This window comes from Numenius arquata, chromosome Z, assembly GCF_964106895.1.
Source record: "Numenius arquata chromosome Z, bNumArq3.hap1.1, whole genome shotgun sequence".
Taxonomy (NCBI): Eukaryota; Metazoa; Chordata; class Aves; order Charadriiformes; family Scolopacidae; genus Numenius; species Numenius arquata.
In genome coordinates, this window is record NC_133616.1 from 60,718,008 (window position 1) to 60,790,096 (window position 72,089).

At 38.7% G+C, this 72,089-nt stretch overlaps 1 protein-coding gene across 1 annotated transcript; it reads left to right on the plus strand.

The window, feature by feature from the left end:
- The first annotated feature begins 771 nt into the window (after positions 1 to 771).
- MACIR (macrophage immunometabolism regulator) lies at positions 772 to 13,242 on the plus strand. Its single transcript, XM_074166703.1, has 2 exons — positions 772 to 859; positions 10,219 to 13,242. The coding sequence occupies exon 2, from the start codon at positions 10,240 to 10,242 to the stop codon at positions 10,861 to 10,863; it is 624 nt and encodes a 207-aa protein (XP_074022804.1). The 5' UTR covers positions 772 to 859; positions 10,219 to 10,239; the 3' UTR covers positions 10,864 to 13,242.
- The last annotated feature ends 58,847 nt before the right edge of the window (positions 13,243 to 72,089 follow it).

Consider the following 72,089-nt stretch of genomic DNA (forward strand, 5'->3'; position numbering starts at 1 on the left):
AGACTGCGATGCTACACTTTCTCCTCCCCTTCACTTTTATTTTTATTTACAGGAGGGAAGTCAGGCAATTGTTAGCAGGGTTCGGTGCAGTCATAAAATCTTTGCTCAATCTTTAAGTAGCAAAATAAAATGAGGAAATGACCTAACTGGTTGCTGGAAAAACCATTAAAGGTTTGTATCCAGTGTCCAAACTTTTTAGATGTGGAAATACCACAGCGGTTATAGACGAAGATGGGGGGTACTTCGGTGAAGAGAAAGTCACCGAGAGATGATTATTACTCGATCCCTTCTTATAGTTGTATACAAAATGAAAAGAGATGCGAGACTAGTGCCTATTAACCCAGAGGGTCTCAGAACAAGTGGAATGGGTAGAACACAAGGCTGGTGCCAGCAGGGCCCACCGCCTAGCTCTCCAGAGAGCTGCTCTGCAGGGACATCCAGCAAGACATTTCCACTCAGGCGGCCCAGCGAACTTGGAGGTCTCCTGCCTCCTCCAGCAGGCCCCTGCCCCGCTCCTGGGCGCCGGGACCCAGCCCAAGACTGCCCTCCGGGCGGCTGCTCACCTTGGGGCCCGGCTCTCCCGCCTCGGCCTCCTCCTCCCCCTCGCAGGTACAGGCAGCCCAGGGGCGTTCCAGAGCGAGAAAGGAGCGCGGGAGGGAACGGGCCGCGGCATCAGCCGCCCATGCCGCCATCCGGGCTCGCGGCAGCTGGAAGCCACCGCCCGCCGCCGCGCCCCGCCCTCAGCCCCGCCGCGCAGGGCGGGCCGGGCCGGGGTGAGGTGAGGGAAGCGCAGCGCGCCGCACTCGGCGCTTCGCCGCTCCTTCCGCGCCGGGCCGAGCCCCGCCGCCCTGGACCGCAGGTAGGAGGCGGGGATGGCGCCGCTCCGCGCAGCCGTCCGGGCCGTGCCTCGGTGGCCTTGGGCCCTGCCCGCGCCTTAGGGAGCGGGTATCGGAGCAGGGGCGGCGGGTGGGCCCAGGGAGGGGCCGTAGGGCGGGAGACGATCCGGGCCGGCGCCCGGCGGTGCCGTGCGGTGGGGGCCGAGGGGCGGCCGGCGTTGTTGGTGTGGGGCGGGCGCGGGCCGCGGCTGTGCCGCCTGGGCCGGGAGTCACCGGGAGGCGCTGGGCGCGTTGCGGCCCGGCCCGGCCCTCCCGCGGGAGGCGGCGGTGGCGCCTCTGCCCTTTGCCAGCGGTTCTGGGAGCCGCGTGGCGGCGGGACCCCGGCCCCGGAGCCGCAAGACGGGCTTTCCCCCCGCAGCGCGGAGGTCCTGGCGCCCATCGCCCGCCCGCCTCCTCCATGAGTCGAGCGGCGGGCCCCGCGCTCCCCGCAGGCCCCCGTACCCTGCGCTGCCCGGCCCGCGGCCGCTTGGCTTTCCCCAGCTGAGGGGTGCGGTGGGACCGGGCGGGCACCGCAGGGCGAGCGGCCGCGGAGCTGTCCGGGCTGGGCTGGGAGGAAAGCGGCGTGTGGGTCCCGGTACCGGCCTCCGGAAGGAATCCCCGAGGATCGTCGTTGTCGGGCCTGCGGTGAGGCTGCTCAGGTGCCCTTTCCGTGCCGGCCGCTGGTAAACGGTGGAAAAGCCAAGAGTTCATCTCTTAGCAGCCGCACCGTGTTCGTAACCATTTATAGCTCTTTTCAGGTGCCGCCTGCAGCCACGAGCCGTCCCCATACCATTCTCCATACTCCTAGGCAGGTGCTAAACATAAATATGAGCCTGCTATTCAGTCTGATAGTAAGAAAGTGCCCAGCTTTCTATGGATAGCTTTATATTTCTCTGTAATAAATCTTGTTTGGGGAAGGGTAAACAGAGGCTCAAAGCTCTGTTTAAATGTAGATCGTAGCATCCATGATACTCATTGACTGTATCTGTGCACTCTAAGGTGCACTAAAATGTTGTTTTACAGAGTGTGAAGCTTGCTAAGCTGCTTTGGTTTATTGGCAGGCGCGCTTTGCCAGTTCTGTCTTGCATAATAAGATATTGGGGGACCATCTCTGAACAGTTGAGGTGCTGTTTTGAGTGGTCTACAGATAAGTAGGAAAATCGTCTCGGGTCTTAATTTCTTTTTATATGTTTTAATTACATGCTGTTTTACCCAGGAGTTTTAGCTGGCATAAATGTGAGTGTGTATGTACCTATTATAAATAAAATAACAAATGATGTGCATTGGTAGATGTTTTCTGTGAACATGCCTTTGCTTGTTAGTGTGCTCTGTAGAGCGGGGCAGTACGTCACTGTACATATGTGCATCCATGATTGCATAGTTGCACGTGGAAATGAAGAGGTGGCAGAAGCCTGCAGTTACACAGATCTCGGTGTGAGTGATGGAGAGGGTCTCTCGTGGGGTGAAGAACTTGCTGCTCGTACCAGTAGCTGGCCAACTTCTGACACAGCTCATCCTGAATACAGTAAGAGTCCTTAGAGCTTTTCCAGGAGGGGTGTAGTGAGGACTGCGGAACTGATGTTTGTTTTGCCACGGGGAGTAGAAGCGTGCAGCACTGATTCTTCTTCCTACTTTTTCCCAGCCATCTCCCTTACTGAAAGCTTCTCCTTCCACCACCCTGCTGCTGGTGGTGTATTTTGAACTATTTTCTGTCTTAAGTGGTGTTATTGCTTTATTTATTTCCCCCCCTCCTCCCCCCTCGAGGAAGAGCGCTTGTTAGAATAATGAAGATGGAGGAGGGTGGTTGTCACTGTGACTTTGAAACAGAGGGAAGCAAGGCAATGGCTCAGTGCTATCACTGAAATTAAGTTCTCGTGTAACAGTACTGACATTGTAGCATGGCTTTCTTCATAATCTCCTCTTCTTCAGCCTTATGCTGCTGGCTTGACCACCAGGCATACATAATCATATGCAAATACAGTTTGTTATGGTGAAGTCAGATGAACTGAGTATTCCAGGACAAAGTTTTCTGTTCGCAGTAGCTGTAAGTATAATACAAATTTACTGTATCTGCCTGTGCTGTTGGGGTTTTATTAATTCTTATTCCATACTTGCATTACACTCAGACACTTGTTTTCAGGTAGCATCTAAGTGTGGGAAGAACCGTTTGAGAAGAAGGCAGAGGACAAAACTTTAAAACCATTATATACATAACTCTAGTAAGATTGAGGAAGTGACCTTTAGGATTTGTGGATGGTATAAGTGAATGAGACACCTTTCCAACAAACACGTAATAACTGCTGCAGATTGCATCAAGTTAAGACAAAGAACCAGTTGTTTAAAGTGCTTCAGTTAAAAAGCAAAACGAAAAAACCCTAAATTGCATTAATTAAACATATTTTTCGTGATACCTTTGAGCAGTGTTAGTTTTAACTAGTACCTTTCTTTGAATAGCTGTTCCTAGTCAAAGGCTGAATATAATATTGTTATTGTTTAGGTTGATAGTTTCAAAATAATATCTGCAGAGCTGTATTTCCAGACCTGGCGATACAGGATACTACCAAGCATGCATTTCTTGTCTGACACAAAAGCAATGGAGACGCTTATTCCCATTAGCATGTTGGTTTTTATAGACAAAAATCAGTATTTATTCAGCGAAATCTGTCATAATTTAAAAACCCAGCGCTTTTTTTTTTCCCCTATTTTTTTAAAACGACATATTAGTTTTTGTTGACAAGTCAGGTTGTGGCATGGTTTTTTGTTGTTTTTTTCCAAGTGGGCCAGCCTGAAACTGGAGAGAAGAGAACCTTGAAAATGAAACTTAGATTTTGCTTGGTGAGAAGATGAAAATCAAAAATGCAGAGAAATAAAGTGCAATTATAAAGAAAACATTCCTTTTAACTTACTAACCAGGAAAAGAATAAAAATTATTTGTTTTACAAGTTGCATCAGCTTTTTTACATGTGCCTTACTGTTTCATCTTTTGATGGGTAATGTTGGTAAAGAGCTATCTTTATGCTGTCCAGGAGCATCAGCTTACAGATGGGAGTGAGGGGCAAATGTTCATCTGTGATTCCATCCAGCAAGGAAGTAACATTGTTTATTTAAAAGGACTCTAAATATTTCAGAAAAGTTAGCCTCTGTTAAACACTTCCATCTAATATTGCTGGGCAAAGAGATGTTAGAAGTTAAATGGCCTTCTTTCCCACCATTTTCTTTTAGTTTCCCTGCTTGCTAAGTCTGCTCATACAAAATTCATTAGCCTGGACCAACTCTTGAAATTCCATCTGTCTCTTTCTGTGTAAATTGTACGCTCTGTCATGCTGATCTGGTCTGAGCTAGTTGCTGGAGTTGCCAGTTGTAGTTCCTCAGTAACTCATTTGTGAGTCTCCTCATTTCTAAAAGATAGTTTCATGGATTGTAATTGTTGTGTGTTTAAAGCTGCATTAATAACAATAATTAACAAACTGGTTAAATAGTTCTTGCTTCTTGCAGTAGGAACATAGTATTAGAAATTTATTTACTCTTCTTTTGCAAAACATTTAATAATTCCTTGTTCTGTATAAACCATGTGGTATTTATTGTCCAGTATGCTGGATTGCTCAAGGGTTAATACTTCACCTGTTAACAAGAATCTCCCACCACCACCACACTATTCTGTAGTTGTGATTTTTGCTGGTGGTTTTGTGGACTGTTGTTTTGCATCACATTCTGAAGTTACTGCACTGGCTTTATTAATTCAGTAATATCCATTAATCTGTTTTCTTAAGGCTTAACATAGGCTTTATGCTTAATTTCATTTTCTTGCATGTAATTTTGAGAAAAAGTCTGTGCTAAGCTTTGCTCTTGCTCCATCTGGATGTTGTTTAATGTGATGCAACAATTTAATATTACTGCCATTCTCTTTAGCTTAGGGTAGTTTGGAATTTCTCCTAAGGAACAGCAAGAGTGGGTGAAGAATGTGTGTAGTTTATTGATACCTTTCATGTTCTCTGTGATTTTTAATTTTTTTTTTTAATCCCGCTTTCTTGTCTCTACAAACATGGTGTCAGTATGTAAAGCATAACACAACTACTATAGGGGACCTTCAAGAGCATGGTGAAGCAACATTAGTTAAGTCCCATCAGCTGAAGGTAAAGAGTATGGCTAAAAGCAACCATCTGGCTCTGGCAGTACGTGCAGCACTATCACCAGCTTGCACTGGGAGAACCTACAAGCTGCATACATCTCAAAGTCGATGGCCTGGCTGCTCCACCTTTAGGAAAAAAAAAAAAAAACGTGGCACCTTTGTGCATATTTGTATATAGCTGAATTTTAGCTTGATCTTTCCCTTTCAACTAAATATTTCACTTGCTTTAGTTGCGGATTGGAAGTAATTATTTCCAGAAAACTTTATAAGTACATAATTCCAACAGTATATTTTAGTGACAGAGAAACAAGATGGAATTTCCAGGAGTGCATACTACATGTATGTGAATTTTTCTTTTCAGACTGCAAGGGGGAAGATGTAGACCTTACTCTTACCCTTCACAGACAGAGACAATTAAAGTAATTAAAAATGTGTGCTCGCGTCACATGTGCTTCATTGTGTGCTGGGTGACTTTACTTACTCCTGATGTTTGATAGACAACCATTATATCTTTTAAGTGCATTGTATATATTAAGTAATGGCAGCACAGAGAATCATAGAATCATAGAATCATCCAGGTTGGAAGAGACCCTTGGGATCATCGGGTCCAACCATCTACCCTACTCTACAAAGGGGAAATGTCAAAACTGGCTTGATAACCCTATGCAATATGTCTGACTTTACAGAGTTGGTATCACTGAGTCTTCTGCCATCTTTCCATTCTGCTATCTGCATATTGCAATTATGAGCATTTTACCAGTGAGACACATCTTTGTGTTTCTTAACAAATGCTACTACTTGCAGGCAGTAGTTGGATGGACAGATTTAATCCTTATCCTAAAAGAAAGGCATCTTCTCAAATCAGTTCATATTCTAGTTGAGAAGATAGGTAACAATGGAAATACCAGTTTACAGAGAACCAGTTCTTTTGCCGAGAGCAACTTGTGATGGTTTCAAAACAATGCAGACTTTCTACAAAGCATAGGAATGTCAAGGGAAACCCCTCTTAACTTTGTGTTCTTTGAATATCGAGTAATTAAAGTTAATATTCTTTCAGTCACATTTCTCTCCTTAGAAAGACAGTAATACATTTAACAAATGATCAGGAAAAAAAAAACTCCAAGCAAAAAGATGTCATTGGGTCCAGTAAGAGCGTATGGGAGAGGTCATTCCAACAACAAATGATTTACAGTGTGTATAGTAGCGTGGTGTGATGTTAAGATATCATTTTGTCATACATGTCTGTTTTTCATTTGTCCCATGCTTATCTTTGAGTGGTATCTAACACCTTTGAGAAAGATTCCGTATTTGGAGAGCCTTTATATTTGCAAAATGTGAAGGTTTTGATGTTTTTACTCTCTAAGAGCTATCCCAAGCATATTAATATGTTCTTCGAAGTAATACAACAATTCATAGTAGTTACCTGGTGTTTCTATTCATTATTCTTTTTCTCTGTTTTAGACAATTTTCTCAATATTTAGCTGAATTGGGTCCAATTAGTTTATATGGAGAGCCTGCTTTATAATATAAAGAGGATCGATAAAATCGTGTAAAATCTTAATGGAGTGAATTGTGTTCCGGAAGCACTTCTGGCACGTATTAGTCAAGTGAATCCTCTTATAAGTGTTATTTTCAGTTATTTTCCATACTTTTTAAATACGTGAAGCAGCAGCAAAAAAACCCCAACAAAACAAACAAAAAACACCAAAAAAAGCCATCTTGTTTCTCTTCTTGTTTTGATTCTATAGTAAATCTTTAATTATAAATTGTCTTGAATTGGCATCACTACGTTGTAATTCTTGTTGAGAAGCAAGAAGACAAGGCAGCTGTGATCTGAAGTAAGATCAGTACTTGTAAACTGAAGTACTATTTTTTTAGTATTGTAATTGATGCTGAGAATTACTGATGGGCTTACACCCCTACACAGCAACGAACATAACGGTAGTCATCTAATGCCTTATGACCGCAGAAATGGCCTAAAAATGCAGTCTAAAAGTTTTAAGTATGTGTTTGTAGGTAATGGTTTCTACACTCACAAATACTATGAATCTCTCAAATGATTTTCTTTTATAGAAGTCATCTAAATAATGTTTCTCTATCTTTTTTTACCAGATAAGGAGACAAAGCATGTTGAAGCCATATGGCAGCTTGACTAACTCACATTAAAAGTCTTGGAAAAGAACAGCTGAACACATACATACTGAGTTTTGGACCTCTGCCTGTGGAGCTGGCCAGTCATTCCTCTCACCAGCTAGCAGTGCTCTTCCCTTGATCTTCTGATGTTTATGGCACCAGCTTCTGATGCTACTGTTGCTGTCAAGTGTCTGTCGCATTTCTTGGTTTTAGGGCTCTTCTTCACACTGCAGCACAGAAATGGAAGTTCTGCAGTTTCAGGCTGAAGTACTAGGCTGGAGCTTGCTGACTTGAAGGCTTCTCTGCCCTGATTTTCCTTTGTACTGTTTTCGGCCAGTGAGGGGTAATTGTACGGGAGTGAACTCCTGCCTTCTTCTCTCCTGCTTGCAGTTGCTCTTCAAAGTTGATTGCTTTTTGTTACCAGGGCACACACTCATGTTTCAAACAGAAGTAAATTAATTCTAAAATCTGTGTTCTGAGAAGAGCCTTTGTGTTGCTTTCAAGTTCTCAAGGCTTTTTTAACTCAAAAAGTGCATAAAAACGTCTCTTCCTCCATTTCCTGAGGGCATGTATTGCTGTGGCAAGTGATTGTTGGGTTTGGTGGGGAGTTTTTTGTTGTTGCTGTTTACATGTGACTAGATAATGATTCATTTCTAACCTTGCTGCTTGACTATTTTATCTATACTTTTTCTAGCACTTGCTCGTACTTTTTCTATCATCGTTTCAGCTTTCTAGCAGAATGGGTTGTCATTCTGGAAGATTACGGGAAAGATTTCTGAACTGCAGGGTAAAAATCAGGAATTAAAAGAACAGTAACAGCTAAGTATTTAGGTTTCTTGGCTAAGACTGCAGGGGAGCCAAAAGTTGTAATCCAAAATTTTTCTGTGCTATGCCTTCAGTAACCATGGGTCCTGATGGTGCAGGGACTTAATTTCTACTTAAGCAGTTGTCATAAATACCTTTAACTCAGTGGCTGGAACCTCACCATAGTTATTGTCTCACTGCTAGATGTGGTGGTAAAGTAGGAAACAACAGCTGCTTCTGCTATTCTGAAAGTTTTAATCGACTGCATAAATATATTTTAAAGTCAATTAAATATAATGGAAAACGTTCATTGAGTTTTATGTGGATGGTTTTTTCAGTGAAAAATTTTGGTGTTTCATTTGCTTCAGTATTTTAATTCTTTATTTAGCTTTTGCTGTGTTACCTGTATTGTTAAATTCAAAATGCTTAAAAGCTGACTAGATGAAGTACATCTGTAAAAGTTATGCTATGCAAAACTGATAATGAAGAATCCTAAGTAGACCATGATTGTGAGAACTGAAAAAGGACATTTAAGGCTAAAGGACCATTAGTAATAGCCTCTCATAATAGAAGTCTGTCAATGGTAAATAAAATCCTCTTCATCAAAACTGGGGATTTTGTTTACTCCTAGTTTATTAGCATAGGGAGCAACAGGTTGATTTGAGACTAAGCAGGAAAGCAGAGATGGGAACATTATTTACTCTCCTTCCCAGTCCACGGACAGAAAGAAGGTAGGCTTAAATTTTGCATGTGGCTAGATGATTTTCTTCTGCAAGTTAGATCTGCACACAGCTTCCCCTCTTATTTTAAGACAAATGAATAGAGATTGATCTTGATGGGATTTTTGGGGGTGTCTAATTGCAGAAGTTTGAATAAAGTATTCCCTTGTTGCATCTTTGCTACTCAGCCTGTGACCTCCTGAGCCTCAGAATGGCAGCAAGTAGCAGCTTTAAAAGTTTGCAAACATACAAGGGCATGTTTTAAGTCAGTCTCATTTGTGAAACATTACTGAATGTGGTTTACAGTCACCCGTAATGAAATTCAGAATTGCATTCCTGCTTGACATTGCATAATAACTTTCCTTTCTACTTTGAGTCTCATTGCCTTTAAAGATTATAAATCTATGCAGAATTTTTTGTCAACTATATTGGCTAGAGAGCCATTAGCCTCTGTTTAGAGCAGAGTTGAGGCTGACAATGAAGGCTGACATGGATTTGGAAACAGATGTGACCTTTCTGTTTTGTGAAGTAGTTGGTCCTGAAAACAAAGAAATGAAAAGAATTAAGACTTCTCTGTGTTCTGGCATCCTGGTATATACTGGTGTATATCTGGTGTATACTTCCTGTGATCTTGACCTTATCTTTCCATGTTAGAGATGGTAATAGCTTATGGCAGACAGTTGTATCTGTAAAGGCACCAAACAATGTATTTGGAATAGTTGTGAGGGATGAAAGGTCACAGCAAAATAGTCTGTTTCCAAAAGAAATAGAAAACCAAATAAACACAGAATTCAGAATATTGGTTATTCTTAAGATGCTTGTAAGAGTCTTATGCTATATTCATTAAATGCTAGTATATTGTTTCCTTTTTTAGAAATACATTAGGATAAAATAGTGTGAGTTTATTTGGTTGATTGTGAATAAGACGAGAGGGATTTTTTGCAAGGGATTTGCGGATGACCCGCAAAGAGAGCTGTTGAACAGCCAGGAAGCCATTCTTTGAATCTAAAGCAAGCTGTCTCCACATCTGGAAGCGGAAAGCATTGCAGTACCCTCAGTAGATCAGGTCTGATTCATCGTTGTGCCTGACTAAGGTAGTAGCTGTTAGATGCACTGTTTTTAAAAGCTTTTGTTTGCTGATATAATTGTCAAATACACAGATGAATATGGGAGAAATTGCTGTGGATGTGCTAGTGGATGTAGATGGCCTCAGAGGCAACGGGCTATGAGGAATCAAATGGACTAAAAGGATGAAAAAATGTACTGGAAAGATGCTTCTTTTTTGTGTACAATACTGAAGAATGCTTTTAATGCTTAGGAATATCAGGACTATGTTTATGGTATCTTTTAGTAAAAAAAACCACCTAGGATAGTTTTAAAAGGCAGGTGTTGGTGATCGTTTTGTTATGTGGCACCCTGCAGAGCATAAGACAAGGCTGAACAGAGAAGTACTAGTCATGACTTCTGGAGGATACAAAATCTCATTTCTGCAATCTTCTCTCAACTCCTTGTGTTGCATAAAGCCTCTATTTCTGATCAAGCTCTGTTTTATTTTTAGGAAGATAGCGTTGTGTTTAAAATGGAAGTTGACATCAATGGAGAGTCCAGAACTACCCTGTCCACCCTCCCTGTGCCTCTTGCAGAGGTGAGTCCTGCGGGCAGGATGGAAGCAGAGAAGCCCCGCTGTTCCAGTACCCCCTGCTCACCGATGCGACGGACAGTTGCGGGCTATCAGATCCTTCACATGGATTCTAACTACCTGGTTGGCTTCACGACTGGAGAGGAGCTGCTAAAATTAGCCCAGAAGTGTACAGGAAGTGAAGAGAATAAAGGGGAATCTGGGCCAAACTTGCGCTCCAAACAGGTTGATTCAGGACTTACACGTTCCTCCCGTTTGTACAAAACTAGAAGTAGGTACTATCAGCCATATGAGATCCCAGCAGTAAATGGAAGGAGGAGGAGACGGATGCCCAGCTCAGGGGATAAATGCACTAAGGCTTTACCATATGAACCTTATAAAGCACTTCATGGTCCCCTGCCTCTTTGCCTTTTAAAAGGTAAAAGGGCTCATTCGAAATCCCTGGACTACCTCAATTTAGACAAAATGAGCATTAAGGAACCTGCTGACACAGAAGTGCTACAATACCAGCTCCAACACCTTACCCTTAGAGGGGACCGTATGTTTGCAAGAAATAACACATGAATTATCTCAAGTTTAGAACGAATTTCTGATTATTTCTCTGTTGCTGCAAAAATCCACTGTTGTACTGTGTACATGGCCGTCCACATTGTAGGTGGTTGTATCACCTAAATGATATCGGAAAGTAATTTATTTGAATAGAATTTTCGCAATGCAATGTGATACAAATACTTGGAGGGAGAAATCTTTCCTGGGCAAGCAGCTTCTGATGCAAATTTGGCTGCAACTGGTGGATGTTTCTCTGGACACCTTATAACAAAAAAAAAGAAGCTTTTGATTTTTGGGTTTGGGGTTTTTTTTTTTGTTTTTTTTTTTTTGTACAGTTAGATCTAGTATTTACAGTATTTTAACACTGAAAAATTGGTGATGTCTGCTTGGTTGTTGCTAATTTGGCTTGATGTTAGAAACTGCTCTTGGATAAGTATTCAAGTTTAGGAGGTCTTTTCGTTTTATTCTTTGTTTCTGTATTCTACAGTAAAATGTATGTATTATTTTTTTACATCATGGAGAGGAAAGTGAGCTTGGCTAAATTGGATCACTTGCTTTTTAGGGTTTTATTAACCCTAAATTTATTTAACATTTTCAAACTGTGCTTGCACTGGTGATGAGGGTGAGATTCACTCATAAAACAAACCTTTGCTACTTGAATCCTACTAAATTATTTTTTAGTTTCTGCATGGAAGTAATTGCTTTGCCTCCTCTGTTCTGTAAAACTTGTTCAGGATAAGTATTTGGGGTATTAAAAACAAATCTTTTGGGGAGTGAAGATATTTTTTGTTAGTGGGATTTGTTTTTTACATTGTCTTGACACAAAAAAGGATTCACTGCGGATTCCAATAAATAGACTGGGATATGTGCATTGGTAGGTCAGTAATGTTTTTGATTTTAATTCATTATTTCTGTATGTATGGTAACAGAAGGTGTAAAATAACTGTAATACTGCTTTGGAAATTCAGTTGATTTGAGGCACTGAACACTTGATATTTGGAAGGCCGTTTTTTTTTTTTTTTTGATGGAGTGCAAGTGAAGTATTTCTGTAGCAGCGTTGAAGAGATGATCCTGGATTATTCAACAGAGTAGATTGGATACACTGGCTTACTTTTGTTACTTAAGAATTTTTTATCCAAACATGGCATCTAATACAGTTTTGACAGCTCTATTCCTGGATGTAGTCAAAACACTTTAGTAACTTACGTTTACAAATGAATAATACTTTTCAGACTTGTTTTTTTTAGTTGCAATCTTTTACTGAAGCAGTGTGTAACTTAGTTTTGGCTGATGACTTCGGCAGAAGTTAAAAATAAGATTGCTTTGTTTTGAAACATAAATTATTTGATCAGTTGTTTCTGGTAGAATTAAGATTTTGTTTGTGTATCATTCATAATGACTAGGAAGCACTAGTTAGTGCATGCAGTGTGGAAAATGGAATTCTCATTCTGTCACTTACTCCACAGTTGTAAATGAAGGCAGCCCAGTAGTCTACATTTTTTCTGGTTTGGTTATCTTTTTTAGATTTATTAGAATCTTTGAAACAAACCAATGTGTATTTTTAAAAGTTAACTACACCTGTGTAAATTTAATGTATTGAACAGTGACCTTGAAAGTAAAAAAATAGTCTTTAGTTTGAAAAACAGAATATGGTCAGATGCCAAAGAGATGGGGATTTTGTTTAAGGAATAAACACCACTGTTTATTGAAATACCCTATGAAACTGTATTTCTGGCTGAAAAATAAAAGGGTGATATAAACGCCTATTGTTGTGGAGTCTCTTGCTGTATAGGAAAGAGGACATTTAAAAAAATACAATTTTAGACCAGGGATCATTTAAAAACAACTTTAAATCTTGGACTTCAGTGAAATAGAGGCTTAGGTCTGTTACTTTGTTTCAGGAAATGGGCCATGAAATTATTAATATTTTGTGCATGTTTCTAGTGTCATCCTGTGCCATAGTTGTATAGCTACACTGATAGAGAGATTTATGACTATCTAGCCAAGTTCAAATATAAAAAATGTGTTAGTACTTTATCCGTTTGGTGATTTGCTTGTGAAGGTGCTTGCAGATGGTAATACTGTTTGCTTAACTCATACGTGCTTGCAGCTTTCGTAGCATATTCTTATTCGAGAGCCCAGTGCTTTCCAAGTTTGGTTTGTAATGTTCTTTATGAGAACTCATGTCTGTGAGGAGTTCCTGATTTACCTCTAAATTAGCAAAATCTCAGCCAAATGAAGGCTTTTGATCTTATTTTTGCTGCTTATAATGTCTTCCATTAAACTAGTCTGTTAAAATCAAAGATCAGATGGTTCTTGAGACTGCTAAAATGAAACTGAATATGAACAATACTGACCTTTCGAAGTGAGTTCTCATTGTTCTTGTAATAAATTAAAAGCAAAAAAAAAAAGGAAAAATAATGGTTCCTTGTTGGCTTTTGGTGTCTTCCAGAGGATTAAAAGGATTTAAGGAGTAAAGGTAGAAATGATACAGTAGTAACACAAATCATCTGTTTAACAGACTGTTAACAGATGGTCTGGAATCAACATTAACAGCAGATCTGGAATCAAGTACAAATGTCTAAGCTGGGTTATTGAGGCAGATCTTAAATTCAGGCACGCTGCTGGCATTTTTGAAAAATATAACAAAACCGGATTGGTATGAAATCCATTCTTTATTTCAGTGTTTTCTTTCATTTCAGGTATGAACTCTTAACTATTCCTGTCCTGCTGTGTTGTGGTTTTTATTTACAGCTGTACACAGTACCTAACTAACATTATGATTTCCTTTACCTTCTCTTTGTCCATCCACTGTATTGTGATTCATACTCAGTTCTCTTGGGGGATGATCTCTCTCTTGCTGAGCATGTTTGCTGTAGTGAGGATTGTTAATTGCAGACTAAGGCTACTTGACAGTATTGCAAAATAAGTAACAGACAAACTTTTAGAATTTTCTAAAACTCCTCTCCTGAATGTGGTGTTTGGGGTTTTTTTTATTTTTTTTTTTTTTTCTGTTGGGAAGAACAGAGGAATGGAGACAGGTTGTTTTTAAACTGCTGAAAATGCAGATGTTGCTGTCTGGACATTGAGAAGGGTTCTCAGTAGTTCAGGACTTGGAGCATAAATAACTTCATTATTTTGTGGGGAAAAAAAAAGAATTTAGAAGAGGATAAGAAGATAATTTTAAAGAAGAATTACAGGAGAAGAGCAGAAAGTCTATAAGCTGCATAAAAAAACTTCTGAAGTCTACAATATCTGCAGAATTATCACCTGATTAGTTTCAATAAAGCTAGGTGATGTCAAGCTGTATAATTTGCTTTTGAAAAAATGAAAAAAATATCCAGAACACAAAGCTGTGGTTTGAAGGAATCTTAGTGGTTTCAAAGTATGTTTTCATTTGGTAAAACACAGGAATCGGTTAAAAAAAAAAGTCCTAAGGTGAATGCTAAACTAATGTGAAGTTTTATGGATAAAATGAATGTAGGAAAGAAAGTACTATAGGAAGTATTACCTATAATATAGACTACGCCAAAGAATTGTCAATGGATAACATAACTGTTGTTTTTAACTCTTTCACTGGTACCAAGGAATCTGAAACAGAAATTTTCCAACATAACCAAGTTTTGCCATTCTGGATGTCTGGAAGGGTGGTCTGGCTGAAGTCGGTTATTAATGCTAAATATCTTAAAGAGGAACGTGTGCTAAAAAGAAACACTAGAAAAAATGATCTTCGAAGAAAACTATAAAAAAATTAGCCGAGGAAGACTAATTACAGAAATGTAACTAAGTTGTTAAGCTGTTGTAGGCAAAATGCAGATCTAAAACTGAAAAATGTAGATTTATTACAATGCTAATAACTTTAAACACAATGTAAAGTTTGGCAACCAACAGTAAAAGTGCCCATTTCTTTGCATGTTGTCTTAGCATTTGGCAGATACAGTTTCGCTAGTGATTCTTTTTGGAGACTATTTGCATGAGTAGTTTTCAGTTATTTGATCTGTTAATTGGGACATCAGTTTCCACGATGGCTGATTACACTAAACACTGTAAGAGCGGAAAAAACAGGTGTCTGTTAGATCCTCAGAAGAGCACACTTAATAATGTTTGGATTATTGGGTTTGGTTTGGTTGGTTTTTTGTCTGTATCATGCCACATTTTTTTAGCCAGAGGTTAATCCCAACTTGCCAAGTCCTTGAGAACTTTCAGTCTGATTACGGGGGTTTTTTGCCCCAGTAATTTTGCTAGTGAAATATTTTTTTACTCTTTCCTCTGTATTCCATCGTAGAAGCATTCAGGGAAGATCAAGCTGTATCTTCAGGTCTATAGAATACGGAAAACTTCCCTTTTTTGGGAGGAGCAAAGGTGATCCCTAGTTGTCTGCAGTACTTGCTTCTGATCTTGTAAAAATCTAGGTATCATTGTTAAATATATGATACTTAAGCATATAAATCTTTCTGTGAGCTGCTTTTGTAGGTGTTTTTTTTCTGACTCTTAACCATGCGTGCAGCTTGGGAGAGCGTATGCTGATATGAGAGGCTGATAACTGACCTATAAAGCATCACAGATTCATTAAAAAAAATTAGTCTCTTGTGTCTGAGGAATCATTATTAAGCGATTCTTCAGCCTTTTTTCCTTGCATCAGAGTGATGACTCTCACCAGTCAACAACCACTTTGCTCTCCCCCTCTATATAACAGCAAGGATCGTTCTTAATGACGCTACTCCCTCAGAAGCTGCCTTTGGTTGCTGCATGTGGCTGCTTCTGGGTGGCAGTTGAGATCCTGCTGCTGCAGTGGTGTAAGCGCTAGACCTCATCTTGTGCATTTTTGTGGGATGGCTGAAGGGAGGGAATGTCACTGTAACATTTCAATACCCAGTGTGTCTTACATCCTCCTTAACTTAGCTTTGGGAGTTTGGTGGTAGAGAATGACATCAAAGCAAAGTTACAGAGAACCTTATCTAGGCCACAGTAGAAGATGTGAGGAAAGACAACAGTCAGTCTGCGGGGAAAAATCCAGAATCAGTTGACTTGCACTGAAAACAAAAGGGAAGGTAAAGATATTAACTGACCACATTCCATCTGTCTTTAGAAGAGAGTTGTCTAAACTTGCATATCCTTGATCTTATCTATCAAAGAATTAGTCTGGAGTGAAAAGAGGGGGATAACAAAAGAGGAGAGCTTTGCGCAGCATTTTGATTTCTGTGAAGAGCGGGAGGGCAGGAAGAACTTGCCAGAATATATCGGAGGAAAGGCTGGAGAAATAAATGGAAAACCTCAGAGGAGCAGTGCTGCAAGAGTAGGAAGAGTGAAATAGCGTATGGTTTCAGCGTCACAGCAAGCAAAGACATGGATGGAGATGGTGTACTCGTCTCAAATCTCTCTAGAAAACAATGTTCCATACTTCTGGATGATTAAGGAGGGTGATGGGATAGTTTAGCAGAATGCTGTGATTGGTGCTGGGCTGCAGTGAAGGTAGAAAGGAGGAGCTTGAGGCTGTGTGTGCACATTTTCATACTCCGAAGCTTAGATGAAATTTAGAAAAGAGTTTTGAGGGAATAATAATCTTTATGCTGTTCGAGTATGGTCTGAATTAAAATCCTGGGTGTTTCTGTGGTATTCTGCAGCTCCGCACAGTGACAATAGGTAGATGGTGCAATTCCATGGTTCTTTGACAAAACAAAGTGTAAGAAGCTACCTGAGCAAGAAGACAAGTTTTGTCCATTATGTTCCTTTACTTTCAGTTACCAAAAAAAAAACCAGCTTCAAGCTTCTTTATGTATTCTGTTATAAATACCAACTATGATGTCCAGTAGGATTATTGTGCCATTTCATTTTGCCATTTTGCTAGATGTGTGCCTGCTGAATCTCTGGTGACCTGTTCTTTCTGTGAAGGTGAAGGAGACACAGGTGCTAAAATACGCAAGAACTTCGAGAACAGCATTAACAGCTCGAACCCTATGAAAAATGGAGCACACCATGATTCGCTGTAGTGCTTTACATTAATCTATTTTTCAGAAACTCAAAAAATGTTGAAGAAAAGTGTTAGGTACTGAGATGCTTTTAGAAGTCTATTTCAGGCCAGAAATGTTGCAGCATAGAGCTTCACAGTGTGAACTATAGTCTACAGATGGATCAAACTACAGAAGGAGAGATAATGTCATAGTGCACTGGAACATCACATGGCAGAGCACCAACACTTCAAGCTAGATGAATGAGATGAAGTGGGGAGAAGAATGCATTAAATGTAAGATTCAATTTTTTTCTGCCTTAGCTCAATGATTTAATGCTTTTTATTTTAATTGGGGCAAACATCTTCAAACTTTTGTGAAGAAAAATTGAAAGATTTCCAGAAATGCCCCATCCCTGGAGATGCCCCCCCCGGATGGAGCTTTGAGTAACCTGGTGGGAGGTGTCCCATGGCAGCGGGGCTGGAACTAAATGATCTTTCAGGTCCCTTCCACCCCAAACCATTCTATGCTTTTATGAATAGCTACAGCTCCAAACAACTGACTGTATCCAAGATTTCTACCTATCCATCTATATTAATGTTTTCTATGGAATTTAGTTCTCTAATTTTTATCAGTGTTTCAATGTTCAGCTGATATTATTTCAGAATTAGTTTTGGTGAAGAGATAGTTGGAAAAATACAGGAAGAAATGCTCATGGGAGTATCAACTAAAATGGTAGATAAACTTTCATGTAAGTGGTGGCAGTCCTGTTGATTTAATATCTTTGAAGTGGAACTGCAAACACAGCAAAAAAAAATAATTGGAAAAGACTTTTAAGATCATTGAGTACAACCATAAACCTCACACTGCCAAGTCCACCACTAAACCATGTCCCTAAGTCCCACATCCCCACATTCACCAGCTATTCATCCCTGGTGAATACCTCCAAGGATGGTGACTCAAGCACTTCCCTGGGCAGCCTGTTCCAGTGCTTGATAACACTTTTGGTAAAGAAATTTTTCCTAATATCCAATCTAAACCTCCCCTGGTACAACTCGAGGCCATTTCCTCTTGTCCTATCACTTGCAACTTGGGAGAAGAGACTGACCCCCACCTCTTTACAGCCTCCTTTCAGGTAGTTGTTGAGAGCAGTAAGGTCTCCCCTCGGCCTCCTTTTTTCCACGCTAAACAGCCCCTGCTCCCTCAGCCACTCCTCACAGGACTTGTTCTGTAGACCCATAGGGATGGCCTGCTCCTGCGCCTTCAAGATTTCCTTCCTAAAGAAGGAACTAGATCAGTTTCCACATGCTTGCATCTCAAGGTAGTCTGATGGTACCTGGGGTGTTTCAGCAGCCATAGCCGACTTTAAAACATCTTCAAAGGCTAAATGGCTGGCTGTGAAAGGAAAGGAGCATAAAAAGTTAGGAATTTTCATGGTGAATTATGGGATTTGTAACAACTACTCAGAGGTATGAATTTTAGGATGCTTTATCTTGGAAGGTGACTTTACAGGATGAATATTCAAAATTTAATGGGATGAAAAAAGCTAAAGCCAAGGGTCTGAATTTATTCTTTCTTAAAATTAACCAAATCCTCCTTTTTCATTCTGGGCTTCCAGAGAAGGCCCAAGTCTTGTAGGGAGTAGTGTCAATGGTGAAGCAAACAACTGTTCCCATTGAGATTAGTTACACCCTTGAGTGGTGATATTGGCACCTAAACTGCCAGTAGCAAATCAAAGGAAAACTACACTCAGGTCCTTGTGCTGTATTTTTCAAGGTGATGCGTGTTGTACTTGATTATGTGGTTAAGTTAGAAACTGTCTGAGAGAACTTGAATACTCAATTTAAACCATTGTTAAAATGTTAGTCTCATTTTTACAATATTTGGAGGTTTTTATCTGTCTTCCAGTTTTTTAAGATCAGTGATGCACTTGATATGACTAATTTTCTGTCTCCTTAGATCTAGATTTTAAAAAACTTAGAGGGACAAAATATTTCTTATTCTTAGATATTCTTGAAATATAATATATGCTTTATATCACCAAGTGCAGAGTAATCCAAGATGTTAATCAGTATTAAAATGGCTGTTGCAGTCATTAGTAACTTTTCTATCTGGCATCAAAAAAAGAATTTTTTTTAAAATGCATGTAAATGATGGCATGATCTCTACTTGTATGATTTAGCCTTCAAGTCAACGGGCCGTTTGTTTTGATGGTAGAAGATCTGGATTTTGGAAAACCAAAGCTGTAACAATCTATTTTGATGTCAAACCTTCAATCAGCCGCCTGCTTCCCCATCTCCTATTTTGTGGAGTTTTCATTGATTAATTTAGGAGAACTTCAGCCAGAAGGCGAGACATTTTTGCAATGAAGAGATTGTCTCAGTGGGCAATTTTCAGGAAGAAAAATCTTATTTGCCTTATCTGTTTGAAAAATGTTCTCAGTTGAGACTTGCCTGTCTCAGGGGAAATCATTTTGGGGGAGCTGATGGCTTTTTATTTTTATTTGACAGTGAGCCCTGGGAAGAAGGCAGAAACCTTAGTCTGACAGCACTTAAGGCTTAATGCTAAATTATAAAAATCCTGGCAGAAGAAAACCCGAGTAATTGTATATGGGATTAGCAAGAGGAGAGATGGCAATGACTTCAGACAGTAATTGGAACCACAAGACGTACCCAAGGTGTCTTTTAAAGACAACTTAGGAAAACAAACCCAAAAGAATAGGTATCTACAGTATTCTGTTTGCAGAAATGAGAAGTTTTCTTGTATCTTTGATCTGGGAAGTCCATAATTCATCCTGATCTGGGGTGAAATGTTAATAATCCTGACTGGTCGATTGACAGAAGCTTAAATTTCCTGCAGAGGGAAGGTCAGCAATGCTGTTCATGGGGGGAATTTCAACACGGTAAGTAATCGTTCCGATTAAAGCTCCTGTTGATACTGAATGTTTTGTCTGATTGGAATACTAAATCTGTCCTTAATCATCCAGATAAGATGACATTACCAGGATGCTATAAACTGTCTGAAAGATTAAATGCCCACTGTCAAATGCGAACTTAATCCTGAAGTTGGAAAACCAAAAGGCTGCCTTTTTTAGTTCTGTAATCACCATTAGTTAACATGAACCATAACTAGCTATTATAGCTGAAGAAAAAAGTCTGTATTAGAATGTGTGCTAAATATAGTGAGAATTTTTTTGGACTTAGTAGTTAACTACTTTCTCGAAGACTATTCTTGAATGATTTATGGGAAGATGGTCTTCTGCACTTGGTCACAGGCAACACTGAAGACTTACATCAAGACTTATTACTGGGATACCTCTGCAGTTTTAGGTTTATAGGTTTGTAACTGTAGGAGAGAGTAGGACAGATAAATCACACATTCAGAATTTATCCATAGAAATCCAGCATGTATTTTAATTATATAAAAATGAGGCAGTCCAAAAAGCAAGAAGCCTACAAACAAAGTGATCCAATAAAACCATGTCTGACTCATTAGAAGACTTTGGGTAGGTATCATAGGGGAAAGGCTGATGTTAAGAAATGAAAAGCCTTAAATGCAAATGAAAAGGCAGCCAATATGTGATGGACTGGAAACAGGAGTGTGAGATGGTTTGAAAAATCACTTTGCTAAGGAAATAAAGGTGGTAGTGAAAAGTTCTCTAAATGCATCGAAAGTAGAAAGTCATCTCGGGAACCAGTGAGACCACATGAGGAAAAGGTGTTGCCGGGGTGCTCAGGTGATGAGACTGTCACAGAGAAACTCGGTGAATTCTTTGTATAAGTTTTTGCTGCTGAAGATGTTGGGCAAAGTTTCATGCACACAAGAAACTTTTGTACCAGAGGAGTCAAAAAGCAGGTTATCAAAACAGTGAAGAATGATTTGCTTATAAATAATTGAGAGTAGAGAGTATTTAAAAGGGTCTTCAATTTAGAAATGGGAGAAAAACTGCATGAAAGCTCAGCCTAAAGAAATTTGATTGCAAATATTTTCTTTTTTTTTTTCCCCTTAACTTGCTGAATCAATCAATTGGTTGCAAAACCAGATTATTTAGGGAGTTGTTGTCCCATTTTCAGATGGGGGTAGAATCCCTTCCAAAAAAACCATGTTCCAACCACGCACAAGTTACTGTGCTCAGAGCAGAGGTGGATGGGTGGCTGCTCATTGCAGCTGATATGGTGCCAGGCGATGTTGTCTTGCGGTGTCCCTTTGACCTCTTGATTAGGGATGTATTTAAGAAGTGTGCAGGTAGATCAAGCAGCAGCTGTTAAAGCAGAACTAGATGGTGCAGAAATACCTGTTTGCAGCCAGCACACTTGTAGGGTAAGTCTATGTAACACACTGGCTTCTGGCTGTCGCTTGACCAAGTCATGCCCAGCATCCTCTTGGTAACAGGCAAGGCAGAGGAACCAGCTTGATTTAAAGGAAACCCACACAAGTGTTGAACCACGCAGGAACGCAATGCAAATGAGCATTCACCTGAGGGACTTGAGCACACACGTAAGTGTGGTCTGTTGGGGCAGCGTGGCTTCTCTGAAGGGAAGACTGAACTGTGGGTGTTCCATGAGTGGGTCACAAAGGATACGGATACAGGTGTCTAGCGGGTTTTCAGAAAGCCTTTGATGAGGCTGTGCACCTGAGGTTCTTAAAGCACATGAGTTGGAGGAGAGGTGATCAGTGCACGGGAGGCAGAAGTGGACCTTGGAAAGTGAGGAAGGTTTTGGAAGCTGGTTGGGTTCTGGTGGCTGCTTTCAGGCCAAAATGCAGAACAGAAACCTTTCTTTGTGGTGGAAGATGAAAAGAAGCCCCATTTGTTCATAGGTGACTTTTTAAAAAAGCGAACTTGGGTGTAAGATACCTTTCAGTAATCAGTGACCCAGAGGAGTTATGTTTTGGCAGTTGTCACATACTGAGAAATCTGGTTGTTATCCTCATGGATTTTTGTAATAATATGATAACAGTTTATGAGAAAGAGGTAATTATTAATATTAGGTGCCGTCTCCTTTGGAGGTTATTATGGAAAATGACAAATAAAACTCCTTACTCTGTACCTTTTGTCTCATGTCAGACTTAACTCAAATTATTTCCGATATCCTGAGATTTTATTTGGATTTACCACCTTGAACTCTGATAATGGGTGAAGATGCAGGAAATATTCTTGAGAGTGCAATTAATAATTGCTATTACACACATTGGATGAAACACCTTAATTCAAGCAGTCCTGTTGAAAGTAGATCCATGATTTATAATAGTTTATAATGTTCTTGATTGCCTATAAAGATATATCTGCAGATTGAAATGTGTTTTCTGTTGGCTTGAAGCTTGGATTGGTGAAACCTTTTTTAGTGAAGATTGAATTTCTGTATTCTTCTCTTTCTTCCTTTCCTAATTAAATTGTTTCTCTCTTGTACTGCAATTCATCTTGTTACCAGTCTAAAAGTAATTATGATTGGAAACTTCGAGCTAAATTTGGCCACTCTCAGCTGTACTTCTTAGAAACAAATACTTTTTTCTGTAGCTATCCATTAAGGGTGTATGTGACTTGGCTGCTAAGTGTAAACACAGGCTTTTTTACATATCTGATTGAAAGCAAAGTCTATGGCTAGGTTTTTGAAAGCTAACACTGCATAGGTTTTTTTGATTGTCACAGTATGTAAAGAATTAGCAAAACCTAGAAATAGTTGGATGATCCCAAAAAGGAGAAGGCTTTTATAAAGAGGTGAGAAACGACTGACGCCTTGTATTACAGTGCCATTGCTCTGAGAAATTATAGAAAGTGCACTTTTAAGAACACATTTGCTGTTTCCCAGTTCTCAGGTTGAAACATTTTAGACTGTGAGAGACCACTGTAGTGTCCAGTCTGATCTTACAAATATTACTGGATGATATATTATCAGATCCATAACTTCTGGTTGAACCGCATGTCCAACTGAATGACATCTTTAGCCGTTGTGCCCTATTGTTTCACTTCATATGTCACTAGGCATAGCAAAGCATAGATTTTGAATTAGTGTGGCTTTTTTTTTTTTCCCCAAGAGAAACCTCTGATTTTATTGATTAAAACAGGAATTTGCTTTTTATAACAAAATTTTTAAAACTTGCAGTTTCCAGGGCTTCTTTAGACAGCAGTGCAGAGTGTTAGGGTTTAAATTTTCCTGAGCAAGACATTGAACTTCATTAAAAGTTTCCTATCTTTTTCAAGCCCCAAACTGAAGCTGTAGACTGAACAGGGGACTGCACATGGTCTGGTTTACTTAAATAGTTTTCTTTGAATCACCGTGCTGATGTTTATGTAGAGCAGGATGCAGCCAAGAGTTTGCTATGCAGTAGTGCAGTTTGCATCCTAAATGACTAGAAGCACGCTTCCATATCACACACGTGCAAAAGCTTCCTATTATATGAAAACTACTGTTACAGCATAGAGTTAAGGATGACTTTTGAGATATAAGATAGTCTCTTCTGGTTAGTTCTCACGTAATAATTACTTCCAGGCTCACATTCTGCTTACTGTGGGGAGGCAGCTATATTTTAAAGAATATTTCTTGTGTTAAATATCGCTTCATAGCGTATTCTGGGCTAATTTAAATTTGGACTGAATACCTATAAATGAAAGTCAGCACCAGATTTGCTGAGTGTAATAATTCAAAGGCTTTTTTTTTTTTTTAAACACATATCTGCTTAAAAAGAAATTTGTCGAAACACAAAGGTTGTGGCGTCCTATGCTACCAAACCCATGAAAATTGAGAATTTATGAACCCCTATTTATTTTCGTTTAGTATGTATCATGAATTTTTTAACTTGCTGCCTCTTCCATTATGTTCCCAGTACTCACTTAGTGTAAGCTCTCACACTGCTCAGTCACCTACGAGCTGCTTTGTCTTGCTAGAATGACACAAAATAAATCGAGGCGTAAAAATAGCACATTTTCTGCTATTTTGATGGCCTAAAGCAGCTAACAGTAGAGCCCAACCGGAGCCAGAGTAAGCACAAAACGATGAAGATTACCAGGAGCTGGGAAAAGGAGGTGGGAGCTCTCAGCACCAGCAAGTTGTCAGGTCAGCCCAGCTTCCCACATCCTCTCAACAGTAGTTATCATCAGGAACCCCGAATTCTGAGAAACATGGTCAGCCATACCCGGCTGCTGCATTGCCAAACTGCAGTCCTGATGCCTCATTTATCATTTGACTCTTAGCTTTGATGTCCTTAAAAACCTCTGCCTTTAATACATCGTGACTTTATTACTTCATCCTTGCTGTGTGGAACTATCAGGGAGAAAAGAGGAACAAAATCCAGCTGGCCTGGTGCCAAAAAGTTGTTTTATTTTGACACATAATGCTTACTCCAAGAGTGTCTCACTGTGTCTTCCAAACAGCTCGTGGAGCATCAGCCTGCGCGCTGCAGGCTCCCGCAGCATCTCCCAGCACCGCGGGAGGAGCAGGGGGTCTCCTTGTCTGGCTCACACCCTGCCAGGCGATGCTGTGACTCCGCTACTTGGTTCACACGCTCAGATATTTTGCTGCAGTGTTGAAATGCTGGAATTGTCTGTTTGTTTATTATGTGGAAAAGGAAATGATTGTGTTAGGAGAGGGCTTTCTTTGGAGGCGTGTGTGTGCGCACAGGCATGTATTTTTAGAGTGAGAGATAGTGATAGAACACAGTAACTTATTTTGCCAGGTGGCCTTTCTTCTGGTTTAGTGCTATTTTTGCTTTGATATTTAATCACTGAAGAAATAATTTGGAAGCAGTTTATGAGAGCAGGTAGAAAAGCTTGTTGTGCATGTAGCAAAGATGCTAGTGGGTTTTGGTTAGTGTTGGACTGCAAGTAAATGCAGCCTACCCTAGATTTTCTCCCATATCATGAAATAAATTAATTATATTATCCTTAACACACAGAGGAAAAAAAATGCATTAATACTGAAGCATGTGATTGCACTGAATAAAAAAACAAATGAAGTTGAGATATATTTTGTATTTATTCAAATCTATATTTAGATTAAGTATTGTTTTGTGGGTTTATTATAGGGGATTTCACTGTTGTCAACATTTCTTTTAATTTCAGTGTAGATTCTGGACATGCAATGTACTGCATTAAACTGTTAGCAGATTTTATAAATGTTTCAAGTTTAGTGCCACTGTCAACTAATTTTACAAAAGTTCTTCAGTCACTCTGCTTTTTATTTCATTAGCTTTTGTAATTAGGTTATATGTAGATGAAGGGAGAGACTAATACTTCATACTCTCTTATCAGCAATATATATATGCTATAAAATCTTAAATGGATCTATGGAACATGTGCTAGTATAAATTAATGATTTCAAAGTACTGTCAATACATCTGTATCAAATGAAAACTAAGACAAATGTTGAAATGGGTGAAAGGCGATTGGTAAAAGCAGGTTTTTCAGAGTTGTTTTGCTTTACTGGGCAGGACTGGATGAGATAGATGTAAAGTTACATCTGTATAGTCTTAGCTGTTGCTGTATAAGTAAAGAATCCTGTACAATGGTTGATAACAGCAAAACTGTAAACAAAAGGGAGTGATAAAAGTTAATGGGGAAAAAACTGCTATAGATTTTATACCATAAAATCTTTATTACTCACAGTAATTAAATAGAACTATCTGTGAAAAAAATGGGTTTGTGGATAAATTCTTTTGGACTAAGTGCCACACTCATATCCTTGTGCTCTGGAAGAGCCCTGTACGTATTATTCCCATAGTTTATTTGGAATTCTTGTTTTCCCATTATGGTCTCAATTAGTGCTATGTGTCTCTACATCAACACAGTGCTAACTTCTCAAATTCAGAGTTAACAAGTTGTGCAATCAACTCTCAAATAGGGTTTCAGAACTAAGTAGTAAAATTAGAAAGTACACAAAGCATTACTCAGAAATATAAATGCGCTCCGTGCATGGGTATTAATCTTCTGGTGTGTATGTGTGTCTGTGTTGCGTGAATGTAAACTATTTCTGAAGATCAAGAGCCAGTAAGTTTCTGTAATATGCTGTGGAGCCTGGAGGCAAACTTAGCCTCATGTGATGTGGCAGTTGCTAGGGTAACTAGCGTTATTTGTGAATGCTGAGTAAAAGATTTTCTCTTTATCAAGTCAGAGGGTGTTTTTTTTCTTTCTTTCTTCCTTTCTTCTCTTTTTTTTTTTTTTTTTTTTTTTCTTGCTGAACAAAGGGATGATAAGTGGCACTCTATTTCCACCCCATTTTTTGTGGCAATGCATGACGGGTGTTTGACCCCTACTTTAACAAATAAAAAGAGAGAGGCCTTCACAGGTGTGGCCTCATTTATATGCAAGTTATGTTCAATTTTAGAAGAGTGCATTTGACTTTTCCACGCTTTTCTGTGGCAGTCAATTTTACTCCTGCTGACAGCAGAAATGCTTTAAGCAGAATAAAATTAGCTGGAAAATGTTGAGCTCTGTCATCTTGCTTCTTATTATAATTCACGGTCTGATTTCATAGGAACCCAAAGCAAAAAAAGAACAGCATTTGCAAAAAGAGAATAAACCATAACCATTTCATAGATTTTTACACTAGCAGCTATAGAAAGAATACAATATTTCACATATTCACAGTAAGAAAATAGGAGAGGACTACAATCAGTGCAATGAGTTTGCTTTTGATTTCTTCCATTTGACATCTGTTTACTATTAATTTTAAAGCACTTTTGCAAGAATCTTCTGCTTAAAAGTGGTACATCTATTTCTGATCCTTTTCATAAAAATTGTGCTCACTGAGGACTGGTAGAAATGTGCTATTTGTTATGATTTTATTGGCAAACCAGCATTTTTTAATTATTATTTGATGAAAATAAATTTGGAGGGAACTTAAAAAAGCCTACTATTTTCAGTGCAGCCCTAGCAACCAACCTGCTTGGTTTCGGAGGATATTGCAATTTGTTCTACTTATGTGAAAATTAAATGTCACAACAGTCTCTTTAAATAATTAATGAAATAATTGCTTTCCTTTCAGTCATTTTTCACATAGCCTATGAAAAACAAAGCTCTTTTAAACTAAGCACCAGCATTTTAAATGTGTGTGAATTTAGTCATTACTCCTGAAATGTGAATGCTCTTTAATTAAAAATATGAATACCTGCTGTTCCTACTGAAGTCAGCAGGTTGAAATACAAAGCATGGGTACAAATAAGGTGATTTTAGGCATTCATGTCTAAAAACTGTAATTGACTTAAGACGAAAAACTTTGCTTCTTTCAAAGCAGAGTTGGAGTCCCAGTTCCTCCTTGTGCTTTGGAAACGTACAGATGAACCTAACCCCACTCACTGGAAGTATTCTTTCTCTTGCTTTTATGCATGGTAGTTCATGTTTATAAAATAAAAAACATGCTTCTGAAGAGAAATTAAAGTAAACAGAAATGATTTGAAAGATCTGAACCAAACTGGTAATGGTCTTTAGCCATTCTCCAAAATATTTGTGAGTTCAGGCTGAATTTACCAAACAGTTTTAAAGGAAAACATTACTGAAAATGATCTCCTATAAAAATGAAGGAACAAGTGCTCCATTTTCACCCGCTGACTTTGTTACTTAAGAGCGATAGGGTTTGCATGCTGCACAGGTCATCTTGCAGGATCAGGGCGTGAATTTTCAACTCTTCATGATAGAACTTGATTCTCAGTGCTTTATTTAAGTGACACTGGTAATTCTATAAAATAAATACATTAAAGAACTCCTGTCATACTTAATGTAGCACCCAGCAGAACTGAGGCTTAATTAACATAAAAAAGCATCTTAGGGGCAAAACCCTATTGAGAAGATACAGAGTTATGATAACATTTCCTATTTTAGATTGTGTTCAGTTGTTCCAATAAATTTGTAAAGTAATTTGATATTAAGAGCAAGTAATGTCTAGAGACAGCTACAAAACACAGGCACGATTTCCATCAATTAGAATTTTTTTTGGATAATTTCCCTGCTTTAATGGTAGGAAACTTACATTTCTGTTAGATGCTATAATATAGGCCAAAACATACCTGGTTGTGAAAGTTCTTCTTACTTTTTCAAGCTACTGAACAGCTTCATTGGGCTTATTATGGCACACACACCTCCCACCCTCCCCCAAACCTATTGCTCTTAAATCATGTTTCTGTGTGTATCCGAAATCAGTGAGAAGCAGCTGGGATGATTTTAAAAATGGTACTTAGAGAGATTAGGTGCCAGCACAACAGATGAAGATGCTTACAATGAAGAAAGGTGACCATAAGTTTTCTTTGATACTCCCCCCAAAGTGTGGTCTGACCGTGAATGTGACCGTTTGAATTTCTAAAGCTAAGTGTTGATGATTTTGGGAAGCATCCTGCAGAGCTGCATTCTTTTTCTACCTATGACCTCGTCTCCTGTATAATCTTGCAGAAACCTTACCAATTCTTTGCAGAATAGGTGTGAAACAGAAGCATGATGGAGAGGTTGCTACAACATCTGCATCAAGCGTGGGGGCAACCTAACTGTGATATTCCAGTTCTGTGCTTGAAATAACAAGTCCTGCTAAGATAGCTGGTTAACATAGCTAAGGTATTTTTCTGGGCCTGAGGGAGATCACCTGTATTTATTGCAAATCTAGTCCATGCAAGGGTGTGCAGAGCCAATTCCCTTCTCTTGCCATCTGCCAGCATACTCCTTAGCTTTATTGCTCCTTTACTCTTTGTTCTTTTTCACTTAAATTATAACCTCTGTTTTTGTTAAAGCGTTTATCTCTTTTGACGTGTTTGTACAGCATCTCTTCTGTTGCAGACTTCTAGGTACTGTGACCCTTAGAGATAATAATAGCAGTAAAAAAACAATCAGACCCGTTAATTTCATTTCATTTGTGCTCTTTTTTTGTCTACAGTTTTCCTCTTAGCTAGTGTCATTAACTAATCATTTTAGAAAAGTTAAGACTGGGCTGAGATTATGTATGTGTTTTTTGGCATTCTTTCTATGTAAGAAATATAGCATGCTCATTTTTGATGGTGAGGGTACTTCCAAGGACAGGACAAAATCTCCCTGGCATAGGAAAAGGGAACCATGCCTTACAGAATGAAGAAAATTATCTCTTCCTTAGAATTTCTAGCAGAACTGAACTCACAGTGAAAATTGAAGAATTTATTCCTTTTCCTTTTGGGGTGAAAGTAAGCTTTCTGTCTAGAGGGCAGAGAACTGGAACCAGCTCAAAAAAAGGTTGCAGTAGTTGTTTTATTTTATAACTATTTAATGTTATTTAAACCATGTATGTTCTGGGTATCTCATGATATTATTATGGGTGGTGAGTAAGAAGGAAAAATCTTGATAATTCAAAGGGAAAGAGTTCTTTTGGCATCTTATCTAGTTTGCTTTATACAAGATTGAGTTTTCTTTATAAAATGTTTCCTTTTTTTTGAGGGGAAAAAAAAGAGCATTCCTTCTGTAAGAGTGTTTAGTCAGAACTTATTTGTTTCAGCAAGGCCGCTTTTTCAAAATTTGATCTGTATTACTTGTTTTATACTTATTTGTCTAAAATCATAGGATTTTATCCATTCTCAGGTAGCACTAGTCCTAGTTTTATCCAGAGGCATCCTGTCTTCCACCTTGATGACATTCTTTCATTAATTATTAGTACTAATATGGAGAGATTATTTTTTGTTCTTGAACTGTATAATAAATATTTTTCTGAAGATAAAATACAGAATAACTACACACAGGAGGTGTGCAAAGGGGCAATTAGCTTGAGAGAAATAATACCAGTTGAGGGGAGAGGGAAAAAGAGCTCTGAAATTTTATTGGTTTAATGCTAGTAGCAATCCTTTTTATTAGGATTTCAAGAACTTTATAAGAAATCTCAGTGAACTTTATTTTTTTCAAAGTAAACTCCTGCTGGTTTTTCTGTACTAGGAATTTCTAATGGGGCAAATGTGAACAGATTTGGGCAGGATAGCACTTTAAAAAAGCGATGAGGTGACATTAAGTATGGTAAGGTATACCATTCCACATCTGTACTCATTGAATTAAAGGGGATTTTGGTTGCTGCATTTGTGCTCTAAAAAGCCAACATCCAAATGGCAGAATAAAATGCAATGGCGGGAATCTATTTTTAAAAACAGCTCAGTCGGAAATGTCTCTTGTGGTGAGATAAAACTGTCTGCTGTCTTTGTGGAATGACACTCATAGGGTTCATGCCTCAAAAGAAAAAGGAGCTGTACATCAAAATCGTGTATACAACTGTATAACTGTATAGAAATATAGTTATTTCTGGACTGAATCAAGTTCAGGTAAAACACTGTGGTATAATTGTGAAAATAAAACAATCTCTGTCTTGGATGTAGCATGCATCCAAGTTTCATCTATGGGACGACGAAGAATTATTAGAATTCTAAGAAAAAAATTCTGTTGAATTGTTGAACTGAAAACTTATGAAGAAAGGTTTTAGAGGCAAGGTATGTTTAGCTTAGCTTAAGAAAACCTGGAGAGGAACAGTATATTCCTGATGCATTACTATTGCTCTAAAGTGCTATTGGTAATATGAACAATACTGTATAACAACTAACTGGTACCAAGTTGCTGCAAATGTTACAGAACAGTGTGTAATGGTACAAGAGCCTGTACAATAGCCAGGGGATTGTTATGCCAACTAAAAATAATATAATAGCAATGAGTATTACATTTTTCTTTTGGCACTTTAATATAATGAAATAAACTGACACAGGTTAAATAAAGTATACAAGTACAATCATAAAGTATATGCTAAGTATTGTTGTGGGTTGATTAGTAAAAGGAGAAAAATGAAATAAAGCAAGGGAAAAGGAAGCGATACAGTGATACATACTAATTTTTAATAACCAAATATGAGTTTTCTGTGGCTGGCCTGTGTTTTCACACGAATAGGTAATTAATTTCAAGATTGCTAAGAAGCATTTTTAAAAATAAATGTTTTAAACAGAGGTGGCAAAAGATCAACGTGTCTGTCCTTATGTTTATTTTTCTCTGTGTTTGGGACCAGAAGCTGAAATGTATTTTTACAGATTAGAAGTTTTCGGGCCCTCTCAAGTGAAATGAGTTCAAATACTCCAGTACGAGACTTTGTTTTCACTTCCAGAGTCTAAATATGCTCTCTGGAGGTATTGCACAGCGTGAAACTGTGCTGCTGTTGATTTAGTCGTGCAGTTTCTGTGTGTGTGTGCCCAGCTGAACAGCGTGGTGCCCAGTAGCATTTGTAGCTGCACGGAAATGCAGCAGAAGGCGGTTTAACTCGATTGTATGTTACAGTAGTGTCTTCTGCTTGTGTTACACCAACGTGAAACTCACGCCAGAGTGCAGTTATTCCTCTGTCTTCTTCAAACATCTCTACTAGTTAAGTACGAGGCAGTTGAAAATCGCATCTCTTGTGACTTGAGAATACATAACATACAGTGGAAGTTCGGTTAGGACTTGGGAACTGTGGAGGGGTTATGAAACATACTACCGGTTACCAGCTGAAATGTTTTTCCTGGGAACCGAGGGTTGAATACCGCGTATTTAGTGAAGGCTGGAGAATTCCCAATACTGATGTTTTTCTGGACTCGAAACTATGGTGGGATGGGGAAGCCAGATGCCGTGGCCTGGCTGGGCAGTAGGGAGTTGACTCTCCAATTGAGATATCAGAAATGGATGCTCAACTTTCTCTTCCACCTGCTCAGTCTAGAAATCAGTAACATTAAGGAAACATACAAGTAAGATCAAGCTTATTTTGATTGATTAGATGTGAAGAAAAGTTGTTTCCCTAGAAGAGCCGAAAGTATTTTGGCCTGGATATCAGAAATGAGAATTTTTGTTTTAAATAGCTTCCTAATAATGATTTCACTTCTCAGTTGTGACACTACTTTTTTGATCTCTTTTTGAATGAGCAGAAGATACATGGATTAACAGAATTAAAATCCTCGGTATAGTGAAAATTAAATGAGTTAAAATAAAAGTAGCCAAAGGAATTATTTCGTCTTGTAATAGATGTCAGTCTTTCTCCCATGACACATTGAGTTTTTCGATTATTTCCCTGGTCCATTATTGCTTGAGACTGCTGTGTAATAATTCACTCAGAGTGATACAGTACCTTTATGGGTACCTTGCATAAAATAGTATGTTCAAATTTACTCCTTCTCTCACAACTAATCATCTGTAAGACAACAACTAATTTGGCTGCTTCAATTTAGCATTTCTTCCAGCTACAATATCACCATTATTATTAGGCCAATTATATCTCCAAAGATGTAATTACTAGACTTCTCTGTATAATTATAACTTGAGTTTCCTGTTAAATTGTTAATAATTGTGTCTTTCCCAGGTAATAAACACCTCAGGATTGAGCCTGAAAGTTGGGGTTTTTTTGGCCGGGATGTAGTTGTTCCTGATGAGCAGGAAAAAGCTAACAGTGAGATATTGGTTTACTCCAGGCCACTGCCATAAAAATAAAGCACCTTTTTATGTGTGTCCCATGCCTAGGGAGCCCTTAGGGTGGGAACAGTGAGAGGGGAAGCCTGTGGGAGAAAATACTACCTTTGGCATGGGACCAGATACGTAATGCCAGCACACAGAGAACTTGTATGTGAATAAAATATAGAAAGAGGGGTACAAATACAGTCCTGGCAACAGGAGAAAAAGTGAGCAGCAGGGCAGGATTAAGTAATGCTTAAAAGAAAGACCAAGTATATAGAGCCCATAGCATGTGGGTGAAGGTCAAGTAGGGGATAGTGGTTTTTGTAAGTGGGATAACAGAGCACTTTGAGGCCCAAATTTGAACCCAGGCAGGGAGCTCATCATGTGAGATATTGCAGGGGATTTGTAAAAATAGAAGGAATTGTCTGGAGGGTCCATAGGGAATCTGCAAGAGAGGAGGAAAAGGCAAAGCAAAGGCCTGCTGGAGGTGTGCAGTGAACCTGAGCTTTCAGTGGGCACAGAGCGCTCGGGTGCCTTGTTCACATCACCGCTGGAGAAGCGGGGCATGCAGGTGTAGGTCTGCAGGCAGAACCATGGCAAGATAAATAATAATGAATGCCATGTGTATAGCTAGGGTGAGACATGCAGTGGCTTTAAGTGGAAAGCCAGGAGCTGCTGAAAATCATATCTTCAGAAAGTCTAGTCTATGTGTTTGTTTCAAAAAATGTTGAACATTTGTTATGATTTGGGGTAAGGTGTTAAAATAATGCAAAGCTTTTTGCTAGGCACTCTTTTACGCCTGTAACTGTTTAGGTTAGGGATTGCCTGCTTCCATTAGGATCCCCAGAACAGAAGTTTTCCTATCTGATTTAAATGAAAGTCCAGTGGAGCAGTTAATGAGATGAAGAGTTGAAATATAATCTTAAGGTCATGTTCTCAGATTTTAATAAACAGAAAGCTGAGTGTGAGATTCATAGAGTAGTGGATACTCTGGATATAAATCACTTCCTGTAGCATGCAAGCAGAAGGCTGTTCTTTGTTTTTTGTTACCATTCACAGACTAGACCAAAAAAAATATTGATTGAATTAAATGCTAACCTCAGCTAATTTTGCTTAAATTTTTAAAATAACATTTAAATGGTTTATAAATTAAAAACTGTCCTTTCAAACTGAAAAATAAGAAGGCAGACTTTTTTTTCTTAATGTCACTTTGAATCAAAACTACTGAAATGCAAATGAATTTTTAAAGTATCTTTTACAGTTAAATGCAAATATTTTGGAAATTAGAAGTTTGGCTGAAAAATGTTTTTCAATGTCAACTGAAAAAAATCCTATACAGGAGTCTCTTCACTAATCTGTTAATAAACTGATCTTCAGTCATGCCATATACGTGTGTTCAGATTATCAGTTTGTTGCATTCTTTCTGTTACACATATTAAAAATAAATTAAAAAAAAATGGAAAACCAAAATAGTCAACTAAATATGTTTGCTTTGGGCTTAAATACATCTGGTTTTCCCGTTGATGCATGTATGTACTCCAAACCCTTCAACCAGGGTGAAATGACTGGGATATGTCTATATGAGGAACCTAGAAGAGTGGAGCCTACAGAAAGTTGTAACCATTCTTTTATCACTTCTAAGCACACACAGCATGATTGAGGACTATGGCTGTTGTCTTGTGCCCAACGTTTAGAATCATAGAATCATTTGGTTGGAAAAGACCTTTAAGATCATCAAGTCCAACCACAAATCTAACACTACCAAGTCCACCACTACTGTGTCCCTAAGTCCCACATCTACACATCTAGTAAATACCTCCAAGGATGGTGACTCAAGCACTTCCCTGGGCAGCCTGTTCCCGTGCTTGATAACCCTTTTGGTGAAGATTTTTTCCTAATATCCAATCTAAACCTCCCCTGGTGCAATTTGAGGGTGTTTCCTCTAGTCCTATCACTCATTACCTAGGAAAAGAAACCGACCCCCACCTCACTACAACCTCCTTTCAGGTAGTTGCATTTATTTCATCCTGAATGGATATGAAATTTATTGTTGCACTATCTTTGAGTGGATACGTGGTGCCTTCCTGGTCCCATGATCTGGGTCATCCCTGAGGTGATTTATTATCATTAGCCACCTACTCTGTGGTCTGAGGACTGGAATACACCAATATTAACACCAGCGGATGTAGACTTGACATACAAACAGACCTCTCCTGACTGCTGAGAGGCAAGAATTCAGGCACATAAATAGGAGTGCATGTACTTATCATCTGAATTTTGTTCCCACTGAGCAGGTAATGTTATCATGAAAAAGATCTGAACAGTTAATATAAAATATGTCATGGAAAGATCCAAGATAGATACAGAGGTTTAAATAGGGCTGGGAGAATAAAGCTCTTATGCACATTGTTAAATCAACCCTTAAACTTATCTATTTGATGAATATGTAGGAGACCTGCACTAGTGGGGGCTGTATCCATTTTGAGACATAAAGGAGAAATGTCTAGCTAGTGTCTACATTTTGTGTAAACGTAGTCACCATAAAAATAATAAATATCAGGTTAAGAGAGCAAATGCAAAAGAATAAAGATCTCAAAAGGATGAAATACTTCAAAACGTCCTACCTGGGAAACACAAGCATGATGACATAAACTGGGGCATAGTTACTGTGTTTTTCTATAACTTGATCCACACAGAAACACTTTATAAAACTGAGCAAATACTATATTAATAAATAAAGCTGTTCTTAATATCTTGCAATAATGAAGACTTTTGCAAGTGGGTATATAACAGAATAAAAATTGGTTGCAAAGCATATTAGGAAATTATTGATTATAGAACCATTTGAAAGTGTATTTCCCTCACTATATTGAAATACATATTTCGGTTTGATATTAAATTGGTTTAGATAAGGTTTTTAATTAGCATTGAGATAAGAGCATACATAAGAAATAAGTCATGCTGCTCATAGATTTCTGTCAGACTAATAAATTGCATTACATGTTGCATATATTAACATGAATATTCATTAAAGTATCTCCTTGATGTAGAGGATTAACAGTACTGACACTGACAAAAGGAATGGGATACGTGTAATTTTAAAATGGCTTCTTTGTATCTGTGGGGTATGTCTTGATGTGGTTTTAGAATTATTTTTCAAATTATATTTGCCTTTATTTGACTTTCCACTGAAGTGTGATTTAATGAGCCATTGCCTGGCAGCTGATTTCTGATGTTTATCTGAGAGGTGTTACATGGTTGTCAGCAGTCTGCTAGTTGGTGCTGCTAATTAAATAGATTCTATTAGGTGAAAGAGAGCAAAAGGTAAGGGAACTGGATAGATAGACATTAATGCTGCTGTATTGTATTTGTGTCTATAGAAAAATGAAATACAGTTATAAAATTTTATCAGTTGTCTGGAATTATAATCTTCCACTGTTTATGAATGGCCATGTGTACCTATTCTGTATATCACTTGTGATATTAAAACAATAATTTTGATGGCCACTACCTCTCATAATTAGAGTAAGTAAATGTTTTAAATGTCAGAATTGTTGTTTGACCTTTGGTAAAGAATTAGATGTTGAGCTTCACTTGGAGGCAGAGATCTTCTGATCTCTTTTTTCAGTGCTACTGTATAAGGTGCAGGTTTCCACTGTTGCAAAGCCATAGAACAGCTGGCTTTAGGGTTATTACATTTTTTGCAGTCTTAGAAAATGTGTCACTCCTTCAGGTCATGCAGCAGGTCATTGGCAATTCTGTACTTTGAAGAAAAAGGTATCTGGTAGCAGACCGAGTTTTTGTTACAGGTTATTATATGGCAGTTTTGAGGGTATAAAAAGTTAGAATAAACCTTGCTGAGCAAAGCTTATCAAAGGCCAGATGAGAAAGTCCTGCTATGTTGTACTAATGATCCATCTGGACCTTCACTCTGTTTCTGGAGATGGTAGGACGTGTTTTAGGGCCAGTGAGTACAAGCCTGGTTACAATCTGCAGTCCATGCCTCTTGTATTCTCCCAGCATCCATAGTCAGGATATTAGAAGATGTATTCCTGTCTCTTCCACCAGTATTTCCTTAATGGACCTGTGGTTGACAAAGTTTCCATGTCCCTCTTTGAACTGGCTGACACTGTCCACCTCCCTGACCATCTGCAAGTTCCAGATACTGACTACTCCCTGTATAAAAAAAAAAAATCTACTTCCATATGTGTGTTTTAAACTGATCTCCCAATTTCACTGGGTGTCCCCTGTTTGGGGTTTGTGAGAATTAGTAACAGCTCTGTGTTCGTCTTATCTGTTGCCTTTATGATTTTGTAAATCTTGATCATGTTCAAGATCCTAGGGAGAGTAGTTACTTCATTTCTTTGATCTCTTTAGTCACCGTCCTCGCCACTTTCCATCTGACTCCTCTACCACCTTATTAACTTGTAGAGGCCTGAACAGCCTGTAGTACTCAAGATGTGACTATGCCAAGTTTTGGATAGCAGGAAGATGGATAGAACCTTATGTCTCATTGCTCAGTGGCCTTTGTGATGATGGCTAACATTTTCTTGTGATTTTTCATTACCATTGGACATAGAGCCAAAGCTTCCAGAGACCATTCAGTGATGACTCCAAGATCCTGTTCCTGAGTTGTAATTGCCATGAATTCAGCATCCTGCAGAAAAGATATAGATTACTTTTCCCTGTAGGCATCATCTTAAATTTATCTTTGCTGAAGCTATTCTGTCACCTTTTTGCTCACTTACCTCTGTAAAGTTCTTCTAGACTATGTTGCCATCAGCATAACGTTTGACTACAGATTTCAGTGTCTCCCACAGACTGGATCCTCACAGACTGGGGACATCCTGCTGGTCATCTCATTCTCCAGGCCGGCTATTTAAAAGCAAGTAATTCTGCAGTAAGTTTTCATAATCTATTTTTTTGATGAAGTGGACTCTGTTACAACTAGGTCACATTTCCAAGTACTGCCTCAATTTTTGCAGCTTCTCCAGTTAAATTCTTGATTTACAGAACTGAAATACAGTTACAATTTAAGACAAAAAAAATCATCCTCAGTTGTTCAATTGATTCAGCTAGACTGCAGGTGTCTCAGTTATCTCTCCACAGTACAGAGAGTTCTTTTCTTAAAGAAGTCGTCTTTTCTTTTCATCTTGTTACATCTCTATCCACCTTCTTGATTTATGTATTTTTTTATTTTATTTTAAGAGGAATGAGTATTCTGGATTAAACTAGCATTCTTCCCTATTGAGACCTTAGAATTAAAATGCAAAAGGAGGAAGAGATATCTCTTCCCTGGGAGTTCATTTCTTCTCTTTCTCTGGATGCTTTCCCTTTCTACTATGTTCCTGGCATATTAGAGTACTTTAGTTGCCTGTTACTCTTGCTGTTAGTGTGGGAAGACTTGCCATTAAATGATAAATTATTGTTCATTTATCTCTAACAGTTTTCTACATTGTTTCACCGCAGAATTTATCCTAAATCCAGTTGTAATAAACATAGTTAACTACTGACATTTGTAAAGATATTTTCATTTCTGTAGCTGAGAACTTATTTGCAGATATGACCCCTTCTAGAGAACTGAGTACAGCAGTTGTAATTTTTTATTTTAATATATTCTCCATAATACTTATATTACTCAACACAGAGTGTTTACGAAAATATTTGTAGTAATCTCCCTCTATTTCAGGACATACTATGAGATGCTTGGTTGCCAGTTTTAATAGAAAATCCATAAATCACCAGAGAAAGATATAAGACACAAGAATTGGGACATGGCAAACTGTTCTGACAAGTGTGTTTGTAAAAGATGGATATCAAAATCACAAAAGATTTTGGTTAATTTGCCTATAACAGAATGTGTTCAGTGAGATAAAGGACTTACACGAAAAACACTGTTCATCAGGAAAAAGTCACATTCTCTGGGTGAAACTCTTATGCTGGTATGCAGTCTTTGTGTAGGTATGCTCTAGTACTCTATGTCGCTAAAGTAAAGGAGTAGAGGAATGGTCGTCATTTCTCTTTGTGGATTGCCAGGCACACCATGACCTCTGCAGTCAGTGCTTTGACAACATAATGACTCCGAGCTCCATTCCTCACTTGCTTACCAGTTACAGCTGAGCAGAAACTAGTTTAGTTTGTTACTAGGATGGGACAGCAGCATGCTATGATAATCTCTTTCTTCTCCACCCGTCTTCAAGAAAGGTGATGCTGCATTTCATAGAATCATAGAATAGAATCATAGAATCCTCTAGGTTGGAAAAGACCCTTGGAATCATCGAGTCCAACCATCTACCCTACTCTACAAAATTCTTCCCTACACCATACCCCCCAACACCACATCTAAACGACTCTTAAACTCATCCAAGGATGGTGACTCAACCACCTCCCTGGGCAGCCTGTTCCAGTGTCTGATCACTCTTATTGTGAGGAATTTCTTCCTAATGTCCAGTCTAAACCTACCCTGTTGCAGCTTGAATCCGTTCCCTCTTGTTCTATCGCTATTTGCTTGTGAGAAGAGACCAGCACCAACCTCTCCACAAAATTTCAAATCAACTTATTTTCAAAATTTCAAATCAACTTATCTGGAGAGGCTAGTTCTTTAGGGTCAGGAAGGTGCTCAGCCTGTCTTTTCACACATCATAGATTGATAGCAGCTCTGAGGAGAAGGACTTGGGGGTGTTGATGGGTGAGAAGCTCGACATGAGCCAGCAATGTGCACTGGCATCCCAGAAAGCCAAGAGCTTCCTGGGCTGCATTAAAAGAAGTGTGGCCAGCAGATCGAGGGAGGTGATTCTGTGCCTCTACTCTGCTCTTGTGAGACCCCACCTGGAGTACTGTGTCCAGCTCTGGGGCCCTCAACACAGGCAGGACATGGACCTGTTGGAACAAGTCCAGCAGAGAGCCACAAAGATGATCAGAGCGCTGGAGCACCTCTCCTATGAGGAAAGGCTGAGAGCATGGGAGTTGTTCAGCCTGGAGAAGGGAAGGATCTGGGAAGACCTTATAAAGGCCTTCCAGTACCTAAACGGGGCCTACAGGAGAGATGGGGAGGGATTCTTTGTCAGGGAATGTAGTGATAGGATGAGGGGTAATGGTTTTAAACTGAGAGAGGGGAGATTTAGATTAGATACTAGAAAGAAATTCTTTACTGGGAGGGTGGTGAGACACTGGCACAGGTTGCCCAGGGAAGTTGTGGATGCCCTTCCCCTGGAAGTGTTGAAGGCCAGGTTGGATGGGATTTTGAGCAACCTGGTCTAGTGGAAAGTGTCCCAGCCCATGGCAGGGGGTTTCAAACTAGATCTTTAAGGTCCCTTCCAACTCTAACCATTCTATGATTCTATGGTTCCATGAGCACCATCAACAGCAGCCATGAAGGAAAAGAACAACTTTTATGAAAAATTGATTTCACTTCATTGTGATCTCAGCAGAGGTATCAATAGTGATGGATCTGGCAAAGGTCACTGTCTATGTGGGTCTAATACACAACAGTAGTAGTAATGAAAGTAGTAGTAATGAAAAGGCCTCTTATAACTTGTCCAGTCTCCTGAGTTAAATGTTTTCATGAAGTATTTGAGAATTAAATGTGAATACATTGTGAATGATCTATTTTAGATGGATTCTGCAAATAATAGTTACAAAGCTTAAAGAGATATCTATACGAAACATCGATTTCCTCAGAACATAATCCCTTCACCCCTGGATTTAATTCCTATCTATCCTGCTACTGCTTGTCAACTCTGCCTACAGCTATTCAAGCAATTAATTAGATAGATTTCATACAAACATATGCTCATGCACGTACTGGGATTTTTCCTCCTTTAATCATATCAATGAACAGAAAAAGAAGGACAAAGTAGAAGTTCTGCAGAGAGGACGGAAGACTTTATCTGACCTACAATACATAACTCTGGTATCGAAGTACATGACAGGTAGCTAAGTGTCAGGTGCTACTAGGTGCAGAATTGCGGTCTTCCTAACTGAAGTCTTTTCTCTGTTGGTCAAAAATGGAAGGAAAATTTACCATTGAATTTAACATCTTGTTCCACCTTCAGAGTCTTGGCTTCAATTCCACTGCTTGTTGTCTGCATAGGCGGCTGATACCTGTCTACTGCAACAAGGCTTGGCAATGTTTGTGAGAAACTCGCATTGCATTTTAATATCTCTGATCCCTCAGTGATGAGTGAGGCAGCATTTGAATGAATTTGTTCATGACATTTTTACTGATATCTCTCCATACAGAGCAACATTTCAAGGTTGCAAATGCTCTGGCAAACAGGGCATACCGACTAACAGTAGCATATCTCAGTCACTACTCACAATTCGTACCTACAAGGACAAGCACTGCATTTTGAAAACAGCCAGTTTAGCTTTGGCCAGGATCTATGTTTAGTTCATTATCAGTTTCCTACATTCGCTGAGGATACATAAAGCTCTGGGTATATGATAATTAAGTTTTTCATGAGGCATATTTGTACTCTATCAAGGATTGCTAACGTTTATGGTTGTTTGTCATGATTTTGTGTATATATTCAATACGTATATAAACATACTAGATACATGTTCTCTATGTTAACTGCAGTAAATTAAACTTTTCAGAAAACACTTATGTTATGCCAAGATTGAAAATAACACATAATAATAAAAGGTCACTGACAATGTAGGTAGAAATTGTGACCTGCTTTGGCTTGTTATAATAGCACAGTGAGAAAATCTCCTGAAATTTCTAACTCTGGTTTTCAGGGAGGCCAAATGCTTGCAGGTCCTATTGATTCCTGCCGGGATGGATATTCAGCACTCCTGAAAACCTGGCTCTGTGTCTGCCACTGATATCTCTAAAATAGCCATTTCTTGTTTGGCAAGAACATGAATACAAAAAAAGTATAGGCCATCAGTTCCGTAGATCCCAGATAACAGACCCCCAGCCTGTTATGTATTGTCCTCCGATGATTCTGCAGGAGCCATTAATGAACAAACACTACTTCTTCCAGAACTCTGCTGTTATCACTAATGACGCTGTTGAACAAATGTGTTTTGGAGTGATAAGGACCTATGTAAATTGGAGATCTTTTTTGAAACAAGATACGTTAAGTCTCTTCCAGTCTCAATTTTGTTTCCTTCTGTGCTGCTTGACTCACCCATTAAAAAAAAAAAATCAACATGAAACTAATTAAGATAAACTTATTTAAATTATGTGTGCATTGGAAGGAAGGAAAAGTTGGAAAGGAAATACTGCCTGAAACTTTTAATCAGAATGTATTAAAATGATATCAATATAAGTATATGTGTGTCAGATTTGAAGACCATAAAATCTCACTTTTCTGGTCATGTATGCAAGTTCTACTGCCTTGAACTAGATTATGTTATCCCTTGCTTCAGTGGAAAGGAAATTTTGGATTTTGTATTAGAAGAATATTGGCAGGGGAAAACCTCTAGTCTCTCATATCTCTACTAATGGCTATGAATCCAAATGCAAGGTGAGATACTTCAGCTAAGCTAGTTACAGTTCATTAAATTTGCAGAGAAGGAGGGTGATCTTTGAAAAGGACATGCAAAACAGGGATAATTTTCAGCACACTGTGGAAAGGCTCATTGCCTTGCATGGTTGGGCTGCAATTACAGACATTTTTTTTCAATGTTTCCCATAATTCGCTTCTGTAGCTGCCAGACTGGTAAGTGAAATCTGCACTCAAGCTTTCCTCTGGTAAGCGTACAGGGACAGCGTGGCCCTGTAGTACAAGGTCACTGCATGAAGCCCAAGAAACTTTCAGTAGCTAGGGAATGCTGTCTGCATTTTGAATTGTCCATGAATGGCAGGTGGTTTTGGCCTAGTTTTACTTTCACCACCTCCTGCCTCTGATGTTACCTATGCAGGACACCGTCAAAGTCTCTGTGCTCTGTCCTTTGGGATTTTAGTGCTGATTTCTTTTGAAGAAGGTTGGCTAAGAAGTGTTCCCTGATTGCAGTCTGGCTTTTGTGGTTACAAGATGGGAAGTGAAATGTTGCCTATCATCGCTAGAGTGCATAGCACAGCTTTCTTGTTGAGTTTCACTAGCTTGGTTTTGACTCCACAGTGAAGCTCAGGTCTACTGTTTTCTGCCGCCTTTAAGAACAGGTATCTGTGTGGGTAGATACCTGTACAGGTATATAGGTACAGGAATAGGTACAACAACTGCATTTGCTCTTTGGTTAAATGCATATAGTATAAAATTCTACAGGGGGTAAGAAAAGCTTTCTGGCGACATGACAGATGTAAAAATCCTTTAGCATTTCACACTTCTTTCTGTTTACTTGTTTAATAGGGATTTATCTTGTGTTTCACGCTCAAAGAGAGATACACAACACAAACACACAACACAAAATCTTTGTTTTGAGAGAGAACTCAAGGAAATGAGGTAGCACCAGAGATCATCTGTAGATCTGAGGTACCACAGTAAAGTGTTTTTGAATGATTGCCACTGGCAATGAAGGCAAATAAAGAGTGTACACAGACATGATTTAAAGATATGAATGACTGGCAATAATGCTGCTCCATAGAGCAAGTCATATGCTTTTACCAGGCTTGTTGACAATGGCTTGTTGCAACAAACAGTTCATTCTCCAGCCCGTAGCCTGCTGTCATCTTCATGTATTCACACTGACAATCCAAGGTCATCTAGAAGCTGAGATAAGAATTCAAACATTTATTTTGTCAGACACTATTTAAGTGAGCTAACCTATTTAAGTTAAATAGGTTACAGTTTTAATGGCTATCTTTCCAGAGTTGCTGTACAGAGGAAGGTTTGAGGAGACTTTCTAGGTTACCGGTTTCTTCAGGTTTTGGTGGTATACACTGTTACAGTATGTCTCAAGCAAGGAGAACCTGTCAAAAGAGAATGTTCGCCTCCCCCATCACTGCCTGAAAAATTTAATGATGTCTTTGTTGTGCATTCATTAGTAATAATATGCTATTTCCTCACTGCATTCCTGTCAGCCTTGCTGCCTCATTCCACATGAAGCAGCAGTTTTGCTAAAGGACTTACATTCTGCAGTTTGGTCTCCCCCACCACATCCTTGGGTGTCTTCATTGCTGTTGTACTTCACTTGTACTGTGTTTTCCTGTACTCCACAAATTCTCCATTTACTTTTGTTTTGCTTCTCTTCCCTGGTCTTTATGCTCCTGATGCTCCTTCCATTTTTCTCCCTGTCTTTGTCACCCCATAGTCTCTGTCTGGTACTTTCTGTTATGCAGTCCCTTTATCTGCCACCTGTTCTAATCATCACCAAAACCCTTAAAATTAATTTCCTCCAAGAAGCTTTTCTGGTTTATTTGCCTCACCTATAGTCTTATTTCCTTGGTCTGTTTGGGTGTTTGTCCTCTCCCTTTTTGTATTTGATCTTTGCCATATACTGAGGCAATGTGTGGCAAAGAAAACCCATTAATCTGGGTTTGTGAATTGTATGCATGTTACACAAGGCAGTGTCAGTGTCACAGTGCCTTTTTTATCCTTGATCCACCAAGGATACAAAACCATTTTAGCTCCAGTCAATATTTCATGCTTCTAATTCTGACATTTCAGTCAGTTGGCCAATGCAGCAGCTACCACACATATATTTACAGCACTCCTTTCATTGTCACCAGTAGCTATTTGATTAAAAAGAGATCAGGGAGGAATGTGTTGGTCCAAGCCTGGCTCTAATTAAGTTGTTACATAAAGTCTGCTAATGATTGCTTCCTCCTTGTACTTTCTTGCTTGATCTTTCAGCAGCTTGTTGTTCCCTGTTCCCATACTGGGACACCAGGGGAAGACATAGTGGAGGTGCTGCTGGGGCCAGAAGCCTGAAAACTTGAAGCTGACTTGTTGAAAGACTTCTTCCTGCATCTATAAGATACCTTTGCTTCTTTGCATCCCCCCTAGCAAACCTATGTAGTGTTTGAAGCTGACATATCATTGTCTGCCTTAACGGTGATAAAGCCTACATTTAGATTTCAGTCTCAAAGCTATATATGAACTTCTATGTACACAGTCTGTGTTCAGACAGTATATAATCCCTCTGAGACTGGCACTCTAGGGCTGTTCAATTTGTGGAAACCATCATGCTTTTTGTTTTTAGGATGTACCTGTGTTTAGCTGGTTTTGCTGTATGAAGTTCCTTGTTCGTGTCTTAATCCTGCCTGAATGCACTAATGTTACTAATGCAGAAGCATTTTCATGAACTGCTTGCTCTCTGGCATTCATTGTACATGCCTCACATTTGACTTGAAATTTTTTCACCTTTGAGGTGAATCCTGCATGCCTAAGAGAAAAATGTTAAATTGCTGCTGGTTTGAACCTCTGGAAAAAAAATATCCTGTAGAAGTGCTCAGGAGTGCTTTTATTTGTATAGGAATAAATGATTGTAAAGTGTGATTTAGTGCTTAGTGCTTTCTAATTTTACCTTGCAGGGGAAAGATAAAATAATAGGAAGAAAAGCCTTGTGGAGGGGAAAGGACAAGCAGAAGTAGTGGGTCTCTTTCCACAGTTAAAATAAAAAATTATCCCAGATGCTAATGCAGGAAAAAAAGTGTGATTTTGGTGAACATCATAGGATCGGATATTGTATGACAACTATTGTCAATAATGATCCTGAGAAAAAAGATCCTTGGAGGCATGGGCTTTTGTAAGTAGGATCGTTTCACAGCTGATAAGTAAAATCACACTTTGTTCTCCCACTCTAAATTTGCTTTTAGCATGAGAGATTTTTGAAAAGTTTCAAATCTTAAATAAATACTTAAATTATTATAAATTCTGTTAGTCATTAATAGCAACAATATATCAGGTTAGAAAAGAAATTACTCTTTCTGTCAGCCTGTAAGTGCAGTGTGAGAGCCCCTTCAGTCTTTTAGGACACCTTTTATGATTTGGTAAGGTGAATATTAACATGTATAAAAAGTTGCAGCAGCTCTAGCAGGTCGTTCCTGATGTGAAATGCTTTAAATTTGCTTTTCCTCTGATCTTCACTAATTATGTTACATCACTTGTCACCGCTGAGTACTCCTTCAGTGGCCAGCCATGATACCCTCCTTATTTTACAGTGCAATCTTACCTCCTACAATGCGAGAGCTTTATTTTTCATTGCAGTGCCATTTACAAGATGCTAAGGGCAAGCAGCTGCACACTGTGGATATCTATGTATATCTCTGCTGAGTCTTTGTTCTTCTACTGATACAGCAATTAGACTGAAGCTGTAAAGGAGCAGGAGAAGAAAAGCTCTCCCTGTACATTTCCCTCTATCAAGCTGTACATCTCTGAACCGAAATTTCTGGGTTCACTGCTTTTGTAAGAATGCCAGCTTGGCAGTCTAAGAAAATGGATGAGCAAACAAACTGAAACCAGACAAATTCACACTTTCAATTAGGAGAGGTCTGGTGTTCTATTATTATACATTTTTATCCTCCCAGCAGCTAGTAAGGAGGTCTTCAAACTGTTCCCTTGGGGGTTTCTTGGTAGAGAGTTTCCATTCGGTCAAAAGGCTCTTTCTGGGCAACTATCTCTGGAGAAAATCATGTCTGAGCTACTAGACAGTAAACAACAGTGTGGTCCCACAGGGTCTAGGGTGACCTGAATAAGGTTAAAACTAAAGGTTGTGACAGCAGTACAATCCTTCAAGAGTGTCTGTGCACATGTGCATGAATAATGTTGACTATGAATATTTTAAATAGCCTTGGTCAAACCTCAAGCAAAACAACTTAAAAGACACTGTGAAATGAAGGATGTTTTTGATACCAGTTTACTTTTATCTGCACATATAAATAAATTTGGGTATAAATTTGTCAGGATTTGTCCTTACCAGTCCTTCCAAGATTTTATACCATTTACTCTTTTCACCTCTTCTCTCCTTGTATATAGATGCTCCATAATGTCATGATGAATATGAAGAGATAACATTATATATCCAGGATTAAATTCTACACTTACTTCACATTGTTCTTAATCTCTTCTTCCTCCTGTGTGCTGAATAATGGGAATTTTTCTTATATTGCATTAATATCTACAGCTCAAACAACTCTTCCTCTTGCTTTTTCCCACTGGCCTTATGCTAATGTGCCTTGATTGCTGAACAATTTGTTTTTACTAGTAAGTTTTCTTTTTACTGTCTGTCAGTTGTCACTGCAACGCCCTATAACAGGTTTACTAGCTGTCCTGTCTCCAATTTTTCTTATGAAAGAGCCCCAAACCTGCTTTAAAGAAGACTACCTTTCTTTCTGTTAACAGGAAACATGTTTTGCGTCTGTTTATAGAGGGCTACAATCCACTGCACAGGGAAGATATGTTTTACTGACTTGCATTTTACAGCAACGGGGGCTTGAAGGTCCCAGATCGTTACGCCTCAGCTCAGCCTTGCACCAGCAGACTTGGTACGAAGCCTGCATGAGCAACACACCACTGCTGAGATGTACACGGGTGAGCTTGTCACCCAAGAGCCCAACCACACCACTGCACTAACCCGGCTACGCTGCTTTGATATCCGAGCTAGCTTGCCTGGAGCAGCCTTGGATTTCATCATGGCAGCATGCTGTGCGCTGTGGACCTGTAGGTCCTTTTGCATACTTAGATTTTACCACTTGAACTGAGAAATCACTGCTTCTTCCAAGCTCTTGCCTGGCCATTCTTCATGGGTCACAGACAGTTTACCTCTGTGGAGGCAACTCTTGAGTAGCAATTGCAGACTATTATACTGGTGGAAAAGAATTAGCATATTGTGGTTACTATTATGTTACACATAATAGTATAGAATTAAACAAACCTTCACGGTCAAGACTTTGGCAGATAAAAATACAAAAATATAATATGTCATTACTATCTGAACCTGAAAATAGTGTCATTCTGTATAAAAGTCCTTCTACAATACAATACCTGCTTCATTCTGCCAACTGAAAAACAAGAAATGAAAAGAAAGGTTTTAAAAAAGGGAGACATTACTTTTTAAATTCTATTTTTAAATACTTTACCTTGGACCTGAAGTCTCTGAAGCAGGAGCTATGCTCCTGACAGCTCTCAGTAGCTGATAACAAGTTCTGAAATTTCATGTCCAAACCTGATGTCAAAGTAAGGTTTCTATGGAAGTTACATAGCATGCTGTAACAAAGAATATACAGCTGCTATTCAGCCGTGCAGTGCTACTATCTGAACGTCAGAATATGTTTTTAAATGTCTTCAAGAGTAGACCTTTCTTCTCATCATTTCTACCAACCAATTATCACTTCAGCAAATCAATGCTTGGAGCTTTTCCTATTTTATTTTTTTAATGCAGGACATTTAGATTTTCAAATGTGTGAAATGTTTCTTTTTCCCATAATGGTCTTCAGGAGCAGGTAACATTTACTACTCATCATTTTCCAGGTCATTGGCAATAAAGCCTTTTGGACCCTTGAACAGCATTGATAGGAAGGTATTTTAATTAACTTGTAGGTTAATTTTAGTTAAATCTTAGAATTTTTTTTTTTTGCTAGGCAATGTGAGGATATACTATCTGTGATATAAACACATACTAATTCTAATTTTCATTTTCTCTTGTTTTCCTGTTGTTGTCTTATGGTGTTACCACAATACAAAGTATACTTCATACAAGATTCTCTGTGCATGAATATTAAGTAGATTCTATGCTCCAAATAACATAAATTATACATGGATTAGACACACAAAAGGCAGTATTCTCTCTGCTTGAAAGATGGAAAAGTGAGAGCACCTTTACTATTGACTGCCCCTGAAATTTGGTTTGGATTGAATGAAAGACTCTGTCCTCTGTTACTGCAGTCTTTCTAATACCCATCTCCATACATTCCTTACACTCTACAGACAAATATTCTCAGCTGGTCTTTCAGATTTGGTTAGAAGATACACTCCCTTGCTTGTGGTGAGCAAGATTCAGTACCCTGGTGGGGAGCACACACATCTTGAGATGTCTACTTTTAGTGTACTAGGAGAATGTCTTGTTGCCTTTCATATGAAATATTGCCTTTGCTAAAGTTTTTCATCTTTTGGCACTACACAATAACTTCAGGGATTTTTTTTTTTTATTGTCGTGTGGCCAACTGTGGATTATTTTGCTGCCTTGGCACTCTGGCTTGTTGGATAGTTTGTTGGCTTGCCTGGAAACTTGCATAGGAATGGGAAGTTTTTCTAATCTACAGTTGTGAAATTCAGTCTCATTTTGCACAACAGAGAATAAATTATATTCATGCACTTGCTGCCATCAATGAATTTTCTCCCTAGTGCTGTACATGCTGATACATACTGTTCTGTGGCTTTTTCAAGATGCTTCTTAATGGCTTCCTGTAGTGTTCTTATTCAAGGATGAACCAATGATGTCCTTCAGTCCCAAGAACTCAGCCAGTAGATTCCTCTTGGTCGGAGTCTTTCCCTGGCAAAGGTTGTATGCTGCTGGCCATGACCTTCTTGGATTTACCAGAACTATGCCTCTAACAGCAGGTCTAGCTGCTGTTCAGGTTTGTAAAGACTTTAGGACAGCAACAACTTTCTTAATTTTTTTTTTTTAAAGTGCTTGCTGAAACCCTCTCTATATCTTTGGAAGATGAACTCTGTCAAGGTTTTCTGTAGGAATGCCTTGAGTCTAGAGTCTAGAGTCTAGAAAGATACTTGGCTATCCCTGTGAATTGTTGAGGTCCTTTATTACCTGGGGTTTGACCATTTGCTTAACAGCTTTTGGGATCTCACTGGGGTCCTGCAGGAACCAATGTGTATTAAATATAAGGAATTCAGCTCAGCTTTGCATAGTCTGCTCAGCAGTTGTCAAGGTTTGGATTTATGGTCTGATGTTTGTTGCTTGCTACATAGCACTTTTGCCAAGGGAGGATTGCATCAGAGAACCTTCAGGGGCTGAGCTGAGGCTCCAGCACCACTGATGGTTCCCAGCAGCCTTCTCAGCACCAGCTTATCTAGCTCAATAGAAACGAACCTTTCTTAACGGCAGAAACAATGAGTCACTTTCCCTCTGATAAAATAGGGGTGTATCTGGAGTCTGCAGGGGGAAACGGCTCCTCTGCTCCAGGATGCTGGGTCAGCATGCAGCTGTGCTTCACCAGATTCTCACCATGAGCAGGCTGCTTGTCCACCCCAGCCAGAGTCTGTGACTTTCTGTCCTTGTAAAGCTCTCTGTAAGGGTTCTTTGTGCAATGACTCTTCTGCCGGTGCTGCGTATTTGTTTGTGCTTCTGTGGGGAGGAGAGAAGAGTGCCGACTCCACTTTGTCCATTCAATGAGAATCCTAGATTCAAATCAAGACCCTTGATCTGAATTATTTTTCTGCCTGACAGAGAGAGGTGACTGTTCTCACTTTTCTTTCACACTTAACGTATTCTATGGGATTACCTTGCTTGCACTGCAGGGTTGTGGGTGGAACTCCTACCCACTGCTGTCAGCTCAAAGCGACGGTGTTTCCTTTCAATTTCCTGTCATATTTACAGCCTGCATTTCTTCCCACAGATGGCCCCTAGAATGATTTTTAAAAGCATCTGGCCATGTTTCTCCACTCTGTTATTACTACTTATTGATACTGTTCGGATTATGCTGTACTTGGCTTGCAATCCAGATAAAATTGGCAATGACCTAATGGTCTAACAAAGTAACTGCAAATAAGCAGCCTTTGCAGCAGTGAATGTACTCTGAATACATGGGAGAGAGTGACGGTTGCATAAATACGTAAACTTCTGTTTTGCTAGCACAGGTATTTACAATCACTAAGGCGTAGCAGGCTGGAATTCAGTTTTGCAGGGATTATGGGTATTTGTTCTGGTTTCCAACCTGTGCAGAGATAGATGCCAATTTGTCTTCTGACTGGTAATATCCAATGTCAATATAGGGCAGATTTTCCTATCCCTGGTATGAGCATGCTGAGACTCCTCCTTTCTCATCAGATGTTTGTGTGTTCACAGTCACTGTGTGTACTGCTGCTCTTTAGTTAGTTAGTGGTGACTACCCAATTTATTTTTTTTATCTTCTACCTTTGCACGGTAGTTTTTAAGCCAGGATATTTTTCATTCCAGCTTTCGTGCTGTCTCCTTGACAGTGGATTATAATGAATGTAGTGTCAGCTGGGGCTGCTTCGTGAGTTCTTGCGGAGTGAGCTTGAAAACTTGTTGTTTTCTGGTTGCTCTTGCTGCTTCGATCCTTTCCCTCATCAGATTGCTGTTTCATTGGCAAAATCCAGGCTGTTTTCCAAACCACACCGTGTGGTATCTCTAGCCTACACAGAAACACAAAGCACAAGCTGGTGTTCTGGCTCTTTCACGCGGTGCTGTACAGAGGAGCACTGGACCTTGCTTCCAGCAGTGATACGTCCTTGCACTGGCTGCACTGAGACTTCCAGTAGTGAGTGATTACTAACTCTGACGCCTGCTCCCTTGTGTGCTATAAATATGCACCTAGAGAGGTACCCTTCCAGATCCACGCTTTTCACTTCATTAGTATAGTACCTCGTCTTCAATTAGTGGTTCCATTTAGGTTTCAAAACCATCTTTGCAGCAGTAGTGGCAACATCTTATTTGGAGAAGCAATTCCAGGTCATTCACTTAATTAAGGTTTACCTGTTTTATGAGCATTTTTTCAGTGCCCAGCTCACTGGGCCGCCAGCAAGTGGTCTTTTTCCTCTGTGTGATTTGACCAACACATGCATAATGCCAAATTTCCATATAGGAAAATCATTAGCTGTGCTTGCTGATTGCTGGCAAATAATAACACTTTCAATCTAAAATGTGGTTATACAGAAGCGTGGAAGAAGCATGGAAGAGCTGGCCCTCTGGCTTGCTATGGGTCCTAGACCAAAATGCCCAGAGCCTCAGTGACTATAATTTGTTCTCACTGAAAAGAATTAATTTGTTTCCTGTCAGTGAAGAATCCAAAACTGGCTGAGCGCACTGTTTTCCTTATATCGCTTGTTGACTCATGCATATCTTCCTATTTTAGAATTTGGAGCAATGACACTATTTAGAGAAAAATCCCAGGCTAAATTCGACAGAAAATTAAAAAAAAAAAAAGCAGTAATTGATTGTATATCCCTTAATATTTACACAAAATGCATAAATTTACTTCTTAGTAATCACATTTTAAATTTTGTTTTTAATTCCTATATGGGACAAGGGCAAATATGTTAAAAAATTTATTGCAGAGTATCCTTCTTCCAAATGTTTGTTTCAGATGATTTTAATTTAGAAATGTAGAAATTAAATGATATTTGAAGTATTTTATTATTTTAAAGTGTAAAAAGGATTACCATTTATATGTATTGAAATATACCTTCTTCTAAATGAAGTTTTCAAACATTTTTTCTCAATCACTGTGGCTGCAGTTTGTTGTAATGAACACAAGACATTTCAGCTGGTGCTAGATGACGGCTCTCCTCAGCAATGTAAAACTAAGAAAATACTAAGTTATAAATTATAAAAATAGCTATGGTATTACATATTGCTACAATTGATTTCCTATAATTAATATAACATAAATAATACAATCTAACTTATAATATAACATATAATATAATATACAAATGAAAAACCCACCAAATACAATCTTCAAAACCTCTAGCTGTCCTAGGATATTAAGAAATCACTTTGGGTCTTTTTTCCTGTGTATTTGCATTAACAGGAGACTTTCTCCTAAATGATGAACACTTTAGGTAAAAGCAACATATTTTCCCAGAAAAATTAAAGTATTTCCTGGCTCTGTCTGCACGAGATTATTTTTTTTGTTAGGAAGTATCTGTCTTGGCTGGCATAAATTGCCCTTGAGAAGATCATCTTGAATAAGAGATGTCAAATTCTATATACTGCTGGAATCCTTCCCCTCCACTCGGATCAAATTAATGTATCATCTTGTGAATGGGCACAATGCCAAGGGAAGGAATGGGCATAAGTGTTCACGAGTCAGCAAAGTCTGGGTGTCAGACAGTTGGATTTCTGTCCTAGAGTGCTGCAATGCTTCGGCTTTGGCTAGTAAGTATCTCATCATTGAAAGGTGGATTTAGCCTGGAAAATGCAAAAATATTTTCCACTAAAATGACTTTCAGCTTCCTGTAAATGAGATTCCAGGGCCTGGGAGAAAGAAGGTGGAAAACTAACCCCGATGCCTTTATCCTTCAGACACATGCTACAAATGGGAATTAAGCACTTTGCAAAAATGTTTTTGTGGCCTCAGAGTGTTTCCTGCTAAATAACTCAGCCCTTTGTGGAAGTTGCCTTGGTGACCTTCTGTGGCTTTCCCTCTGCAGAACATTGTACATATTTTCTGCTGAACAGGGCAGAAAATGAGCTCCATTTGGAGTGCAGCAAACCATCTGAATAAATCATGCTTCAAGTACATAACCCGATTTCTTCTCAGTGGAATATCATACCCTGCTAATGGAAGTGTTCTGGTTTCAATATAGTTATCTTTTTCCTGGCAGTGAAAGGAAAACCTTGAATGTGGGTGTATCTAGCAATAAATATAAAGTCTTCGATGCACACAAATGAGCCGTGGTGAGATCCTGGCAATACAGTGATTGCACAGCTGTGCTGATCCCTCGGTGACATGAGACAGCAATGAAGCAGCTTACCCCAGGTTCACCTTCCATGTTTTCTTTTGAAAGAATTTTAACACAAGCTAAAATATTGAAACAATATTGAGAAAACTGTTTCATTAGTTTGCATCCAGATTCAATTCTAACCCATTTTAAACCCACTACATTTTACTTTTTGTTTCAACCTCTAATTAAGCGTCCTTCAGTCTAGCTTGAAAGGCATTCTCTTGCTTTATGTCTCAAAGTCATAAATGTAATCAACAGGATGCAATCTGCTGTTGCAGATACGATTCTGTAAATTGCTAAGCACCATAGCCATGATCCCAATTTCCAATCATACATTTAAACAGAGAGAAGAATGAGACCATCTATTTGACTAATGTGACTGTATTTGGGGTATTCTTCAGACTTCACATCTCAACCTTCAGAATACACATATTACATTAAGAAAACTGCAGGAAAAGTAGTTCTTCAGTAAGATGCTGACATTCCAGTGAGCTTTTTGCTGTGCTGCACCATGACCCATCAAGAGCGTGGATGCGGCAGTTCTGCTTGTGGCTTTACCCTACATTGTCAAGAAGGCATTTTGTTTATTTCGCCTTAAAACATTGCTGTCTAAAGATCATAAATAAGTCAACATAAACTGCATGGTACTGAAATGCTGCATGTTGTAAGGATACTCGTCTAATAGAACTCTTACCTGTTAAAAGAATTAGAAATTACTTCCACATTTAACTACACCTGTCATCTAGTAAATTTAGCACACCTTATAGGTGCCAACTTTGCCCTGGGATAAGCAAAAGGGGTTTTTTGCTACTGAACAACTACAATTTCTCCATCAAATCACCTTATCCAGTGCCTTACTCTTTCCCTGACCAAGAGATGCAGATTTTTTTACTTTCTTCCACAAAAGCCTTAACTGAAACATTTTCATTGCTTCTCTCTGCACTTGGTGCATAGTAATAATGTTTTCTCTAGTATAAAAGGTATTTGGATTAGCTGTGCAGGATAGAGAAGGGTAAAGTGAGCAATCTGAGTATCGTTTTGTTATGCTGTCTCCTACCTTCAGGAATCTTTATTGCATGGCTAAAGAAATGGCCATTCACCAGAGACAAGAGGCGCATTAGTGTTTCATTATAACAAATACCATCTGGCTGTGTTGTGGAAGGATGTAGAGTGAACATTGATTTTTTTTTCAAAGGCATGGCTGACTTTATGACCATGACTAACATTTTTCCTGCTGTCATATGTATGCCAAGCTAAGTGAACTATATCTCACACTAGAAGTATCGTCCAAGAAGTATCGTGAATACCCACTAAGACTAACAGTAAAATCAGCTATGGTGAGGACTAAGATCTTGCTAATTCCTCTGCTGACAATATTCATGCTATTGATACATACAGAGGAAAAACCTCAGTATATTTTTCAAAGTGCTTTTGGTCCTGGTAATAACAGGAAGACATGAAGTGTGTTTCAAAAATGACTGGATGGCAGCCTATCTCCTTAGGAACCATAGCTCCTTGACAGGAAAATGAGAACAGCCTGTAGGCTACTCTGATCTCTTCTCAGATGTACAGAAATGAGCTAGCTTTGGCTCAGAGGAATGTAACAAGCCTGCTCTTGGCTCCTTTTCAATTTTCCTTGGTTAAAAACTAGATAATTCCAAAGCCTAATAGTTTTTGTTTGTTTGTTTGTTTTTAATAAGAATTTACCATTTTTGTAATTTTTCAAATTTTATGGTCATGAGAAATGGTAAGTTTACTACAACTTAGTAGTAAACTTAAACTATAGTAATAAACTATTTGATTTTGGAAGTATAAAATCATAGAAGAGTAAGACGAATCATCAAGTCCATCAGAAGTCTGCTGTGTAAATGCAGTTTTACAACAGAAATAAGATTGACTCTATTTTGTACAGGTGTACACTTGAGGCATTTTTGATACATTTTTGACTTGTATCAAATGGGAGGAAATATGTACATTTTTAAGTTTTCATATTTGTTGCTTACAGCACTGAATAAAGCAAAAATTGCTCTAACATTAATGTACATTGGAAATTATTGCAATTAACAGCGAAAATCACTCTAATTTATTAAATACTTTATAATGATGAAAATTTAGTAATACTTTGAAAAGGTGCTACCCTGTAACCTTTACTCACATTGAACCGCTCATTTCTTTTTTGCACCTTGCTATTGAGGTTACTGAATCTTTCATTGCTGTCAGTTCTTTGTGCCACATGTTTCATCATATGTGTCTTCAAAGGTTTATAAAAACAAGATATTTGGTGATCATGTGATTCTGTCTGAGGATGGCTACAGGTGGTACCTGTTAAAGGGAAAAACATGCTGAGTAAGCTAGTAACAGATGAAGGAACAACCAGGTCCCATGGGGTGGCCATTCCTCTCATGGACACTACTCTGCTCATTTAAATAGTTTTTTTCTGTTTGTTTTTGATTTTTTTGTAAAGTGGAAGTACCTTTTTTGTGTTTCATTTTGTTTGCATTCATTTTACCTATTGCTTGTTTTTCTGCTTCCTAGATCTGAGTTGTCACTCTGAATTGGGTAACTGTTATTTAGGAAATGTTGCTAGTCACAAGGCAACAGCTTTTGCCTTTGACACATATGTGCTATTTTCTCCAATGTGGAAAAGAGTAAGAAAAAGAAGTATATTATACCTACTTCGTTACATGTTCTCAGAGACGTGAATTGCATTTCTGAACATGAAAATTTAAAAATACTAGCAGTAAATGCAGAATATGACTGTGATGACTGCTTGTTTTCAAATACGGTTATACATTTTACCTCAGAGCACAGATTTATACAAAGCAAGCGTGTTAACATATTTGGGCTTGGATTGCTTACACTGCTTAACTAAACTTTCTTATTTTTTAATTTAATCACTCAAATCACTATAGCAAACCATTTGAACTGTGTAACAGCGATCTTTGAAGTATTATTGCTTCAAGTATCTAAAGCTAACAAATCAGTCTCCCAAAAAATACATTTGTGGTGGTTGGGGGAGCACCCCTTGCTTTTTAGCTTTTTATGACATTTTCCAGGCTAATAAAAGCAAGCAAGTAGTTGAGATTCTGGTGTGTTTAAATGAGCTCAAGGTCTAGGGACTATAAAAAGAAGACCAAGCATCATAGGCTTTGTAATAAAATCTCACAAATGGGAATAATTTTTTTTTTCTGTATTGAGTGTGTATTCTTTTCCTTTCTGTACTTGCTGCAGCATCAAATTGTAAATTTCTTAGGATAAGATATTTAATTAGCAAGTGGCTTCAATTAAATAAATGGCACTAACCTTTGTTATTCTACTTTAATTAGTACTTTGGGAAGCTTGGAAACTGAATACCCATATTTATTCATGAGAGAAATTATTTTAATGTTAAAGAATAATAGCAAACACTATGTATATGACCAGCTGCCTAACCCCGATGTCCCTGATGGAGATTTATGGTGCTGTCTCTTAGTGCTAACTTTGGAGGAAACGGTGTCTTTGATTCTTGAATTGATTTTTCTCCACAAATGTGCTGTGCTGTGCCATGAAGGCAAATGGCCAAATCAAAACCACTGTAAAATTAAACTTTATGTTAAGATAGAACATACAAGAACAAAAGTATTCATCCAAATCATACAAAATTATTCCATTCCCCCAGGTGTGCTGTAAGAGTATGTAGCTGCTAGCCTTTCAGTCAGCCCAGCCTGTCCCAACCTTAAGCCTGCACTATCTAGAAATTTAAAGGCAAACCCACATATGAAACTTCTGGATAGAAAAGAAGAAGTCTTTGCAAAGGGTGCATTTGCCAAAAAGGGGGTGCAGATACAAAACATCAGGAAGTACACAATATAAATTGAAATAACAGTGCTTCCTCTGTTGTCTGCGTCAGATAAATGTTGATGTCAGTTCACTGCTGTAAAGCAGACTTTATGCATGGTCTGAGTTGAAGTAGAAACAAGAAACTAAGACAGCCACAAAGAAGGCAACATTGCTTTACGTTTATTTACTACTACTATTACTAATGCTTACAAAACTTGTGAATGTATAGCAATACTAAAGATTAGCTGCTGCTAGAGCATCTTTGAGATGAACCATATGACATAGCATGGAATTTTTAATGGAAAACAGAGATTGAGGGAAAAACTGTGCTTTCTTCTCACATCCTTGTCTCCTCCAGTGGTCTGTTCATGAAATCTTGGATTGCCTGGTGTAGAGGTAACCACTTATTAATTGAAGCTTTCAAAGCTGTAATCCACCTAGAAGAAATGAAAGACCAACAGCTGTACCCGATCAAGTGTTATGCATGCAGTTCCATGTTCTTTGAAACACACCTTTTATAAATGGTGTTTGTAGAGCTGTGCTACTATGTGTGCTGACAGTGGATTGGAGAGATTCAGGACATGGAGGAGTTGACTATAACAAGGTATCTTAACACCAATTTCCAATGTAGCGAATAGCTTTGTCCTTTATTCATTAAATTAAAACCCAAATTATGTAATTAGTAGGTGTTAGACAAGAAGAAATCCCACTGACAGCCATGGAATTTGGCTGGATTACGATGAAGGAATCCCCTTCATAACCTTCAGTGATTTCATAGGCCAATTTTCATTTTCAATTCTAATGGTCTTTGTTGGAAATGAACAATTCCTGGGAATGAGGAAGATATACTTTCCATTATCTCTAATGAGAGGTACCATAGCTTTTCTGTTTAGTGTAATCACCCCCACATCATTGTGAAAGGCACCTTAACCAGGTTTCTTTCTGAACCTCTGCAAGCCAGCCTTGCTGTAGTTTCAGCATTGACAATAGCAGGACTGATGACTCGTGTGCCAGCATCTTGTACTGCAGTTTCACTAAAGCTACAATTAAAGGGTAATCTAGGGGAAAAAGTGAAACTAGAATGAAAAGTTATCACTAGATCTTCCAAAGATATAGTGTTCCTGCTCTCCTGAATTCTGGCAAATAAAACTGAAAAGAAAAAAAAGTTTGGTTTACCTTTTATTTTCATCTACATTCTCTGCACATAAGTAGAAAGTTTTAAATTCTTCAGATGGAGGTTTGAGTTCAATTACAGATCTCTTGGAGCCCAGAGATTGTTCACTCACAATATAACCCTGTAGGTAAAGGCCACCTGGACAGAATAAAATAGCATGCATTGTGTATATCGCAGATACCATTTATGTAATTACTGCCAATTACAAGCATACCAACAACTCTTGAAAGCTGGCTTTTCAGATGCATTATGTTGTGTGTTTCAACAGACTTGTACAGACTTCACATGCAAAATATTTAAAAATGTGAATGTTCAGGGTTTTTTTTCTGAAAATTGATTTGAAAATGGTGTGAAACTTGCTTTCTGTCCAGCAAATGATCAGCAGTACAGTTTTATTTAGCTTTTTATTAAGTAAGAAGTGGCAAAATATTTTTTCTAGCTTTTGATGCTCTCTTTCTTTACAAACTAAAGCAATACGCGTTTCAACTTCAAAAAAAATCCTAGAGTCAACATTTGTTCCCCTTGCTGCCACTAGTAACTGGAACGTCAATGCAGACCGTACTAGCCAGCCGTGATGGAAAGGCAGTAGGCAGAGTTTGGTCTTCAAGGCATTTTCATCTTAGCTGGTTTTGTTGTTGTTGTTTTGTTTGGGGTTTTTTTTGCCTCCAGACCTCCCTTCACTGCAACAATGTGTATGTTCACTTTATACATACATGGTGAATAGCCAAAAAGACATACAGAGCAGATAAACTGTAGCTGAATGTTCCTGTTACTGTCTTCAGAGTCTGTATTTTTTTTTTGACTGTCACATTTAGTGACAAGAGCATCAAATTAATGCTATAGCATTGAGAATGATATGGGAGAGTGAGAATCTGTAGTGAAATTGGAAAAAACAATAGTCGCAATAACAGGACAGAAACTACCGTATACAAGAATTTGTATGTAGCAGGATATTTAAAGATCAAAGTGACTTATTTAGCAGCAGAAGCATAGGCTCGAGTGTCATAAACACATAATAATTTTTGCCTTTCCACTAGTTCATTGCTTAGCTCTGGGCAAGCCTTAGCTTCAGTGTCACGTAGAGAGGAAATCTACGACGAAAAGTGCTATGTAGACGGTAAGGACTATAAAGTGGAATGCCTCTTCCCTTTTGATAAGTAAGCAAAAATACAATAGCATCTTCTTTCTGATTCTTCTGACTGCCAGCTTCCTTATCACAGGGAGAGCGCATTTGCAGGTCCTGATCCATCCCCTCTCCCTGGGGCATCTCTTTTTTATTTTAAATACTTTCAGAGAATTGTGCTTGCAGGCTCTCCTCAGTGCCTGAAACTCAGCTCCTCTACTTGCAATTCACACTGGTAGCCTCACGCTGCTTTCGGAAGGTGGCCAGACACCCTATTCTGGTATGGGGAGAGCTGCTAGATTACAGCTTTAGCTGCAAATGACCATGGCCACAGCCTTGAGCACCAACCTCTGCTGGAGTAGGGAAGTTCTGCCTGTTGATGGGTGGACTAGTTTTGCCAAGGCCACGTGAAAACCTGGCAGTGGCAGAGAAACCAATCTGAGTTTGTAATGTCCGTCCCTCTGAGGATGCTACCTAACGTGCAGGAGTCAACAGCTCTCAGCAGGGACAGGCTCAAGCCACTGTAAAGTGCTTTGGAAGGGTGGATCTTGTTGCTGATACTTGCTCCTGAGGTAAAGTGCACAGATCTTGACCAGCTCCATTCCAGAAAGAAAAAATTCAGACCATGGGAGGAAAAGGAGAGAAGATGGCAAGGAATGAGGTAGCTATGTTATGAAAAGAGACTGAGTCTGGTCTTCCTTCACTCACCATCACAGAATGGAGTGAGTTTGCTGGTAAGAAACTCTCATTAATGGCAAAAGTTATATTTGGAAACTACAGCGAAACCTTGTGCTTTGATCCATTGAACCTTTCAATGGATCCATTGAAAATCCAGCAGCTATGCCTACCTTGGGCAGGTGTAGACCGGAGAGTAGCATAGAAGTATAAACAGCCATCCTTCAGAATGCAGTAGTGCTGAATCCAGACATCTTTGCTTCTGTCCAGCTGGTGGAGGAGCCCCAGGCACTCTGGGTTTTTGATAGCCAAGGGCGGAAGTGTAGTGTTATGCAGTGTGACATCTACCCACACGTGGTTCTGTAAAGTAAACATGTAATGAAAAGTTCTAGTAAGAAATTAAGGTGGACCTGGTAGTATGACATGCTCTAGTCCACTGCTGGGAAATTAGCTTTTGTTGTGAAAATAATTTGAAAATTCAGTGCAGAAAATGCAGTTAGAAAAAACTACATTTGATAGCAAATAGTGACCAACTTTTACTTTTTTCTTACAATAATCACTTGTCATTTCTGCATGAAGAAGATCTTTAAAAAAAATTGCCTTGCTGACCGCCTGACTTCAGCAGTCTTTATTATGTGTAATCTGGCAAGACAAGGTTCATCATCTTACCCTCTGGGTTCAGAGAAAATGTGGTGGTGTCTGAGGCCAGAAGACAGCACTCAGATTTGGATGGAAGTGCTACCACACACAAAATGATTACAGATGCCTTCCCATCCCTTTCTGTAAAGCAGAGTCCTTTTCATTACTGAAATTATCATGAATGTCACTGTCATCTGAAATCCATGGGGAGAATGTTGTGCAATATCAATAGCATCCTGTTTGTTTCCACAGGGGTTTTCTTTTGCATTTATTTATGACATTTCTTTAGTATCCTTGGCAAGGCAACGAGAAAAAACAGACCTGGCACTAGCTGTATTCTTTGTTATGGATGCTAAACCTGCTGAGACTTACTGCAGCAAAGTGTAGAGGAGGACTTCAGTAATACTAAGTGTATTCATAAAATAATTACCCTTGTAGATTCATTAAGACAACATGGTGTCAGTATATTGGTCTATCACTGGGTTGTGAGCCCTACTGTAACATACCAACTATTGCAAAAGGTCAGTAACAAACAATATAGCAAACAAAAAGAAGGAAAAAATATAAGCTTTTTCTATTTAACTGAATGGAAACTCCAGCTAGAAGGAAGGAACAGATATAGTGCTCATTAAGATCTGAAGTTAGGCAATGAAAGTGGAATATTAAAACAAACATTTATTTCAGGAAAGGATATTTTTTGCTCAAAGACAAAACTAAAAAAGATAAAGCAGTCAAAAAATAAGATGCAGCATCACAGAAAGGAGCCAACTTACTGTGTTAGTAATGTGTGAATGCATGAGAGATCTTTCTGTATATATAATGTTGGAAATGTTTACTCCACAAGTTATTTTTGCATGTTACACTAAAGAATGACTCTTTTGATTTGCTTTCTTTTGTGTATGTGTGCCTTTGTCCTCCTTTGTGGCTCAGGCTATTTTTTGTTTCTTTTGGCTAGGGTACACACTTTAAAATGTTTTATTTATTTTTCCTGTTTTCAGGTATGTGGATTCCTTTGGATTCTTTTAAGAAACCGTGCCAGGTAGAATATACTTGGAAACAAATTTGATTTTGTACTTAAAATCTCATCTGAAAGCTGAAGCCAAAAGAAATATACATTTGATCAGTTTTATTTCAGTGGAAAAGGAATTAAAGTAACAACAAACACCTCCTTTCACTGTTTGGAAACTCATCGCAAAAGCACACTGCTGAAGGAGCCACTCAGGTGCCCTGAGTTGAGAGAAGGAGGAAAGTAAATTTCTTCCCCCCCCCCCCCCCCCCCGCTTTTTTTTTCCCCACTGCATTAGTGCAGGTTATAATTTGTACCTTGCAATTTTTCTTATTTTTTTGTTGATGAGTTTATTTCATCTGCAAAAAAGGTGGACTTTAATGCTTACTCTGCATTTGAGCCTCACATTCTTTATGCTAAAAACCAAGCTGGTTCAGTAGCTAAATCTTTTTAAAAAAAGATTTTACAGATCAAGAGCATATTTCTATAAAGGTGGTTTGCCTGTAGGAGGAAAGAGTAAGAATCATGGGGCCAGCAAAGGGGAGGCTAAAGTGGCTTTGCCCCCGTGCTTCCAGCCCTGGAAGTACTAAAATTAGCTTTGCAGGTCCCATCTCAGGGCTCTGCCAGGGACTATTCATAAAAAAATTATGTTGGGCTGAGCAAGTTTTCTCTGTAGCAGCTCAAGATCAATTATGGCTACGTTTCTCCTGACCATAGGGGCCAACAGAGACTATAGCTGTATAAGGAGACAGAGATAAGTCAAAGTTTATCAGCTAACTTACCTTTCTTTATCTCTGAAAACTCCAAAAAGAACTCAGCAACTCCCCTCTTCTCCCCCCTCATTTTCTAATATTCTGTCAGAAAAAGCAGGTAGCTTGCAACCAAGGCAGACTTGTAGGGAAGACGTAAGAAGGCACAGCCCTTCTCTCCCTTTACTCCAAATAGTATTACTTAGGGCACAACATGTGGTTGTGAGAGCCACGTCTCCCCTTCCTCCCTTCCCACCATCCTCGTTTTAGGTTATGTTTCTGAACCAGCTTAAAGCTGCTGATATCTGGAGAGGGAACATTTTGATTGATTCCACCATATTGCAGTAAAGCCTATTTGCTGAGTCACAGTAATGCCTGTATAAGGCTTTTACTGTGGATCGTTTTTACAGGATGGAGCTGATTCACATCCCAGCAGCACAGAACAAAAGTACGCTGCTGCCTGCACCTGACTCTGTACAAATACATCTACTGTCTCAGTCTTCTGCACAATCTGCTATACACATGCTTCTCACATAAATAAAGCATTACCTGATGGACAGGATGCACTGCTTTATCCATAGCCTCCAGCCACCTATAACATGACAAAAAATGAGAATAGCTTAGTTTGGTAGAGAAGAATACATTTGCTTCACTGCCCCTTTTAACTTTTGCTGACATAGACAGCATCTAAAGGGGTGTGCAATTTTCAGGACACATTCAAGGCTTCAAGATAGAAAAGTAGTGGATTAAATCTGAATAAACATTGCTAACTCTCAGAAAAGTAAGTCTCACAGCTTGCTGTGCAATTGTAATAAATTAAGGCAATATTGCAGACAAGGGAATCTATGTATTTTGAACACAGTTCAACACGTCAGGCTAAATGACTGCTTTTCCTGTGTTTTTGTTATAATGTAGATAAAAAAATCTGTGGAAAATGTACAGAATCCTGAAATTGGAGACTACAGAATAAAGCAAGCTATTTATTGGCAAAGTTATTCTTTTTGTGCTATGGATGGTATAGAATTTGGAACTAGAAAATGCTCTGATATTACAATGGTGGGTGCTATGATAAGCAAAATGATGCGTGGATGAATAACAAATTTTACCCTACTTCATAGCTTTATATTTTTGATAATCCACAATAAGACAAAGAGGAAAATATAATTAGATTTTAATGCATTTTGAAATCAAAGCCTAAAGAGTTCTTACTTGTGTTTTGGGTGATTTTACTGTCTTTGGTTTGTAAGCTATAGTCTTTGGAAAATATTTTTATATTTTCGAAATATAAAAATATTTTCCAAATATTTTCCAAAATAGAATATTTATTAAGTCTAACTCTGAGTCAAACCCAAACTCATTGCCTCCTATCAGAACCAATATGTTTTTGTGGCAAACTTGCATTTTAAGATGCTAAACTGACCATATGACAGAATGAGAGAAAAGGAAATGGAAGATGGGATTGTGTTGCACTGTCCTTTTTGGGCAGAAGAGAGATCATTCATGTGAAATGATCAATAAGCATGTTTACATCCCCAGGAAGATTTACACTTCTGTTTGATACAACAATGGGAGAGAGGGTATGACAATATGGGCGAAGATTTTTTTCTGGAGATGAATCAAGAATTCAGGGGGATCTTGAGCAAGGCAATAATATTAAAGACTTCATGAAAAAAAGATTCTCATCAAAAAAATGAAGCTGAAAAATAATTTTTGAAACTTCTGCAAATGAAGATTAGAAACACCATCCTTCCATAAGCAGCTGGCAGATATTTTTTTTTGTTTCTACTGATCAAGGCAGATATTGTGAACAGCCTCCAAAAATTCAGACTCCCTCTCCCCAAGCCGGAATAACAAAACTGACCCCGTAAAATGAAAGATCACTTACCTCTTCATTTCTTGGTTGGAAGTTGCACAGAAGTAGAAAATTCTGTGTCCACTTTGAGGTATACATTTGAAAACAAATGGTTTACCCAGACTGGTGTCAACACCAATTTCTGCTCCTTCCAGCTTTGTTACTTCCAGGGGTCTGCACTTCCCTTCATCCTGCAATTAGAGAGAAAGAGGGCCAAATTCAGAACTAATATGACACCAATCCCTGTGAGATGGGGATAAACTCAGGCAATATTCAAAGATGTAGAAGTTGGTGAGAAGTTCTTACGCTTTTGAACTGTCATACGGTTTAATGAGCAGCCACCCCAGAAAATACAGTGCAGCCACAAAAGATAAACTAGTTAAACTCCCTCTAACTTGGCATCTGTATTTTTGCCCTCTTAATTGTTTTCAGTTCATCAGAAGTCATATCTGCATGAGGAAACCTCACTAGGTAGTTTTAAATATTCCAACTTTTGAGGGTGCAGCTGAGTGAGAGTGGAATTTTCAAACTGCGCCAAAGAATTGAGGAGCATGAGTCTCTTTACTAAGCAATGCTGCTTGCAGTCTGGCTTTATGCGGAAAACCTCACCTTATAGGTGCAGACAGAGGGAAAAAAGGCTTACATTCAGAAAACAGTGAGCATAATTTAAAAGGCTGGATTTCTCTGCAAAGTTGCCCTAAATATCATTATGGTCATAACCCTTCCCACTCATTTCAGACAACTTTCAACAGAAAGCATTTAAAAGCCTTTTGTACCATATTGCTCCCAATCGAGTTAAAGCTCTTTGAGACTGAAGGGCATTGTCAATGTCTTTCTCTGTGGTTGGATACAAGAAGCAATTAAGCTCCTTAATGTAAGTAGGTAGGTGAAGCAGTTCCTCCCCCCACCTTCCCAGCCCAGCTCCCCTCAATTACATGTCTTAACTCAAAACAAAGGTGCACACATCTGGACAGTGAACTCCAGCTGTGTTTTAAACAATATTTTTAGCAATATTAGACGATATTAGAGCTGTGACTGGAGCTCTAAAAATTGCATCAGATTTGGCAGTAATAAAGTGGAAAACATGAGTTAATGCTGGGACATATGAAGAGTGTTAGTGCCATTTGCAAAATACACAGATGGTGGAGTCTCATAGAATAAAATCAGTTGATTATTGGAAGTTAATTAAACATTGTCAGTAGAAACTGAATTGTAAATGCCCCATGTGATTGTTTTATTAACCTAAAAATAAACATACATATCCTTCCATAAACAAAATACGCACCTGTGGGTATTACATAGTTAAATACTTGCTTGTACTCTCATTGGCACATGTAATTATTCCTTTGTTATACATGAATTTTCTGTAAGACAAAATAACCCCTAATACTGAAAAACAGTGTAAATAAACATTCATGCATGCATTTCCTAGATTCTTCTGCTTTCTTCTTTTTCCTTTTTTTTTAAAAAAATGCAAAACTAAAGTCAGTACAGAAGATGAAGGCAATCCTGAAAGTCATCAGTGCTGTGTGACCTACTTTACTCATAATGCCTTTGGGCAGAAAACTAGATTGCAAAGACAGCATAAACAAAATATGTTTTCAGGCTCCAAATCTCATTCCTAGTGTAAAGAAAAATAAGTGCTAGGTTGATGAAGAGTAATTCAGCAGGATCCTGTCCATGATCTGGGTTCTGCTGACTGTCCTAGCCTGAAGGCAGCAGTCACTGCGGATACTGAAATGCCCGTGTGACCAATATTATTGCATATCCCTATTAACTCCTCTTCTAAACACTTTCTTTGCTGTCTAGAATGAAAGCAGATAGAGCTCTGTGGCATCAAAAATGATTTATGTCCACTCCATTTCAAATGAATACATCTAGGAAAGGAATAAGACGGATTTGAGGCATTCAAAGTGAGACCAAATGTCCTTCATTGACTAATAGGCAGCCATGCTCCCCTAATTCTGATAAGCCAGACGTAAGGGGCATTTCTTTTCACTCCTGTGGCTTTCATGAATAATATCTTGAAAGCATTCCTTTGGCAAATATCCCTTAATTACAAGAAGTGCAAAAGGTATACTGCTGAAAAAATAATTATAAAAGTAATTTCTTATGCTTGTGACTGGAGAGTAACCCATTGATGATACTGCCACTATGGAACCTAACATAACTGTGTAATGCTGCTTGAGTTGATGATCTATATTGCACAGATTTTAAATGCACTAACTCAGATTTTAGCTATCCTGTTCTATTCTGCACTTAAGTAAAAAAGATTTTTGGTTCTCTCAACGTTGCTGTCAGCTATTTCATGGATTCTTGGCACTCTGCAGTATTTAACATGGATGGAGTCCTCTGGGTAGAAGGCAGAAACCATATGCTGCTTTGGTAAATGCTATTCTAAGAATAATAGAAACATCTGAAGTAACCCTTCCCTTGCTCCTACTTTTCTTAAGATAGCCTGAGTTTTAGGGGAAACGTTTCTGCAAAAAAAAAAAAGAAAATATTAAACAATGTATAACTATGAGAGACAGAAATAAGGGAGAAACCAGATGAGAAAAGTAGATGTCTACTTCCTTTATTATATGAAATGGTCATTAAGGTATTGTATGTAGCCTGGGGGTTTCACAAATCAGCCTTATTTGATTTCATGTAAATATTTCCAGAAAATAAATGACACTATAGCATTTCCTGAATGATTCACTGTGTTCAAAGAACTTTGTTTGAGCAGAGTTCTATTTGTTATTCTAGTTAAACTTCCTTGTCTGTTAGAAAGGAGAAGCTGAAAAGGTATATGAACGGTTCATGCTATTTGCAGTGAAAGAAGTCAAAATCAGCAACGGGAATAACTATGAGAAGGGATTAACACTAAGCGACAAAAAAAAAATACTAGGAAAGTACTAGGAAAATGGGGTAAAAGTAACTTTACAGAAAACAAGATCAAATCCTAGAAGAAATAACAGAAAAAATCTAAAATACAATGTGAAAAATGCCAGAAGCAGAAACATAAGACTGGCTAGCTCAGGAGCGTGGCGGTGGAAAGCGTAAGGCAGTTGCCCCTAGGTCACTGGTTCAGGTTGGTTTCAGGTCAGTAGTGGCATGACTGAATTTTTGACTGTCTTTCAAAAATTTCTTCTTGGATGTGCCCCTGTGTTCTTAAACTAGACATCTCTTAAATGAGACAGAGAAATGAACTCTTTTTCTTTTTGCTTTTTAATTCTCATTTGCCTAACTTTCTCCATCACAGCTGATGTTGCCACAACCCTCCTTGGCACTCAGGCTTGCATCATTTTCTGGTGCTGTTTGCTTAGTAGTATCTCTAAAATCCTCCTCTCCCTATCTCTTTTTTTTTTAAAATCACTGTGCTTTACGGTAGGCTCATTGTTCAGATATTTAGGAAATTATAGCTAGAGCCTGTTTGCATTTCTTCTTCAAGCTGGTACATTGGTGCAGAGGAGAGACTAAGGCTTTTGCATCTCTTTCCCCTACACCTTTTTCTTTTCCCCTTGAGGAAAGGACTTGCATATGTCAGTGAACAGAGAACTTTAGACTCCACAAGTGTTTGTGTGGCATTTTTTGGCAGTAGAGCTGAATTTATTTAGTTTTCCATTTTGATTTAAACAATTTACATCTAAACTAGAGAGAGTAGAAACATACTTGAAGAGCAAGACAACAAGGGAAAAAGATGTCATAGCTCCTCTGATTTGAAGAACCTAATTATGCTACACCTAGCTATATTGACTGTCAGGTGAAGTATGATCAGGTGGTGGTGTGATATGATTTATCTTCACATTCCAGTAGGTTCCTTTGTTGAGGTTGAGTAATTTGCTGCAATTAATAGCACAAAAGCTAATGAACAGTTTGCAGGACGAAGCCTCACAGGAAGAACTATTGTTGGGGTTAAAATTTTGAACAACTTAAATCAGGTCAAATAACGTATCTGTTTATGACTCTATCTCTGGGCCAGGGTGTCCAGTCTGTTAGTAGGCCAAAATTAGCTTGTGTATCATATCAGCCAGAGTTATTTCTCATTTATTAATGGAAATAATACAGTGGAAGTATCGAAAACCTTGGATTCAGCAGCTCTTTAAATGCAAATTGAAAAATATATCCTGGAGCCATGGGAGTAATGGAAATTAGCAGAGAAGAAATCAGATTATATACCAGATCTAAATAATGCGGCAGCTCCCAGACTATGATGCTAAAGCTCCAAGCAAGAAAGAAGAACAAATAGAAGCCATATCTTTATGAGCAATGGCTCAGACCTGTATCTATTTATAGCTAAGCCTTTTATATAAAGTGCTTAGGCTTAGCGATGAGCACACAGGCTTGCTCAAGAGAACAAAAGACTGAATGTTTGTGATAGATTGAAATAATGTGAAGGGTCCACACATGGCAGACAGGGGATTTCTCTCTTGGGATAATAATTGGACTCTGTATATACCACAGGAATTAAAATAACTTAGAAGCATTTTTTTGTCTCTCTATTCTATTCTACTGGGAACAGCCTTAAGGGTGCACGCAAGCTCTCTGTGTTTAGGGAGGGCTTTCACTTGTTCTGTGAGGCCTGGGTGCAAAGTAATGTGTCTTGATGTGAATAAAGGGTAAATAGAAAACTGGTATCCAGCTTGTTACAGGAGGTGTGCACATGTTGCTGTTGAATCTTATTTGGAATAAACAGAAAATGCAAATTGTAGTACAGTTTCCAGGTGTTCTGAATAAGGCAGAGGGTGAGAATGGAATGATTTACAAACACAAACATACCCTAATAGACACAGTTAAGGCACAGCAATTTCCTTCACAGAGGCACCACTAATTACAGACTATTCAATGAGGAAAGTATTCTGCTGTTGAGAAAAAGTGAAGGTTATGGACCCTTTTGAATGTAAATAGCACTGTATAATTATCTGAGCAATACTTAATTGCCAATATGCTGGCTGCATTAAAGTGCAATAAACAGAAAAGACAGGATTCTGTTGCGCTATTGAAATGGACTAGCTTCATAATGGAAACAGGAATATGACCTAAAATCTGATCATTTAGGTGATGTAATAGCTGGGGTCTAATTGCTTTTGGATGTTAAGAAATGCACATCTTTGTTCCCACTGCCCTTGCCTCAACTTTGAGAAACTTTGCCTTAGTCACTCATGCTGTGCCTGAGGGCTTCCTAGAGGCATTAAACTTGTGAGCCTAAGAATGCAAATCATAATTCTTTTGTAAACTGACATTATCCTATATAATCACAATGAAGACTGACAAAAAGCACATCCCTCCCCTTCACGGCTGCCACTATGTTCAGTGAGAGAATTTCTCAAGAGTATGTGTTGCAGTTTTCTTCCAGTATGTTTCAGAGCATTACAACCATGAACTATCAGGAAGGCCATTCCTCTGAGGCTTGGGCTACACATGAAGGTGAATTTGCTCGTTATTCACAGTTCAGTCTCTTGCTACATCAGAATCTCCAAAACATGCTCTTTTCTACTGTCAGGACAGTGATTTCCAACTCCTTCCAAGTTAACTGCTCCTACTTCCTTATTACAGTTTCTTCTTTTGACTTCCTACTTTGAGTCCATACAAAATGTTGGCAGCAAACTTACACTCTTTAGACATTTATTCCGAATTACTATTGTTCCACATCATTCTTAGCTGAGGGAATTGGTGAGAGAAATGGAATAAATGACATATGTAATATAAGGACCTGACAGAAAGAGCTGATTTAACTAGAATACACCACACTCTGGTATCCGGAAAGGAAGTCTGCAGGGAGATACATTGATAACACTTTCCTGTTTGGAGACAGTCATCTTTGTAGCTTCTCCTAGACCATAACCTCAATGATATTTACTGCATATTTTCCTTTTCAGGTACTAGATTGGTTATCTGTCTCACTATCTTCTTTTCCAGGGTCTATTTATAGCAGAAGGACAGGAAATAATTCCTAGGAAGATAGCAAGACACGAACCAGAGAGGAGTTAGGGCATTGTCACAAACATGATCTTTTGTTAATTCTTTTAATTTTATCAACTCTACCATTTTTTCTCTTCTTTGACCCACAAAAACTTGCGATACTTATTCTTTAACCAGTCTTACATAGCAAGAAAGCAACAATGAACTGAAACTAGGAAATTCTGGCTTCAGCTGGCATTTTTAGTGGATTTATAAATCCCTGCGTTTAATTTGCTGAGCTCCTTACCTGAGGGATGTTTGTAATGAGGAATTTTGGGAAACATGTTTTTGGCCACAATGCTTGCTTTATTATTGTGCTTTACTATAGAGCCTAGAACACTGTTAGCTCTCTAGCAGCTATGTCCTCATGATAGAGGAGTGCACGCTCCACAGCCTTTAAACACCTTATTGGCCCATTTGTTCCTGGGTCTCAGGAATTATATTCGTCCTTTTTAATGGTTTTGCAAGACTGGTATTTTTTTGTCCTGAAGGCTGCAGCATATTGTAAAGTTTCCAAGTTAGATGCCAGGTTCTAAAAGTGACTTGGGGATGTCAGCTCAGAGATCTGTGTGAACTTTATTTAACCTGTTGAGATGATGCTCTATTGCTGTTGCTAGATTGATTTTGTTATCTTATTGGTCTCATGTAAAGCTGGTCAAGGTTTCTCTGTCCTACACTGAAGTGTTCACCGTAGACATTTTGTTGTGATTTTATAGTTGCTTTACTTTGCTGAGCAACAAATGCTAGTTTTAGAGGAGCAGACACTGTTATCTGTAAAGAAAGGATCAATGTTTGACTATGTTGATGTGCCTTCAGCATTCCCTGAAAAAATGTGTTAAGTCCAAATACAAGAAACTTGATTGGTCCTACTTGCCTCAGGGAAGGACTTAGGTATACGTCACTGTCTGTCTCCTCACAATGTCCAGATGTCTTTCCTTTAGGAGAAAAACTGGGCTCATTGGCAAGAAGGAAATAGCATGTTTGGGAAGATTCAGTGGCCTGGACAGTGGGGGATCAGAACCGTAGAGTATCTAGTGGAACTCCACTGTTGTTAAGTGTAGGCAAAGATAATCATTGTATTAATTAATCATTGTATCTCCACTGATCTCAGTAATTTTCACAAAACAAGGTTCTAACCCAATATGCCCAATATTTCTGCTATGAGGTGGCAAACACAGCTATGTTCACTGAGGTGAAAAATGTGTTTTAGTTATACGGACTGTAGAGTCAAGGTCAGTGGCAGCACTTGTTTGAGGGCAAACAAAATGACCTTGTATGTAAAGTGACTGAATCTGTTGCAACAGCTCCCATTTCACCAATATGTGATTGGATAGAGATGAAACAGCAGCAATTACATGGGTGAGTCAATATGTAAAAAGCTCTAGAAACATTAATCTCTTTTTTAATGTAGGTGGGAAACGGAAAGCTCAGGATGAATAATTTCTGCCTGTAAATAGCAATGATGAGGGCATGTAGCTCTCTGTGTTTGTTGATATGGACTAAAGCAGAAGATGAAGCACCCTTTCCTTTCTCGATGACAAGATTATATGCACCCCTTCAGACGCAAATAAAAGACCTGATTGTCTTCTTACATAGCTGGAAATCAGGCATGACCTTGCTGGAGTCACTGGAATTACACCAGTGTAAGTTGTTCATAACATCAGAATCAAGACCTGAACATTGATGACTCTAGTTAATTTGTTGGATACTGATATGCAGATTATCCTGAACTATTTTTGTCTCCCTGAAGTATTCTTGCTTTCAATGAACTGTTTCAAAGAGCATTTTATATTCACTAAGTGGAAAAGTTTTTCTTCCTGAGTGAGGCAAGGCCTGGAACATAATGTTCCCAACTTAATCACACAGCTGACATGTTACATAAATGCCATGTTAAACTAATAACATTATTTGTAATTCCCTTAGAAAAGGAAGTCAGATGAACAGCATCTGTATGCACATTTCCTCTTATGCTCTGACAGAAATCATACCAAAAGAAAGAACAGGTGAAGTCCAATTGAGCTCCCTCCTACTTCATTTGGGCATTGGATCTCCCAGTAGTGAAGAATTGTATTTGTATTTAAGTATCTTTCTTTCTGCCTTAGTAAATGACTCTTCACTTTGTAAGCACAGGAGGCAGTGAAGGTCCTTGTGCTTTCGGTTTCTAAAATAGTACTGCAATAGTTCAGTGTATTCTTTGGAGAGCAGCTGGCAAAAAAATGGTATGAAATAATTACAAAGTAGTTGAATGGCACCAGTCTTGGATAATGCAAGAAAACAAGCAGTAGTTATTACTATAAAATATTTCTGCTGTGCTTTACATTTATTTACTCTTTTTAAGCAAAAGGAAGTGAATCCTTTCAGGCTAAAGACTCTACCGTCAAAACATAACGTTGG

Coding starts and splice junctions, on each gene's coding strand:
- MACIR (XM_074166703.1), top strand. CDS start 10,240: ATGGAAGTTGACATCAATGGAGAGTCCAGAACTACCCTGTCCACCCTC.